At 43.6% G+C, this 72,089-nt stretch overlaps 1 protein-coding gene and 1 pseudogene across 4 annotated transcripts; one reads left to right on the top strand and one right to left on the bottom strand.

The window, feature by feature from the left end:
* Positions 1-2,831: 2,831 nt before the first annotated feature.
* Positions 2,832-56,806, top strand: Ahr (aryl hydrocarbon receptor). Of its 4 annotated transcripts, none has more exons than XR_005286166.1 (12): positions 2,832-3,057; positions 13,913-14,100; positions 22,192-22,295; positions 23,417-23,506; positions 25,581-25,704; positions 26,647-26,780; positions 28,009-28,211; positions 28,854-28,963; positions 30,278-30,419; positions 31,679-32,996; positions 48,156-48,615; positions 55,044-56,806. XR_005286166.1 is itself a non-coding variant. In XM_038336246.1 (11 exons), the coding sequence occupies exons 1-11, from the start codon at positions 2,996-2,998 to the stop codon at positions 48,237-48,239; spliced, it is 2,559 nt and encodes an 852-aa protein (XP_038192174.1). In that variant the 5' UTR covers positions 2,832-2,995; the 3' UTR covers positions 48,240-48,745. The 4 variants fall into 4 exon arrangements, 2 of the variants coding, with proteins under 2 accessions (XP_038192174.1, XP_038192175.1); XR_005286167.1 differs by lacking the exon at positions 2,832-3,057 and adding an exon at positions 12,614-12,636 and having other exon boundaries at positions 55,044-55,296; XM_038336246.1 differs by lacking the exon at positions 55,044-56,806 and having other exon boundaries at positions 48,156-48,745.
* Positions 56,129-58,715, bottom strand: LOC119819930 (annotated as a pseudogene).
* Positions 58,716-72,089: the final 13,374 nt, after the last annotated feature.

The raw sequence follows: 72,089 nt of genomic DNA on the forward strand, positions 1-72,089 counted from the left end.
ACAGCTCAGGCTAAACTTCCCTGCCTATTGTATTTTCACTGCAAACTTTGTCAGTGGACTCTGTCTCATTGGTATGTCCTCTCTCCCTCCACCTACTACACAGCACTCAATCTCAAACAGCTGAATCACCTGCAAGACCTTATTAAGTCAGAGTCTGGCTCAGTATGGACACCGGAGAAGTCAGAAATTCTACATTTCTTTTTATGACCCCCCCTTTAAGATAAAAAACATCCTCTGTTGCTCGGACTGGCCTTGACCTTCTAGCCACTGTCGTGCCTCACCACACCAAGTGCTGGGAGTACAGGTGCGAGCCACAAAGGCCCTGGTCCCCATGAGAAGCTATGGAGACTTTGAAAAACAAAGTCCCTAAAGCATTGCTTTGGCTGTTAGCATGTCCACGGCAGCCCTGACCTTGTTTCTGCTTTGGCATGTTCCGGGTTCTCCTACTAATATCTACCATTCCTCATTGCCCTTTGTCTTTCTTACAGAGTCAACTTCTGCTCCTCTTTTCTGAAGAAGTAGCACCCATTTTCTCCCATAAAACCAACCCCATATTATTTTTAATTAATAATTAATAACGGGGCCTCCCAATTTAGTTCAGACTGGCTTCTGAATCTTGGTTCTCTTGTCTCAGGTTTCTGAGTAGTTGACATTAGAAGGCTATTTTCACCTTCGGCTCCACCAGTGGACCCAGCTCTCTCTTGTGGGGCTCTGGAGTTTTCAGTTTTCAATCCTGCAGTTCTTTTGCAGGTCCATATGGCATCGCCCTGTTCTCTTCTTTATGTGTCCACCAGCAAACGGCCTCTGAAACACGGCTCCAGCTCATCCTTCTTGAGCTGGTACACACAACATCTTTCCTCAGATGCCTCAGCTAGATCCCGAGCCTAGGTGATAATTTCTCCCTGGTATTGTCTGCCATTGGTACTCTGCCAGAACTATAGCTGAGAAAGTTATCATTCTTAACTTTTAAGTTTGACCCCAATATTAGCATACAAATCAATGGGCTTAACAAAAGGTGTGCATCTTCAAACTCTGATTCTGTTGCCTCCCCCAACTCCTTGGCCCATTCCTAATGCCCCTCCTGCTCCCCAGGAGCCCCTCTTCTGATCAAGTCATATATATTCTCTTAACCTCTTATTTCTCTTCTCACCCCCACAGGAGCTCCTTTTCCTTTCTCACGTTCTCCTTCCTAGTCTCATGTATACAAATCAAACTCTAGGACCTACGAGACAGCACACAAGGTATTTGTCCTTCTGCATCTCCCATGCTTCACATAGTAATTCCAAGTTCCATCCATTTCCCTGCAAATGTCGTGATTTCATTTTCCTTTATGGTCCACTAAAATTCCACGTCTTGATGTGTAAGTAACCTAGGTCCACTTCTTAAGCTGTTATGACTGAGTCCTTCAGGTGTGTACACAGAAGTAGTATAGCTGGTCATAAGGTAGTTCTGTTTTTAATTTGTCGAGAAACTCCATACAGAGTTCCACAGTGGCCAGACCAGTTTACACAACCACCCACAGTGATTAAGGGTTCCTCTTTCTCCACGACCTCGCCACCATTTGGAGCTCGTAGTTTTCTGGATATATCCTTTACCTTTGCTGTCATGTATCCTTTCTTCTAATATCTCTTCCAAATCTATAAAACAAATCAAAATCATTGCCACCATCACCCCCGACTCCCAAAATGCACGTCTCTGCCTCTGCTCTCTTGAGGCTACCCGCTCTCTCCCCTCAGTTCTCTCCTCTCCCTCATCCCCTCTGCTGTCATTGGACTTGCACCTGGATCACCTCATCAATTTCCCAAGAACTCTTTCTTCATCCATTCTGCTCTCCAGTCACAGAGTTCTCACCGTTTCCCACAGTGACTTTTCCAAGACAGCGGGAACATCATCTTCCAAAGGAAACCTTTAAAAGCCTTCCATTGCCTACAGATTGAAACCCAAATTCTTCATCGAGGCTTTGTGATTTGCTCCTTGAATTCCCGAATATCCATTCCAGTTTTTCTCCCCGGCTCTACCAGACTACCGACAAAAGCTCCACTCTGACCGCACCAGACTCAGTGCCCATCCTGTGATGCCTCAACACTCCTAGGCTACTTTCGAGGAAAAGTATTTTATGGTCGACTGTGGAGCTACAGTAAAAGTGGGAGGGAAGAACTGTAAAGCGCTTAGCCTAAAGGCCTCGGCTTTGTAGGGCATTTCTGAAGCCTTCCCCTCTTTCTAGTTGCAGTATTTATCTCCCAGCTCGCTGTAATTGTTTGCCAAAAATGAGGTGACTCAACTCTAGGAGGAGCTAAGCTCTTTGCCTAGTCCATCTTGATGTCTGGCTGCAAGGAATTTGCCTGGGCATAATCTGGCCTCACACCCCTCCTAGGCTGGAAAACAGGTACAGGGTGAACACCGCTCCAGCCCCAGCACCTCTGGAAGAGACTTTGCTAAGACAGGGAGTCACTACGTGCTGCGTCATCACGCGCTGGGAAGAGGGGTGGAGCCCCCCTGGGAGCCGCGAGGGGCGTGGCCGAGCAGGTGGGGCGTGGCCAAGGGGCGTGGCCGGGCTGCGCGGGGTCGCGACTGCGGAGGAGCCGGTCGGCGGCGGGCGGCAGCGCGTGTGTGCGGTCCCCTCGACGCTCGGTGCCCGGCGCGTGCTCGGGAGAGGCTCGGCCCGGGGCGAGCGCGCGGACGGACGGACGGACGGACGGACGGACTCGGAGGGGAGGTGGCACCGGAGCCGGCCCCTGAGCGGCGGCGCAAGGCGGGAGCCGGGAAGCCCCAGGGCACCGCGGCGCCTCCGGGGCCCCGGCACGGGGCGCGGCGGGCGGGCGAGCGTGCGGGCTCCTCCTCCGCGGCCACCCCGGCAGCCCCGCGTCCCCTCTACCGTCGCCCGCACCTGCGCGTCGCGGTCGGTCCCGCCCTCGGCGGTGGCGGCTCACCTGGGCGCAGCGCGGGCCGGGCGCCGCCTCCGGGACGCAGGTGGAGCGGGCAGGGCGCGGGCACCATGAGCAGCGGCGCCAACATCACCTATGCCAGCCGCAAGCGGCGCAAGCCGGTGCAGAAAACGTGAGTGACGGCGGGCACGGGCGCTCGGCGGGGGCGGGAGGTTTCCACGCGGGCTGCCAACCGGGAACCGGGTCCGGTCGATGCATTTAAAAATGCATCCCCGCTCCGGGCACCGCACCCTCGCAGCTTGGCGACCTTGGCTGGCCCCGATTCGTTGACAGGTCTGACCTACCTAGTGCCGCTCTGGATTATTTAGCTATTTGCTAAGCCTGTCCTGAAATCCTCCTCCACTCCAGATCGCCACCTTGGTGAGCGTTAGAGGACGCGTAGGGTCCTTGGCAGGCAGCTCGCGGAGGTGAGGTGCTGGGAAGCGCTAACTAAACACGTGCAGGTTTGAAAGAGGGGGTCCTGGCCTCTGAAGGCATTCCTTTCTGTTCCCAGCAGCTAGCTTTCTGTTCCTCTGTCTCGTTTACTTGCTAGGCAGCGAGTTTGCAGGGCTCAGTATAGGAGCAGAGTCGGTAGCAGGTTGGAGTGTGCAGTGGACAGGTGCCCCCGTGGCTTGGTGGCCTTCTTAGCCACCCTTTGGCGAAGCTGTGCACTTCCTTTTGGAGAAGTTTTAGGGCCTATAAGATCAAAAAGAAAAAAAAAAAGGAAGAAGAAGAACTGGACTTATAAATTATTCTCAGTATCTACCTGTAATTAATTCATTTCCCAGTTTTAACAGAGTGATTGCAGTCTTCTGCGTGAGATGGGAAATGCTTTTAAATCCTTTTCCACATAGAAAGAGATCCATACTTAAGACAGGTTTCCATGTAGGAGTTGGCTGTATTGATGCATTCATTCATAATTATCTTGGTGTTTCTACAAGTTACCATTGCCCAGATGTTTTTTAAATAAATCGTTTTAGGGACACTTTCAGGCAATCAGTAGTGTGCATTTTGCTTAAAATTTGACTTAGCTAACATACTAGCAAACCAGAAAAATAACATTTTAAGATTTATACTACGCTTACAACTGGTTACTAGCTTAAAAGTTTGGTTATTCGTGAATTTTAATCTCCTTTAGGGATTTCACCTGTCCTAGTTCCTCATATCTCGACTTTTAAATCAGCATTGAGAGAAGATGTTTGTAAGTTTTACGGTACAGAGTATCGGCCTCAAATACCGCTGACTCAGCGGTTTCCTGCCGGGTAGTTCTGAGGACCCTGGCTCCTGGGCCTTGTTTGCTGTTTTGTAGAATGGTTTTCTTTATTAAAACGTGTTTTCTCCATCTGACTTTGTTCCCGATGGTTAAAGTCTGAGAGGCTTTCGAGTGCCTGTTCTTTGTTTTCATTACTAGCAACACTAACTCAGCGTGAGGTGAGATGGGTGTATCTCAGATTTTATGTTCATGGGAAAAGAGATCTGAAGCCTCTTTTGAGTATGTAAGTCACCTGTTTCCACGGTGTCACGTAAGGACAAAACGTGCTTTCTCTGGGAAGTTCACGAGCTCAGTTTTCATTCGTTATAACGTTTAATGGTTTTTTTTTTTTTTGTTTCTAGTTAATAGAGCAAGCTTCCTTTTTAACATCACAACACTTCCCTTTAAGACACAACTTTTATTATGTTGTCTCAGTATTTTTATTACTCCCTCACTTCTGTAATATACTTGCGTTTGATAATTTCTTATAACTAAACTCTTGTCCCCGCTGGCTTGTGTTTGGTTTTGTTTGGTTCCTAGCTGCAGCTCATCAGATCTTGACTGAGCACTGTGGGTTGACTGTAACCTTTCAAGTGTTTTAAAGGTCACCAGCCTGCTCTGCACAAGAGCTTAGTGTTGGCACTTAGATCACCTAGTGAAAGTTCTCACGTTTTTCCCCTGAGTGGAAAATAGTTAACTTTATAAGGCACTGAATCTGTTTACTCTTAAACAATAGGTTATTAAATTTTAATATGAATCCTTGAGTTAAAAAGAAGAGGTTGTGTGCAGGGAGGCCCCAAATACCTCAACTTCAGGAAAGACACATCTTTGGGTTGACCATGCTTTCTCATTTTGTTTAACATAGACCCTTTACAGCATAGCTGTTTTATTTTACTCCAAGAGCATATGCACCATTATTTTACGGTTTTAACAAAATGCCCACTTAAATATACAGTTCCCTGAGAATTTGGACTTAAATAGGCAACATGATTTGAACCTGAAGAACATTCAAGTGAGGATCGGGAGGCAAAATTAGCGCCCTCTAGTGGCTGGTCCCACCATGGCAGTCATCTTTAGTAGGAACTGAGTTTGAAATGTGTTCTGTTTCATCCCAGTCCAGTGTCCTGCATACATCTGACTGTGAATAGCTGTTTCCCTCCTCCTTGGTGCAATGAAAGTTAGAAAATTAAAGACTCTGAAGCAGTCATTATCCTCATCTTCAAGGACAGAATTTCAAAGCCAGCCTCTAGGAGAAGAATCTTCTGCTACATTTCTTAGCTAGTTGCCCCACACTTAGTAAGTTTGCCCCAGAAAATGAGCAAATGTTTTTACTTATCCTGTTCTTGCTTATTCTCTTTGGGAAGGAACATTTCGTCGCGCGAAGAGGGCTCGAAAACCTACCACCCGATGATTACTCTGCCATTGATAACTTTAAATACATTTTTGAAGCTTTTGAAAGACAGAAATGGTTTTTCTGCTATTTCCGCTTATCATGTTCCTAGAAAGTTAGTAAAGTGTGTTAGCAAACACCAGATGTTCACTAAGTCAAACCTGCATTTGAAGATGAGGCAGTCCTGATGGCAATCAAGCCGGAACCTCGTGGCTGTCGGGACAATAGCATTCAGGAGTCACGTGAGCTGCTGAGAAATACAGAGCAAGCAGCTTTTTACCTTATTAATGTTCCCTTCATTCTGATAAAACCCTGTGAGCCTCACCTGTACAACAAACCTCACTAAAAGTTTTGTTAGGTTGCATAATGCCAAGTTTTCAACAGAGCTGTGGTATGGTGCCCTCTTTAGAGAGCACCTAGAATTCTAGATCCTTCCAGACCCTTCATCTTTTCCTTCATTGCTGTCTCTCAAATAGCATTATTGAGAGAGTGTCTGTGTTGAGGCTACAGATAGATACGCCTCACGTTATTTATCTGTGGATGGGTCCAAACACAAGGGCTCACATCAAAAAGAGCAGAAGAAACCACAGATCCAAACTATTAGATGAGGCCTAGTTTCTCACTGCTGGTAATCAGGTCACGGGTTTTGTTGTTGTTTGTTTGTCTGTATTAATTTTTCCCCTCCTGCAACTCATCCCAGGCTGTCTTTGCTCCCCACCCCGCCCCATGTTCTTTCTGTCTCCCTTTCCGGCTCAAGTTGTTTAAGAACGTCAGGACAGTCTCCTGCTGCTGTCTTATATCTGAACTAGAAGACAGAAGGTCTGGTAAAGCGGAAGGCTGCCTGAGACCTGAGCAAAGGCCTGCTGTCTAAGTCCTGCTAGGTATGTGTGTCAGGCCTGAGGTGGCCCTTACAGACATGGCCGTCTCTTGCCTTCCCGGCCAGTGTGCTCAGTACAGGTGGCGTCCTCTGTTAGTTAACACTGTGACGTAGAAGAGGGCACTGTGCAAATCTCCACGGCCCTCTCCGGCTTTCAAACCCCTGAAAACTTATTGGTTCGGCTTAGCAGCGTAAAGTAGCAGGGAAATGCTGTTTTCTTTTTCTTATATGTGCTGATAGGAGCATCGAACACAGGATTTCCCTCCAGATCAGTTTCACTTTCACAGTAGAACTACGGGATGATATTTTTATTTCCCTCACGTCACTGGCCCTATGGCTCACGTTCAAAGTTGGTTCATGGATTACGTGAAAAACCAGACTTTGGGTATTGAATCTCTAGTTTTTGGCAGGACGGCCTAGGTGAACAGGCTCATCAGTAGGCATGACAGCCTCTGTCCTAGGGGTTGCTCCTTGCCTACAGCATCTTTTTGTAAACACCAAGGCAGAGAAACCCCACTTTCCTTCTTAGGTCTTGATCTGTTCTTGCTCAGCTCCTGCTCTGTGTTCTTGTCCTTTCTTCCTAGAACCTTCCCCAGCTTCCTTCACGGTTGCACACATCTCCCTGTGAAGCATTTTTAATAGCTGTGTGGTGTTCTATTGAGTAGCTTCTATATTTTTCTTTCTAGGGGACATCCTGTCATTTCTAACATTTCAGTAATTTAACTGGTGTTTTAGAGAGCACCCTGGAAATTTGTAAATTCCTGTACAACTGTGTAATTTCCATAGGACAAACCTCTGCAGGTAGAAATTGGGGTCACAAACGTGGGCATATACTTCTAAGGTTGAACCAAGTGTTGCACTCAGATATAATGACAAACTTTATTATAGGATTTCTTGTGAATTACATCCCCAGTGGTTGTCTATGAAACATGCCTCAATCTGCATATTTCACTTAAAAATGTTACCAGTTTGACAGGCGAATGGTGGAGGTGGTTGAGTCTGTGTATTGGAACTGGGCTCGTGTGCAGTTGTGGGATCAGCACAGAGTGTGGGTCTTGGATCATCTCCTTCCCGTGCTGACTGACTTTCTCTAACACTCTTCAGCTTCTCGGTGTGTTCTTTCTCTTGTTGTGAACAAGATCCCTCTAACATGCATGCACATTTAAAAGTCGTTAACACACATGCAGCAGTGCCTGGCATCCAGTGCGCTGGGCATTGCCTTTGATGCCTTCCTTAAGGACTTTAGCATCCCATCTCTCCGGAGCTTTCCTCAGCTCTCCCTTGCTTCCGAGTTTTGGATTACATATGCTTCGTATTTTTGACTGTGTAAAAATCCTCCGTTGCTGAGATAAGTAATGTCTTATTTTCCTAGCATACATCGGTAGTTCTCACCATCTCCCACCATCCTGTTCTTTTCCATATGTGGGCAATGTCTTAGGTTTATGAGAGACAGAATTTCCGCCTTTGCCCCCCCCCCACCCCTTTTGTCTTTGTTTATGAAAGAGAATGGTAGTTGCAGAAAATGTTGTATCCCTGCCATCGTGAATCCCGAATGTCTTGCTTAGATTTAACACCTGGTTTAGAGGCCGGCATCTTTATGGACTCTTGAGCATCCCTGCTAACCGACCCACTTCTCTGAGCAATGCAGCATCCTTGCTTGGCTTGTTGTAATGTCTGTCTGCTCCTGTTGGCTTTGCGGGGACCGGAGCTTCCCACATAGCAAGTGTTTGAGGTTTGCCAAGTTACCGGTTGATCACCACTTAACACTATCTAGGTCTTACCTTGATGACTGTGCTATGCTGGATCTGTTATGTGTGCTCAGGGGGCAATACTAAGAAAGAGTGTGCACATGCTTAAGAAGGAGGAAGAGAGAGCATTCCTCCTATGCTCAGGGTCACCTGCAGAATCACCATTCCTAGGACGTATTTCATTTTCCTTTTTTTTTTCTTGGTGTGTGTTTCTTGTGTGAGCTCCTGCTGTTTACATAAATCTCTCCTTAACTAAAGCCATCCGGAAAGTAAAGAACCCATCAGAACTAGAAAAGCAGGAACAGGACAGTGGCAAGAGAGTTCCGACTCAGTGTGACTTCCAGGCAAAAGTCTCAGAAGGTCTGCAGATGCCTTTGGTCTCATATAGGGAAATAAAACGTCAACCTGAACCAGCCTGGCGATGAAATTCATCTTTATGCCATATAGAGCTCCTTTCATTTTAAATTAAGCACATAGTCTATAATAGTTCACACTTAAAATTATCGTTCAGAGAACACCTGTACATTGGAGCTGAGGAACAAAAGGAAGAATGCATGGGGTTGAGGGTTGAGAGTGTTCTCCTCATTCTGAAGTTATTCCCCTACCGTGTGTGTGTGTGTGTGTGTGTGTGTGTGTGTGTGCGCGCGCGCGCACATGAAGGCTAGAGTCAGGTATCTTCTTCACTTTCTTTCCACATTTTCAAACTATGTTATTCTCTGAGAATTTGATACAATGTATTTTGACCATATTTATCCCCTCCCCAACTCCCCCCAGATCCACCCCACCTCCCTACCCTACCCACCCGAGTCCCCTCATTCATCATTCTATATAGACCTTAAATTCCATCTACTCTGTTTTGTTGTTGTTGTTGTTGTTTTGTTTTTTTTGTTTTTTGTTTTTTTTTTTTTTTTTTGGCCAGCTACTCCTGGGTGTGTGTCCCTCCATGGTAGAAAATTTGCTTTTTTCTCCAACCAGCAATCAGGTTCCAAGCAGCTGGATGTGGGGACTTCAGGCTAAGCTGCTCTTCTCCCTGCTGGGTTGTGGCTGGCTGGAACGTTTGTGTGTTGTTACAGGCCCTGTGGGGCTGACCTGTCCTCTGCTCTGATATCACCCACCCTCTTTGGCTCCAGGATATTTCTGCCCCTTCTTCCATGTAGATCCCTGAGCATTGGGAGGGAGGGTGTGGTATAAACCTCTCTGAATTAGGGTTGAGCACACTCTTTATCCTCTTTTTCTTTTTCTTCTACGTGTTTGCCAGTTGTGGGTGCCTGCTGATGGCTAGCCATGGAAACAAGGAGCTTCTGTCAGGAGAGCTGAGCAATGCTCTAATCTATGGGTGTGACAGTAAGTCATTAGGAGTCATTTTATTGCTATGTCCATTTAACAGAATAATGGTAATAGGTTTTCCCTAGGCCCCATAGCCCATCTAGCCACAGGTCCTTGTGTTCACTGACAGTGTCAGCTGTGGGCTCCATCTCATGGAGCAGGCCTTAAAATCCAATCAAAAAGAGAGTATCGTGGTTCTGTACTAAGGTCATAGAAGTAACGACAGTAACAGCATAGCGAATCTTAGTCTGTGTGAGAGGATAAATTAAATAAAACCTTTAAGAAAGGTGAAGGTAGTAGGAATTTGAGTATCAGTTGTGACCAATATGTAAATGGTTGACTGTGGAAATCAATAAACATTACAAACTCTAAAGCCAAATGCTTGTTTGATAGTAGTTTTCTAAGTAATAATTTTGCCTAAAGGCTCTCTCAGTATGGAAATACTTCTGCTGTAATTGCACAGCCCAATGGTTGAAGAGGATTTGTGCCTGGATGTTATGGATCTCTTTGTATTTGGGGCAGTATTTGTTATTCTCTGACCTTTCATCATAATCATGCTACTGAGAAAAAGAAAGAGCTGCGTGGAGCTGGTGTAGTAGAGGGGTTTGTTAGGAACTACTTCAGATTTCTTGGGTAAAGGGTAAAGAGTAGCATCCCACAAGAAAATAAGAAGGGGAGCCCAGGTTCCATGAGGTATGAATGGGGACATTCAAGCACAGGAGGAGACTTAGAGATATGCAAATACTGAAGGCGTGGGAATAGATTACATTGCAGAGAAAACAGCTAAGAGAGTGAGCCTGGGAGATACAATGGTGTCTGTTGTCAAAAGACATGGCTGTAATTGTCTGGGATGGCTGAAACCATATGTTTGCATTGCCAAGCACCTACAATAACACGAACTTATGATTGACTCAAATCGTTCCCTTTTCCCCCACGTTGCTTCAAATACTGGGTACAAATGATGAGACAAACAGGTGTAGATTAGCCTGGTGGGTCGTTAGAGACTGTAGACAGCCTGCCATTAAAACTCAGCATCAGCTACAGTGAGCTGGACTTCTCCAGACAAGCTTGCCTGCCTGCGTCCAGCTGGAGCCTGTGGTCGACAGGTGGGAACAGGAGTTTTCAGGTTAATCTTTAAACAAATCATGAATTGTGTCTTTGCCCCATCAGCATCCTAAAGTCTTTCTTTCAGGCTTCTGAACTCCATTTCTCCTTAATCCAAGCTTGCAGGTTCTTTACTGCTTGATTGAAGTCCAACTTTATTTAACAATTTTGTGAATTTGGTCCCATGCTAAACATTGCACAAGGTTCATGGTAATGCATTAAATGGTGAATGCTTTGTTTTGTGGAAAGTAACAGTCTCAGAATCTAGTACTGGATTAAATCCTACAAGGAGCCATCCCAAGAAGCTCTGCATGGCCCGTGGCTCTCGGTTACTGTTACTTCTCTGTGTCATCTTAGGGAGCTTGTGTCTGTTTATATTATTCTCCCGATTGTTTCCTGCTTGTTACTGCAAAGCCATCAAGAGTGGATGGCCATATCAAATATAGACTTTCACATGCAGTTATTTGTGTGGTTTCTTCCTGAGGAAGAGGTTGCATGATGATTCGGGGTAAGATTCAGAAGACATGGGACGGGGTAGCAATCTGTTGCAAGGCAGGTCATAAAAGGCTTTTTAAAAGGCTTTGTTGTAGACTTGAAGGGAGTGAGTCAGATCAAGGAGTTGCATGGAGGCATCAAAGTACATGTTGATAGCTGGAAGGGACTTCTTAGCCCTGGAGGACAATGGTCCATGAAGACTTTGGCCAGATAAAGCGAAGCCAAAGGGGTAGATACAAGCTAGAACAGTCACGAAGGGTTCTCTGTTGGCCAGAGAGCTCAGAGCTAACTAAAAGTTATATCAGAGAAGCTCCTTTGGATCTGTGTTTTAGAAAGAAGTTTCTCATGACAGAATTGGGACTTGCGTGAGCCCTGTCCTGCTGTCCGTATTCTCTGTGAACAAGGGCAGCTTGGCAAAACACAGAACTCCTAGGGTAGATCCCAGCTCAGAGCTTACGATAGCTTCGGTTGTCAAGATACAGTTATTTGCCGTGGCTCTGAGGAAGCTTGCTGCTTCTTCCTCCGTTTTCAGCAGCACCAGGCCCTCCTTCATCTTGTACACATCAGTACTGAAACCTCAGACAGACTCCCCGTCTGTCACAGTCAGACCTCCACCAGTCCTTCCTTAGTGTGCTTTAGGCTGCTTCACAGCATTTGTAAACACTGTATGTGCGGGCATTGGTTTAGTTCCCTGTCCCCCAGTGGCAAGGAAAGGGTTTGTGTAGCAATTTCACAGCTAAGGGCTCTGCATCCATACAGGGCAGGCATTTGGTGTTCCTTGAAGCAATGTGGCCTCTGCCACCTTCCCCCTCGCATATTTTCCTCCTTCCCATCTCCTTGCTTCACACCCCACCCCATCCTTACCCAGGGTCCGGGTCAGATATCACTTTTATGTGAATGGTCTCTCTTAAAGCAGCTCCTCATTTTATGTTGCTCCCACAATAGTTTTTGATATAATTCAATAACATCTTTATGGACAGTCCAGGATAGGACATATCTAAATTAGTAATTGTGGCACCTTTAATTAACCACTAGAGAGACTTACAGAATGAGGTAGGTACACATTATAAATGAAGATTGAAATTGGATTGGTTAATTGAGAAATATGACTATTAGCTGTGACTTAAATTTTACTATATGTATATTACCAGGAGAAATAAATAGGGAAACCATTACCAATTTCTGTTTAATAAGGACACCTTAAAGAAAGTATTGATTTTTAATCTCTATACATCTTTACTCTTTTTTTTACAGAAATAGTATGAATTCTAATATAGAAAGCCATGTTGTTGAAGAAGTTATTTTCTAGAGAAATATAAAAGCATGGTAAAATTCTGAATTTTCATCCATTTTCTATTTGAAATATTTCTTCTCCATTTGTATCATTGAAGATATAAATTGCCTAAAAATTCTTTTTCAGTCAAATTAGTGCTACACTACCCAGTCAGTCTTTGCTCTGCACGACCCTGTGACCTCAGTGTGTGTTGTCAGTGGCTTTGCTGTGCGGAGCTTATGCCAAGGTGTAGATGTTATCTAAAATTTTATTTACTTTTCCAATTTCATTTCATTTCTTTTTAAAATGTGTGTGTGTGTGTTAGTGTGTGAGTATGTGAGTGTGAGTGTATATAAGTGTGTGTGTCTTTGAGTATGTATATGAGTCTGTGTGTGCATGTGCGTGCATGTGTGTGTATGTGAGTGTATATAAGTGTGAGTCTGTGTCCGAGTCTGTGTCCGAGTCTGTGTGTGTCTGTGTGTGTGTGTGTGCATGCATGAATGCACAGTCAGACCATGGTATGCTGTGGATATCAGGACAGCATAGAGGAGTCCATTATCTTTTTCCTCCATGTGGGTCCTGGAATTTGAACTCTGTTCAGCAGCCTTGGTGGCGAGCACATCTTCCCACCGGGTCATCTCACCTGTCATTTAATGTCATCTCTGTTTTTGCATGGGTGTCTGCTGATCTGTTAACTGACCTTAAGTTATTGATTTTCACTTTGAAATCTCGGACAAGACCTTTCTGTAAACCTAGGTTCATCTCCTACCCATATCTTTTTTTTTTTATTTGTGTCTTTGTGTTTTGTTTTGTTTTTCTCTGAAAGGAACATCATACTACATGGTCAGGGTCTCCTCGGCCTTTTAATTGAGATGCAAACCATAAAACCTAATCATTATGTAGGTTTAGCCCAGGATGAGAGTAGCAATTGCCTCTAGCATTTGACATGCAGCAAATATGAATACCTGCATTCAGATTTATTCCTGTCTGTATATAAGGACCATATTATGTAGATAGTGGAGCATCTTCAGGTTCCTGAAGGATGGGGGAGCCGTTTGGAGTGGGATGTGTACAGGAAGCCGCTGGTCTTACTGCTTCTGGCTTCTCTGCCATCCTCAGAAGCAACAGTGGGCTGTGTCCCTAGAAGAGAGCAGAAGTGTGATTTCAGCACAGTGCAGTAAAGAACTTCCCATTGCTTTGGCCATGGCTATCGATTGTTTTCAAGGGGAAAATAAAGCCTAGTAGTCTTGCTACACTGCATATATGTGAAGTGAGTAAGTGCTTTTGTTAGACATATTTAACCTTTCTCCGTGATGAGTCTGTGAGCTTTTAATGACACACCAATGAAGGGTGTCCCCATTCCCCGCTACTAAGATATCAAAGGGAGGTGTGGGCAAGACCAGTGCAAGCTTGAAGTCGATCTTTAAAGTTTGTTCTGTTAGAGCGCTGTCTGAGGAGACGTTGGAATGTTATGACATTTTTGCTGTGTGTTCTAAAGGCTCTTGTGACTCTTTCTTTTTCAGAGTAAAGCCAGTTCCTGCTGAAGGAATCAAATCCAATCCTTCGAAGCGACACAGAGACCGACTGAACACGGAGTTGGACCGCCTGGCCAGCCTGCTGCCCTTCCCACAAGACGTTATTAATAAGCTCGACAAACTCTCCGTCCTCCGGCTCAGTGTCAGCTACCTGAGGGCCAAGAGCTTCTTCGATGGTGAGACACCAGGGTTGACCCTCCCAGCAATGGCTTGTAAAATACTAACGTTAAGTATCCTTCTCTTAATGTTAATGACTATAAAAACTATCGATGGGTGAAAATGGTTTGTGTCATAAACGATAGTTAAGTGTCAAAGCTAAATTTGTTACTATCGTCAAATTAGCCATCCTGTCTCGTTCACCAGAAAAATACAGCCGTTTGAATGGTAGGCCGTACCATCCTGTGAAAGTCATGTATTTAGAGTTACGCTCTCAGGTTTCATTTCTACAAAGAAATAGCAAGATCCTTGAAGACCGTGATTAGGGCTGAGCAGTGACTTAGTGGGTAAGAGAGGATTGGCTGTGCAGACATGAAGATCTGGGTTCAAATCTCCAGTGCCCACCTAGAAGCTTGGAACTGCCTACACCCCCAGCATGGTGGGGCTTGCTGCGAGTCAGCTCATCTGCAGGTCCAGTGAGAGAAGGAAGAATGCTTGGGAACACTTTGGAGCCACTGCTGCTTAACCTGAGCTTGGGCTGCGGCTTTGTATCCTGACCCTTGGTGTTTGCTCACACACTGTGCTCTGCCACACCAGACGCCCTTCGCTCCTCCCTGACGGGGGCGGTGCCTCTGCCCTTAGACAGTTTTATGTGCAGGCCAGGGGCCTCTCTCGACTCTGAGAAAGGAATATTGGCATGAATCATTCAATTTCTTGTGCCTTTGTAATGAGGAATGTTGATATGTGTGTATGTAGAAAAAATAATGTTTATGTCTGTGTGTATATATGTGTGAGAAAATAAACACACTGTCCCCTGTTTAAAAGTAAGGGGAAGACACCAAAGCTACTTGAATAACTATGTCGCCATGTAAGTACTATGTACTCCCTATCCTTAAGATATATATATATATATATATATATATATATATATATATATACATATATATATACACATACATACATATACATACATATACATACATATATACATATGTATGTATGTATATATGTGTGTGTGTATGTATATATGCTTAAGATGTATGTATCTTTACACACATGCATGTTTAGACAGCCTTATTAGCAATGCTGTAATGTTCCAGGCATGTTAAAAGTATTTTCTCAGCCCTTCATTCATAAGTTGGGGTTTCATTCAGGTCCATTACCTGTTTGAATTATTCCTCATCAATTACATCACCCTTAGTGTTTAACCATCTTGCTGGTTTAACACTTCAGTGTACATGAAATGTAGCTGGAAATTTTGTTAAAAGATACCTTCTAAAGAATGCCTGTCCTGTGCTGGTTCAGTCACTTTAACTAAGGGATCAGTATTTGAGCAAATGTGTTACAAAAGTTGTGACATGTCTTAGTTTGGCCTCCACTGTGCCCAGAGCTAGTTTTTAAAAGTTGTTTGCTTTGCCTATGAAAGTAAAAACAGTACCTTGAGCTGTTCCTTATAGGACCACAGAGTTAGATGGAAATTGAGGGAATAAAAATCAGTCAAAACCAAAATGACTACCCATCTTCTCTGGACCGTCAGTGGGCCTGCAGTGTGTCAGAGCAGAGCCTAGGACCCACATGTACAGAGCAAACTGGGTGATGTGGAGCTCCCGACAGTCCCAAGGGTGCCTGTTCACATTCGGTCCAACCGTCCCTCTATTAGGAAGCAGTGTAACGAAGTGAAGGGAAGCTCACAATGAATAACAGGATGCAAACAGGGGGTGTGTAGGTTCCTGCGGAAAGAACAATATAAACGAGTAATCATACAATCTGGCTCAAAAGGAAACTCAAGTTTTACTACAACAATAGATATTTTTCCAAGAAAATACATCTATTTATTGCAAGCTCAAATAATACGGCTTGAATTGATCTTCTTAAACTTGGGAGCCGTGACTAAGCTTTTACTACTCTCTGAAAAGCCCAGCCAAATGTTAGGTAAACATTAATGTTTATCCATTCCTAATTAGTTGAAACATCTCAGAAATTAACTTCCTAAGTATTTAGTGCTGCTTAGTCATAGTGTAGGTAGGGTGAAGTTTGAAATAGTTTATTTAAAACTGCTATCTATTACATCTGATGCAGGAAGGTATTCACAAAGTTCAATGACTACGATCAGTAGGAGTTTAGTATTGGAGACTAGGATTTTGGTGGCTGCATCCAGGTCTTGAAATTGACTGATGTTTACAAAAGGTGTTTCTTCTGAATCATGTCTCTTACATGGTTATCAAACAGAAGATACTATGATTCTTGATGACCAACCTCATTAGGGGTAGCAATTAGTATTTATTTATTTAGTTACTTAGTTAGTTTTTGTAGGGCAGGGTTTCTCTATGTAGCTCTGGCTGTCCTGGAATTCACTCTATAGACCAGGATGGCCTCTAAAACTCAGAAATCTGCCTGCCTCTGCCTCCTCAGTGTTGATTAAAGGTGTGTGCACCACCACTCCCAGCTAACAATTGATTTTTAAGAAGAATAATATTGGCATTTAAATTTTGAATGACATTTTTTTACTAAATATTGAAATTTTCAGGACGTAATTTGTTCAAATCACTCTACATTTAGACATTGTCTTATGGCCACTATTTATGTGATGAAGCTACATGCCCAAGACAACTTATAAAAGAAAACATTTAACTGGGAGATTGCTTACAGTTTCAGGGGTGAGTCTATGACCAACATGGCAGACAGCAGGCAGCCATGGCTCTCGAGCAATGGCAGAGCACTAACACCTGGTCCACAAGTTGCAGACAGAGAAAGCAAGAGGAGCTGGTGTGGGCTTTTGAAACCTACAAGCCCACCTTCAGTGGCTCACCTGCTCCAACAAGGCCACGCCTCCTAATCCTTCCCTAACAGTTCCACTAACTGGGAACTAAGCATTCAGATATATGAGCCAATGGGGCCATTCTCATTCAAACCCTCTCATTCTGCTCCCTAACCCCATAAGCCTGTGGCCATGCCATAATCCAAAATGCATTCAGTCCAACTTCAAAAATCCCCATAGTCTTTCACAATCTCAGCACTATTTACAAGTCCAAAGTCTCTTCTGAGACTCAAGCTAATATTTGAACCGTAACCCCCTGTAAAATTAAAGCAAAAAGGCAGATCACATACGGTGTCATAGATTATAATCACCCTTCCAAAGGGAATAATGGGAGCCCGATGAGGAAACAGTGTTTAATGAACCTACAGTTGTCCACCGTAAGCTTGTTGCTCTTGCTTCACATTTCCCTACATGTGTGGGCTGCATTTTACTGTCGTATGGCAGAATATCCCATTGATTCCCAGTCATGTCTTTCTGTGTCACGGAGGAGGCACATGTCACCCAGTCGACCCGTTTTCTTCTTTGAGAAGCCTTCGACCTTCCTGCACCACCCTGTTCTCTCCTTCTCAGTGTGGACACTAACGAGGCTTGCCTGCTTGATGCTGAATATAATAAGCTACGCTCTGTGAGTGGGTTCTATAATTAAAATTGTTGTCATGGAAACCTACTTATTTCTTACTGTTTGAAAATGTAAATACACCCATTCACACAATAATAGATTTGGGAGAACTTCCTTGTTGTGATTGCGTATGCCTAGGAACCTTTAGGGACCCGCTGTTAATGTCACCTAGGAGCTCCCATGTTGAAAGGTGCTGCCTTTTAGCTCAGGTGGGAATTGGCTAATGAAATCTTTACAGTCTCTTAGGCAGGTAGGTGGTTATTGCTTGTCTATGTTTTCCCTTGTTAGAAATGGCTCATGGCTCAGGTCTAGATTTGCTCAGGGAAGAGAGCTGTTGCTTGTTTGGGAGGGCATGAGCCGTGGACATAGTGTGTTTGTGTATTCACCCCGTTTGTCAGTTTCAACAGTGTGCGGCAGTTTATGTCTCAGTGAAGTTGTCGAAGTTCTCTCGGAATGTCCATACTAATAAATGTACGTGCTAAGCCTGTGGTCATCTGAGAAAACATGGGACCCTAGAGGATTTCCAAACCATCTCCTCATTCCGATATTCTGTCATTGGTCTTCAGAGAGAGGCACGCGGTTTGCCTTGTTGCCTGGGAACTGTTAAAGCACACAGTGGAGTGGAATTGAGTGTGTAACATGACGTGTGATGAACTGAGTGTGTAACATGACGTGTGATTAACTGAGTGTGTAACATGGCGTGTTTTGAACTGAGTGTGTAACATGACGTGTGATGAACTGAGTGTGTAACATGACGTGTTTTGAACTGAGTGTGTAACATGATGTGTGATGAACTGAGTGTGTAACATGACGTGTGATGAACTGAGTGTGTAACATGACGTGTGATTAACTGAGTGTGTAACATGACGTGTGATGAACTGAGTGTGTAACATGACGTGGTAACTAGATCATTGGAAATGAGTTTTCATTTGGAATTCAGCATGGAACTAACCTTTAAGGCCCTTTGCATTTTGAAAATGGCCTGCTGAGAAAACAGTAATTTCCCAAACTGCTGTCACAAACAGATGCAGTGCCCACCTTGCTGCAAAGGAAGGACTCACTTCAGGGGCTGCAGGGCGGTTCAGTAGCTGACAGCACTGCCTGCTCTTCCAGACGACCCAGGCTTGATTCCCAGTGCCCACATGATGGCTCACAGATGTTTGGAGCTCCAGCCCCAAGGGATCTGATGCCATCTTCTGGCCTCTAAGAGCGCTGAGCATGCTCGGAGTACACAGACAGACATGCAGCAAAAACACCCATACAGACAATAGTAAATATATATATTTTAAAAAAGAATACATTTCATACACAGAAATAAACTTTACAATACATTAAAGTAAAATGTATATTTTATCTCAAAGTATAGAAAACTCTATTTAGGTATATTTTATATATTATTTAGAAATTTATTCATATTTACTAAGTTGGGGGTATTTTTCTTAAATTAATAAAAAACTGTTTTTCTTCAACCATTCTATTATATATATTTTATGTGTTTCTCTTTTATGCCTACATCAATGTTGATATGGAATTTACTTTCCCAATCAAAGTAATAAAGGAAATGATAAACATTGTAATGTACATTAAATTAATAGCAATTATTAGAATAAATAACATGCATATAGTTCCCCCTCCACAAACTGTACCATGCCAAATTTCAGTTTAAAACTGAGAGGAAAGTTGAAGATGTAGTTTACTGCAACGCAGTATTTTGTCTTAGGAATTTTCTTTAACAATTTAAAATAATGCACGAAAGAGGAAAGCACTGTTTGAAGATGTAAGTTGGGTGGATGTTGGCTGAATTAAGATTGGAGTCATGGGTGCTGGGATATGGCCCCTCAGTAGTGATGTGTGTAATGTGTGCATTCACACATGAGATTCCACCACTGAGTAAAATCAGTTCTTTGTGCTATGTAATTGCTTCAGGTCCCTCCAAATGAAGATGTGCTTGAAATACCTGACATTTTACTGCCCTTATTTTTAGTGCTATTGTCATATTCCTGTCCCCTCAGGAGGAGATCTGTGGCCTACTACTGGGGAGGTTTACCAGATGTCTGTTAAAGTTCAGCAGCTGCCTCTCAGGCGGCAGACTCAGTGACAGTTTTGACGGCTATGCTTTATTTCTACAAGCTGCCACAGATCCCAAGACTGTTACTTTTCAAGGATCGTATACATTGAATTATGTACATGATTTGTGTCCCTCTTAAAATCCGGAAGGAAGGTGTCAGTGCCATATGGTCGTCATAGTAATTCTACCTACTTGATGTTTATCAGTGTGCTCCGTTTAAAGCTGTGGAAATGTTAGCCCCAGCGCAGCCCACTGTGGGTTTCCTGGAGTGGTCCCTGGGCGAGTGAACATAGAGAAGGGTTTACTACCTCTGTCCTTGACTGCCTCTGAGTACCGGGCATGTTATTTTATGCTCACCAGCATTCATCTCAAATGATAGCATTGCTCTCATTTAAAGGCAAGGAAACTAAAGGTGAAAAGTGGTTTGCTTAGTGTGCGAACTGTAAGATGAGCAGGACGCCCATCGCCTGCCCACTGGGAGCAGGCTGCTGGGATTTTCACCCAGGCTTCACCGCCTCGAGTCTGGGAACTCTGAGAAAGTCTCTTCATCTCCTTATGTCTTAGTTCCATATCATCTTAAACAACCAATACTACCCTCATAAGGTTGTTAGGGAAATTAAATGGGTCATAATAGTTTGGAAGTACCGGGCATAGATTATAGCCTCAAGATCATGTGTCATTATTCAGTAAGTAGAACCACTCAAACAGTAGGAAGCAGTTGCTTTCTTCCATTGATTTCTTAAGTTAGGCAACATGAGCATGAGAAGAAAGAATATTAATATAGAGCCTAGCAGTTTAGAAAGGGAGAGGCAATAGCTAGGTGACTAAAACTTCAGGGAAAATGTCACAAAAGGTTGGAACAGCTTAGCCTGGATTGAGAAGTGTGGGTATAACCTAAGCTTTCTGGAGCAGCAGAGAGGAGTTTGCAGGGGACCTTGGGAAGTGAGTGCACACACTGTCTCTAGACTCGTGTGTGTGCAGTGTTTGCTTTCGTCCTTCACTGGGGGCTAAACAACAGAAATAACTCTGCTCTGTTTGGAGCAGAACCCTCCAGTGGCCGTTCCCAGGAATTCGTTCATCATGCATATCAAATATTGTGCTTCCAACATTTAAAACTCCAAGACTTAGGCCTTGTGAAGAGCCTGCTCATATTCTTAGCCTCGCCACACTTTCTGTAAGGCCTTGTAAAGCTGTTCTGATTCCTGACTCATTTTGACATTCTCTTCTGGTTCTTTATTTCTGTAGCTTGTACATCATTTTTAAAGACTGGCTACGTCTGGTTACCTTCGTGGCTAACCTCAACACAAGCCCATCAACAGGTGGTACATTACTGAGACAAACCCTTTAGGTCCTTCTTCACTGCTCCAGTGATTCAGGGTGCACCTAAATGTTGAGCTTTTCTTTTCTCCTACGGGCACCTATGTGAATTCTGTTGACTACAAAATTAACATGAAGAGACTCCAGATGATCTTTGAGGTCTTTCTGTCTGGCACTGTATCTGCCAGTTTTAGGATGCTTATTTTGTGGGAATGTGGGAGTTTGGGTGTGGTCTTGACCCCATCTTTTCAACGGTGGGTCTTACTCGGTAAAATTCCTAGCGTGTTAATTCTGTGGAAGCTCTTGGCAAAGTAGCAGAGCCCTGATTTCTCTTCGGCATTGTGGGGCAGCCGGGGCTTTGCAGCAGAGTTTCCCACTGAAGTTAGCAGCCGCAGCAGCTGCTAATGCCCAGGCCAGAAGGGAGGAAAAGGCCGTGGTCTGCTCTACATTTCAGTGAGAAGCATTTAAGCATTTCCTTTTCATCTTGATTAAAAGTCAGCTCACTTTACCTTACACTATTTTTTGGTCTGAGGAAGTCTGTTCTCTGGCCTTTGGGAATTTTCACACACAGAGGCCAAGCCCTGGCCTCTTCTCACAGAGGTCTTTCAGCTTCTGCAAAGGCAGATGGCAGCTTGGCCTTCGATCCCAGGCATGACACACACGCTGATGATTTACCAGAAAGTACAAACATGAGACCAGTTCACGCCATGCTTTGCGTCTAAGAAAGCTTTCCCTGAGCCGAGGGACCTAAAAATCTAACAAAGCAACTCCCGAGGCCTGCTGAGTCAGCATTTAAACACCACAGGTTAGAAAGGGATCAGGGGAGATAAGAACACAGGTTTTTAAGAGAGTATTGTTTCTAATAAGGCAGTCCTTAAACTCTTGTAAACACCCTGACTGGAGTGACTGTTGGTCAGAATGTCGCTCTGTGGTGCCCTCCTGTACACCAGCATTCCTCTTTAACACGGTGTCACACCTTTGCAGGATGGACGTTTTCCTTTGTAACCGCCCTTTTGTATATTAGTTACAACAGACTCATGATAGGGTTAATAAATGGCAGAGCTAAGGTTTGCATCTGCCTGGGTCAGAGACGTCAGCCATGTGTTTCCAGGTGAGACTTGCCAGCGCACGCTGAAAAGCTGAAGTCACAATGGTTCTGTTGGGTTGTGTCACCTCTCAGCACCCTGCACACGGCGTTTCACATCCTCTCTTTGATATAGTCTTTACTATAGTCTTGTTTAATACGTACTATTTGTATACTTCCCTCTTCCTCTTTTATCCCCCTACAGTGGCGTTAAAAACCTCCCCTGCCGACCGGAATGGAGGCCAGGATCAGTGCAGAGCACAAGTCGGAGATGGGCTGCTCCTGCAGGAAGGAGAATTCTTACTACAGGTAATTCTCGTCATACTGTCCCTTCCCGTAGGACAGAGGACGGCCTCCGTGAGCAGTCCATTGGAGACTCCCTGTGCCTCTCATGGGACCTGTAGTGGGTATTGGATTAATCTTAATAGTAATACATGAACTAATCATCTAATAGTAGCACAGGCTGATGGGGAGAGGAACACGGAGTAGCTAGACCCACTACGAATAGGGAGAGCATGTGAGGTAATGCCTTTAAACGTGAAAATACAGTTAGATTAAGCTAGTAATTGATGTATGTGTTTTATAGCTCAGAATTATATTTAATTTTTTGAGTGTTACATTTTACAGGCATTGTGCTTCCCAGTAAAAGTTTTCGTTTCTTTGTAAATCTTTGAACGCATCTAAATTCTAATCAGTGCTGGAGGCATTTTGGCTGGAAGCCGTGCTGTCTTCTATCTAGGTTTCTTCACTTAGAGATCCAATAAAGAGACCCGTCCTGTCTTCCTGTCCCACCCCGTCATCCCACCCCGTCATCCCGTCACCCCGTCACCCCGTCACCCCCGTCACCCCGTCACCCCGTCATCCCATCATCCCACCCCGTCATCCCACCCCGTCATCCCATCATCCCACCCCGTCATCCCACCCCGTCATCCCATCATCCCACCCCGTCACCCCGTCATCCCGTCATCCCGTCCCGTCACCCCGTCATCCCGTCATCCCACCCCGTCACCCCGTCATCCCGTCACCCCGTCACCCCGTCATCCCGTCACCCCGTCATCCCGTCACCCCGTCCCATCCCCCACCACCCCTCACTCCCAACAGCTGTCGTCCCTAAAGAAGAAAGGCATGTAATTATAGTGAATGTTTGCTATGTCGTTTATTTCATCAAACATTAGATGCAATGGATTTAAAAGAAGAAATCTGGAGCATAAAGAAAACAGAAAACTTGGTATCTTATTCACGTACCTGGTTGAACTTTAAATCTAGTTGTAAGTTTCCCTCAGCCAAGTCCGAGGCGTGGGTAGGTTTGCCTCACGTTGTGTGCCTGTGTTTGGGGAGTCATTTTGAGACGGTGTTCGTGATGAAGAGAAGCAGCTTTTACCTAGCAGTTGGTACTTCCCAGTGACGGTCTCACACCTCCCTGTGTGCAGGCGCTGAACGGCTTTGTCCTGGTTGTCACAGCAGACGCCTTGGTCTTCTATGCTTCCTCCACTATCCAAGACTACCTGGGCTTCCAGCAGGTAAATACACTTCCCTTTCATCATTCACGATGGTTGTTGTTAGAAAGTGAGCTTTCTACTGTCTTGTCCATTTTAAAATGTAAGCTCAAAGTTGGCCATTTGTACATGGAAAGTCTTGACTAAAATGTGTGTTCTTACAAGAATTGAAAATATGTTTTAGGCTGTTGCATTTTCTCAGTATTGATAATGTGTAGCACTGATGCTTTGTTTCATGGTTATTATGTTTCTTTTGCATCCATTAATGATACCATATATACACATACATGAAACTTTCAGAACCCTGCCAATGTAGGTCTGTGTTACATAGTATCTGCTATGCTGGGTTTAATCATTAGCCTGGCAGAAGAAGGCCAGAGAAAGAAACTTTAAGGCAGGTAGGGTTTTGAAGCACACAAAAAAAATTTGCCATTAGATTTATGCATGGCTACAGCATAAAACAGTTACAGAATTAATGAGACGCCATGAGAAGGCACATGTGAAAGATTGCCTCCTATACTGTTAGTTCTGTTACATCTGGAGTATGAGCATTAACCTGAAAATATGTCTAGAGGCTGAGCTGAAGTATGAAGAGAGCACAGATGGTTGATGAGGGGACACAGGGGAAGGTAGAAGGGCCGTCAGCAGCAGACAAGACATCTGGGCAAGGGGAGTGTCTGCTGTGTGTCCGCAGCCTTGAAGGGATGGTGTGTAGTGGTCAGCAGTAGAGAACCAGTGGGACCATGCGCTGGCAGAAGTGTGAGACGCTGGTGTGTGAGGGGCTGGAACCCCTGACCTGATCTGGGAACAAACTGAAGTGAGATTACTCGTATGCTTGCTCCTCTCACCTGTCTGGCTCTCACATTGTAATGCCAGAAGCGTCACCTGAAACACTTGATACGATCTCTGGGCTCCATTCCCAGATATTCCATTTCAGTAGGTCATAGTGCAGCCCATGACTTTGCATTTCTGACAATCTCACAAGGTTGCTGGTCTACATACCACAGACTGTTTAACACATATGTGGACTGTAGCTCTTATTATATATGTTATATATAATGTATATATATATATGGAAGATGATCAAAGGAATGGAACCTGGCCACTGTTAAACAGTGTATTGTCTGTAGAAAGCCTGTTGAAACATAGTGAATCACTTAAGGTTTTGATAATGATACCATGGTTTATATCAATTAAAAAAGCTCAAGTAAAAGAAATTCAGATGTGGTGATGACTTTAAATCCAAGCACTTGGGAGGCAGAGGCAGGCAGATCTCTGAGTTCAAGCCCAGCCTGCTCTACCTGGTGAGTTCCAGAACATCCATACTGTATGGTGAGACTTTGTCTCAAAGTCAAACCAAACCGAAGTGAAAATAAAACCTAAGAAATGAGCTATGTTCCCACTCACTTTTCTCATTCATATGTGTACCTTGTACATTCTTTTTGCGTGGGATTAAGATTTCAGTTTTGAAAACTACAGGTTGCGACATACTCGTGGGAAATGATTCAGGTAATATAGTGGATAAAGGATCAAACTTTCTACTTCAGTGCTTAACCTGCAGTAGTAAAATGATAATTGTAGGTATCCTCCCCAATAAGGAGACTACACGGGACTTTTCTGCACGAATATGTTTGCGTAGGATGGATAGGAAATGTGTTACGTGCTGTGAGTTTCAGTGGAAAAGAAAAAAAGAAAAACAAATTCTCCTGAAGACTAAGAATTCGGCATCGTAGTCAAGGCTGAGAGGCATGGGGAGGAGGGATGGGGCTGGTTCCATAAAGGCTTTCTGCATTGGTGTGGAGTCTGGAGTCTGTTTGGGAAGAAAGTTTCTATAAAGAAAACACACATGAAATTGAAGGAGATCCAAACTAAATGCTGTTGAGGTTAAAGACGACAGAATAAGATGCCCGTAGGGGATTCACGGGTGAGAGGATCTAGAGCAGTAGTCCTCAGGCTTCCTCTTGCTGCGGCCCTTTAATATAGTTCCTCTATTGTGACCCCAACCATAAAATTGGCTTGTTGCTACTTCATATCTTTAATTTACTAAAGCTGATCATTTCTAATCACTGCTTTATTTCCTCTCGCTCCCTTTCCTTAGTCTGACGTCATACATCAGAGTGTCTATGAGCTCATCCATACAGAAGACCGAGCCGAGTTCCAGCGCCAGCTGCACTGGGATCTCAACCCCACACAGTGCACAGACTCCGCACAAGCAGCGGATGGTAAGGAGGTTTACCAGAAGGCCGCAGTGATGCCTTCGGATTATTCTGTGGAAGGAGGCTGAGAAGTCAGGGGGCCTGGAGCTCCATGCTGAAGACAGGGCACAGTCAGGTGGTGTGAGTCTTGGCCTCAGGTAGAGCCGGATTGTGAGAGCTGAGGGAAGTTTAGCAGATGAGAGCCATGTAGAACATCGTACATCAGAGGGTTGGCGTTGTCAGCAATGTGAATATGTGTGGAGGCCAAAGGTCACCAACCCTGGGTGTCATTCTTTGCCCACCCGCCCACCCACCCTCTATCTTACTTTCTTTAAATAAGATCTTTCATTGGCCTGGAGATCCCCAAGAAGTCTAGGCTGATGGGAGCTGCAGGGATCTTGCAGTCTGCACCTCCCAACCCTGGGATTGCAAGCATGAGACTGTATCCTTGTCTTTTCTTGACATAGGTTCTAGGGATCAAACTCAGTGTCATGTTTGAATGGTAAGCGCTTCACCAGTTGAGCTAGGGCTCACGCCCAAAGCAGCGCTGCATTTTATAAAACTGCCCATGGCACCACTATGACAGACAGGAGTGTACAGGGTGGCAACTGAACAGTGCCATCATCGTTAGCAAAACGTACCCACAGAAACGTACAGTAGCATATGCAAGAATCAAAAGGCTTTTCCTGGAGTAAGCATTGTTTTAAGATACCAGTGAAGCTGCTAAGACAAGAAGCCTACAGTTAGAAATATAGACATAGTTGGCGGCAGCAGCTCAGAGATACAAGCAAAGAAGATGTCAAGTTCTACAGCACAGACTTGCTAATAAGCTTGGGCTTTTGGATTAGTTTTGACATGGCATTTTAAATTCTGAATGCAAGCTCCAGTTTAAAATGTGTCGCGGTTTTAATTATACAAAGCCTTAGTTTCTACAGAAAATGTGAGTAGCCTGCTGTTTTGTTTCCACAGATGCTCATGGCCTCTCACAGCCGCCAGCAGTCTACTACAGCCAGGACCAGCTTCCACCAGAGAATGCATCTTTCCTGGAGAGGTGCTTCATATGCCGGCTGCGGTGTCTGCTGGATAATTCGTCTGGCTTTCTGGTACGGTGGAAAAATCTTAAAATCCCAGCTTTTGAAGTGACTTAATATGATAAAGGAAAGTAGCCTGGAGAAATTAACATTTCAGGGCCAATAAGAAGGCTCAGTTGGTAAAATGTTTGCCTTGCATGAATGGGGACCTGATTTGGACCCCAAAGACCCATGTAAAAGCCTGGCGTGGTGATCTGCACCTGTAACTCAGTAGATGAAGGGAGAAAACTGGAGAATCATGGAAGGTTATACCCAGCACACCACACACACACACACACACACACACAAATTAGTATTTCGGGGTTTGGGAGTCTTCCACAGCTTGTTAAAGCCTATCATTTAAGATGAAGTTGTAGAAATTTAATTGCATAGCATGGCTCCTGTACTTTGAGTATTTTGAAAGAAGTTTAAGTCTAAGAATTAGCGACCGTTCTTTGGTAGGATGCCTAGCATTTGGGAGTTGTATGCCATGCACACAGGAAAAGCATAGATGTATCTGTGTCTGGGATAAGTGCAAATACAACGCCACTATTTGTGGCTCCCAAGTTACCGTCTGTCAGGAGTGCTGTGGCAGGAGGTGACCCTGGGGAGTCACAGGCCAAGGGGGGCTGCATCTTAAGCCGCCCAAAGCAGTGTGTTTTGTTAGTGTTATGTTTTACAGTTGTTTTACTGACCTGGCATTCAAGCTGAGTATTGAGGTGTCTTTCCTAGAACCGCTGTCTAAGATCGGCTAGCAGAGTTAGGTGGGATTTCTGTACGCAAAGAGTTTCTTCTACTTTATGCTGTATCAGGTGTGAGTCAGAGTCCCGCAGGCTCCTAGGTCAGCTAAGTTTATCACAGCCATGTTTAAATTCTCTTTTGCCTCCTAAAATCACCCTTTATCTTGGATCCCTGCATTCCTTATATAGTTTTATAAGGTTCATTTTACTGTTTTAATGAAATTGTATATTTTCCTCAGGAAAGATTATGGCATATAGATCACACATGTTTGAAAGTTGATACAGTGACTTAACCGCCACTCTTTCCTTGAAGATGTGTATCGAGTGCCTGGCGTGCAAAGAGCCAGCCGTGGAGCGTGAAAATGGCCACGTGGTTTCAGGCACAAAAAGGATAGGGCTCTCCTGCCGTGTGATGCTAGGGGCAAGGAACTGCCCTACAGTCCTGAGAGCCCCAGAAGAGCAGGATGGCAACTCTGGAAATGAAACTGTGACACGCTGTTCCTTTTAATGACCTTCCCTAGGCCATGAATTTCCAAGGGAGGCTTAAGTACCTCCACGGACAGAACAAGAAAGGAAAGGATGGGGCTCTGCTCCCCCCTCAGCTGGCCTTGTTCGCAGTCGCCACCCCGCTTCAGCCGCCGTCCATCCTGGAAATTCGAACCAAAAACTTCATCTTCAGGACCAAACACAAGCTAGACTTCACACCTATTGGCTGTGATGCCAAGTAAGGGAGCCCCTTCACTTTCACTAAACATGTGCTTGATTTATTGTGTGGGACGTTTGCCTTAGGTCCTGATATTATTCACTGCTATACTAGCAATTAATCATTTTGTTTCAGTATTGCCTACTAAAATAAGGTAATTTTATCAGTCTGACAAACAATCTTATTTTATATTGTTTGCCATACTTGTAAGAATTATTCTTAAGACGTTGGTTAATTTTACATTTTATAAAAATATTATTTAATTTTTAGCTTTAGAAAATAAATATCTAAAGTTAATTAGTGAACAAGAATTTATGCCAAAGCATTTTAGTTTCTTTCTCCTTTCATGTGAGAGCATGCAGTGACGTGACCTAGGCCTTGTCTCTGAACTCAGCCTGAGTTCTCCATATTTTATTTTATCATCAACTCTGTCCGTTCATGTTTGGCCATCCTAATTTTAATGGCCTTACTCAAAAGAAGAAAACAGGCTGATACTGAGACTTAGTAGCCAGAAGTAAGAAAATAAAAAAATTAAAATTCAAAGGGCTGCTTCCTATGTTTTAATATGAAAACTTTGGAAGTCAGCGGCAGTGCTTGTAGAAATAGCGAACACCCCGTGAATGTGTGGCGGTTCTCTTACAACGTGATGCTTTTCTGGAACAGAGGGCAGCTCATCCTGGGCTACACGGAGGTGGAGCTGTGTACCAGAGGCTCGGGCTATCAGTTTGTCCACGCTGCCGACATGCTCTACTGCGCAGATTCCCACATCCGCAGTGAGTGCTAGACCGCATTAGCTTGTTACAGTGTTTCCTGTTTCGTGTGTGCGTGTGCGTGTGTGTGCGCGCGCGCATGTGACATGGGCAGGGACAACTTGTAGGAGTTATTCTCTGTGCGTGTGTGTGCGTGTGTGTGTGTGTGTGCATGTATGTGTGTGCGTGTGCGCGCATGTGACATGGGCAGGGACAACTTGTAGGAGTCATTCTCTGTGCGTGTGTGTGTGCGCGCGCGTGTGTGCAGGAGGTGGGCAGGGACAACTTGTAGGAGTTATTCTCTGCCACTTTGTAGACCCCTAGGCCCAACCTCAAATAGGCTTGGTGGCAAGCGCTCTACCCGCCGAGGCATCCCCCCAGCCCTCATACGGGAGGGTTTCAGTTGTTATGAATGACAACGTCCTCACCGAACTGCTAAGATTCATCCTGTGTGGCATCCTGTCACGTTGCTTAACCAGCTCTACCTTTTACTTCCTAAATTCTTCACGGCTGTCATGCAGTAACATAGTGTTATGATGATTATGAAATTAACTATTTGGCCAATGAAGCTTCACTCAGAAAATCTTTTTTTTTTTGTTGCTTTGTTTTTTGTTTTTTCGAGACAGGGTTTCCCTGTAGTTTCTAGAGCCTGTCCTGGAACTAGCTCTTGTAGACCAGGCTGGCCTCGAACTCAGAGATCCACCTGCCTCTGCCTCCCGAGTGCTGGGATTAAAGGCGTGGGCCACCACCGCCCGGCTCAACTCAGAAAATCTTTAATGGCACCATTGACTCATACATGTATGTTAATATAAAGTCAGAAAACACTAAACATATTGCTCCTTTAGCCTGAAAAGTTGTAATCTTTACTTTTTTCCCAAGTGAAGCTCTTCTTGGGTGTTTACCAAAACCGTCTGGCCTACTCTTGACATCACCCTTTTTCCCTTTTCCATGCTAACCTTCATCTAAAATGGGTTCTAGCTCTAGCTCTGGAGAAGGGTTTCTGTGTCTCTCAATGTTTACTGTGTTTAAACATTTTCAAGATATTATCATCATTGCTAGTTAAAGAAATAGGTCGGCATGACTTTTTAAATTTTTTACTTTATGTTTTAATTGTGTGTTTGCTGTGTGGGAGTATGTGCACATGGGTGCAGGTGAACTCAGATGCCAGAAGAGGGCACCAGTGTGGCCGCTGGAGACCAAACTCAAGTTCTCTGCAACAGCAGCAAATGCCCTTAACCGATGAGCCTATTCTTCAGCCCTGAAGAGGGGCTTTGTGGTGGGGATTTTCTGTACTATACTGATAGAGGGTTTAACTTTGTTTTAAATGCCTACTTTTAGTGATTAAGACTGGAGAAAGCGGCATGACGGTGTTCAGGCTTCTTGCAAAACACAGTCGATGGCGGTGGGTCCAGTCTAATGCACGCTTGATTTATAGAAATGGAAGGCCGGATTATATCATCGCAACTCAGAGACCGCTCACGTAAGCTAATGGTTTTGTGTTTTCATGAATCTTACCAGAAAATTTATGAACAATCTAAGGCAATTGAACCTATAACTAAAAATTAAAAGTTAAAAGAATATATCTACAAAGAATAGGGCAAAGGTGAGAAATGTTGAAAAAACAGAAGTGACAAACTTCATTGAGAGCTAAGTAGATAAAGCTAAAAGAATCCTACTCACCTTCCAGTTTAGGGGGAGATGAAAAGTCCATGACATATTTAAAAGAAAAACCTGAAAACGCTGTGTTGTGCTCCCAGTGGCCTGGAAACGCTGTGGTGTGCACCCAGTACACTGTGGTGTGCACCCAGTACACTGTGGTGTGCACCCAGTACACTGTGGTGTGCACCCAGTACACTGTGGTGTGCACCCAGTACACTGTGGTGTGTACCCAGTGTGCTGTGGTGTGCACCCAGTGATCTAGGAGTTTCTCACATATTCCAGAGAGGAATCTTTGGTGAAGTATTTGGGCTGCAAGGACTTCTCTCACACAAGAATTACTTTTCTGGGTATGGCCGGAGGTAGGAATCGTTTGACCAATAGAATGTATTAAAGAGACAACGTCCTGGAGCCAGAGGGTTCTCCTGTCCTGTTCCTAGAGTTGCTGGTCCAGTTCCTTTGTATGTCTCTGTCACCACGTCACCTTAATTGTACTGTCTTTGCTAGCAGTTTTGAGTTGTGAATGCATGTCTTTGCTTTTGTGTCTATTTTGTTCTTATTCATGATTGTCTTGGCTCTTCTTTATTCTTTATGTTTCCAAATGCACTTCAGAATTCATTGTAAATTCCCAACAACAACAGCGAAACTGTTGGGATTTTGAAAGCATAGCCCTTTGGGGGAAGAATTAACATCTGTACAGAGGTAGTCATCAGCCCATGCCATAGTGAATGTTTGTATTACCCATAAGAATACATAGATGTGTTCTTCACACACCCATATAACAAGCAGACCTCTGTCTTCATTAGTCTCTTTCAGGCTCAAGCCTCTCATTTATTGATTTTTCTATTGCTCATTTGTTTTCTATTCTATTTATGTCTCCTGGTTATTATTTTATTTGTAATTTTTTCAGTATTTATATATTTTTCCTGTATAGTTTTAACTATATTTACATAACACTAGTCATGAGATAAAGTGCTATCTAGTACATTTTACTTATTTTTCTTCTCCTTTTAAAAATATTTTCCTTAAAAAAACATGTATGGTAAAACTAATGGCTGCAGACCTTCCTGCCCACCCTTCTAGGGATGAGGAAGGAAGAGAGCATTTGCAGAAGAGAAGCATGACGCTGCCCTTCATGTTTGCTACCGGCGAGGCCGTATTATACGAGATCTCTAGCCCTTTCCCTCCCATGATGGATCCCTTACCGATACGTACCAAAAGTAGCACTGATGCAAAAGACTGGGCTCTGCAGTCAACCCCGAGCAAGGATTCCCTCCACCCCAGCTCCCTTTTGAATGCCATGATCCAACAGGATGAGTCCATCTATCTCTGTCCTGCTTCGAGTACCATCCCTCTAGACAGCCACTTTCTCACCGACTCTGCGAGCGAGTGCAGTGGCTGGCAAGACCGCATCGCAGCAATAGGAAGTGAGCCTGTGTTTAAACATGAGCAAATCGGACATGCTCAGGACGTGAACCCCGCACTCTCGGGAGAACCCCCGGATAGCTTTCCAGATCACAAAAACGACGACTTGTACAGCATCATGAGAAACCTAGGGATCGACTTTGACGATATCCGGAGCATGCAGAGTGAGGAGTTCTTCAGGGCCGACCTCTCCAGTGAGGCTGACGTCAGAGACTTCGACATAACAGACGAAATGCTGACCTATGTGCAAGATTCTCTAAACAAGTCGACCTTGCTGAGTTCAGCTAGCCAGCAGCAGCCTGCGACTCAGCACCTAAGCTGCATGCTGCAGGAACGCCTGCACCTAGAGCAGCAGCTGCAGCAGCAGCAGCAGCTGCAGCAGCACCAAGCTCAGGCCATGGAGCCCCAGCATCAGCTGGAGCAGATGGAGCCCCAGCAACAGCTATGTCACCAGCTGGGTCCCATGGTGCTCCCCCAGCAAGAGCTGGGTCAGAAAGCCAAGCACATGCAAGTCAATGGCATGTTTGCAAGTTGGAACTCCACCCCTCCTGTGCCTCTCAGCCATCCTCAACAGGAATTAAAGCATTACAATGTCTTTCCAGACTTGCCAGCGACTGTAGAGGCGTTCCCCTACAAACCTGAGGTGGACGGTATGCCTTACGCACAGAACTTTGCTCCCTGTAATCAGACTCGGTTTCCACCGCATTCCGACTGTGCACCCTTGGACTTGCCGGGGAAGGGTTTTGAACCGTCCCTGCACCCCACTACGACTAGTTTAGAGGATTTCCTCACTTGTTTACAAGTTCCCGAAAACCAAAGGCCTGGGATCAGTCCACAGTCAGCCATGGTCACCCCTCAGGCGTACTACGCGGGGGCCATGTCCATGTACCAATGCCAGCCTGGGACTCAGCACACGCCTGGGGACCAGATGCAGTGCAGCTCCGCAGTTCCAGGCTCCCAGGTATTCATAAACAAGGTAAGGGCGCTTAGAGCTGCGTAGACCTGTCAGGCCCACCTGTCTCCATGTTGTGTTACTGTTACGTTTGCACATATTGTCAGAAGCCGTCTACGCAGCAAGTAGTTTCAGAACCGCTTTTACTATAGTTAAATTCGCAAAACTAACTTCATTGTAATTTGCTTAACATAATACAGATAAATTATTTTGAATAATTTTCTTAAAAATAACTTGGTGTTAGCATAACTTAGTAGCTGCTCTCCGTTGCCACGCAAGGGTATACCATGCTCACACTAATAAATTTCTGTTAGAGAATGTTAGTTTGTTTGAAAATGTACTGGTTCAGCTTGTAAGACTCTCTTGGCCAACATTCAGTTCCTTACCCGGTTTGCTGTTGAGTGCGGCTTGCTTCTCAGTCCCGATTGCTTCTTCTAGAGTGTTAGCACATCTGTGGACTGCCCACTCTCATATTTGCCCTCTCTTTTTTAGCAGTTCTGAAAAGGAGACTAGTTTGGGTGTAAGAGTGCAGGCGTCTTAGTTAGGGTTGCTGTTGCTGGAATGAAATGCCACGAACAGTATCACGGTGAGCAGAAAAGGGTTGCTCTCACACACAAGTCCATATATCACAGCTCATCATCAAAAGCAGGAGGGGCCAGAACTCATGCAGGGCAGAAAGCTGGAGGCCGGAGCTGGTGCAGAGATCATGGAGGAGTGCTTCTTACCGGCTTGCTTCCCGTGGCTTGCTCAGCCTACTTTCTTATAGCACCCCACACTGGGCTGGGGCTGGGCCCTCCCACGTCAGTCACTAAGAAAATCCCCTGTAGGCTTCTGCCGACAGCCAGATCTCATGGAGGCATCTTCTCAAGTGACGCTCTCTCCTCTCCAGTAACTTTAACTGAGTCAAGTTGACATCATACTCATCAGCACAACTAACTCTCTGTCAGCCTGATACACAAAACATCACTTTTCAATTACAACCTTTCTCATCTATTCCCATAATGCCACGTTAATATCAACATCACAATATAAAACATAAATGACTTTAAAAGTCCCGTGATCTTTACAAATTTGAACACATTAAAAGTTCAGTTTCTTTAAAATATCCAGTATCTTTTAAAAATCTAAAATCTCTTTTAAAAGTTCAAAGTCATTAATCTGTAGGGTCCTATAAAAAATCACAATAAAATTAAATACCTTCTAACATCAAGAGAGAAATGCCAGGGCACTGTCACAGTAACATCAAAGCAAAACCAAACTCCAGCTCTATAAATAGCGCAGTGCCCAATGTCGGGGCCCGATCACTTCTCCCGCTCCATCCTGGACAGCGTAACAGTTTCCCCCTGAGATCCAGCAAGCTCCTTTCCATAGCTGCTGCTGTCCTTGGAAGCCATCCCATGCTACCTGTATCTCCAAAATGCTGGGGTCTTCTGATGCAGCTGGGCTGCACTGTCAGCATAACCTCTCGTGGACTACTCTCTTCATGGTGTCAAGTCCCAGCTGCTTCCCATGACCCCTTCATGCCTTCACACCCAGAACCGCCTAGGTGACTGTATCCTTGGCTGCCTCTGGAACACAGCACTCCCCAGAAGAGTCAACTCAACCATACTGATCTCTTCTTAATCACATCTAATTCTTAGCTCTAGCTGGCCTACTGTCCCATCTTTTGAGGTCATTTTCTCAATTGAGGTTTCCTCCTTTCTGATGAGTCTAACTTGTATCAAGTTGATGCAAAACTAGCCAACACAGCAAGCAAGCATTTTCCACTTTGTAACTTGTAGAAAAACTAATTAAACGTGTATTACAAATGAATTCATTAAGATCATACCCATAGTGTAACATTATAGAAACAGCAAGAAACATTTTGAAACCCAGAACTGATCAAAAGTCCTGGTCTCTGAAATGCAATGGAGAAGTTCTGGATATCATCAGCTCGCTGACTCCAGGTCCTCGATTGGAGTGACGCTGGGACAGAATAACCCTCTGGCACCCCGTGGCACCCCGTGGCACCCCGTGGCACCCTGTGTCACAGGATTCCATTCAGGTCCCAAGACAGGCGAAGTGAACCAGTTGTAATAGTCTCTGTGCTGTCTTTAACTTATCTCATAGGATTAAGGGGGAAACCTGATTTTCTCAGTGTGTGTGAGCATTTCTCTGTATGACTTGAACAGTGCAGGGTTGGGCCCTGAGCTTCAGTGGAGGGCTGTAAGTGTAATGACATGCAGATGGAAGGGTCTAGAATATGTTTTTAAGGTGTTTACAGGCTTGTAACAAGTGGCTCTGCTGTTTTTGTTCTCAGTTTCAGAATCAGGGAGTGTTAAATGAAACCTACCCGTCCGAATTAAACAGCATCGGTCACACTCAACCCGCCCCTCATCTTCATCACCCCGCAGACTCCAGGTCTTTCCCTGATGTCACCCCCAGTGGATTCCTTTAGCTTCAAGCCCAGGAACAAGATACTGGAACAGTCCACACTGGGCTTCAGCACTCTATTTCCAAAGCAGATTTTAATCTCTGTGTTTAGAAAAGGAATTTAAAAAATGTTATCAGTCACCTATAAAATGGGAAGCTCCGTGGGAGTCTAGGAAGAGACCCCATGCATTTGCAAAGCTTTAACACCTCAGGTTGCACAGTGCTCACCGCGGAGAACTTTAGGGTTCTGGAAAGTTGAACTACTCTGCTCAATGACTTCAGCCAGAAAAACAGCGGGTACTTTGAGCTTTGAACTTCAGGATTCTTGTTAGTATAACCAAATACTGAGTTACAAGACTGATTGATTTCCTATATTTTTAACCTCTGTTTTTTGTCTTGGATGTTAAAAGAAATAAATGGTTTGGTGCTTTTATCAAAAGAAAAATCTCAATGTTTTCCTTCTACACTGTTAATATAAGTGCCTCGCATGTTTTTCTGTCCACCTGTAAACACAATAGGGTGTGTATTTTATACAAAATATTCTTTATCTTTTTTTGAATTAATATTCTTTCTGCGCACAAATATTACCGGCATTTCTTAAAGCCCATCCTTTTTTATTAATTCGGGCATGTGTTTGCTGCACTGCTTGTGTCCTTTCTTCAGATAAAGGGCAAATAATGACTGAAAATGACTATTTATTATGTAATATACTTGCTTCTGGACTTTTGATGTTCCTCTGTGCCTTATGTTGCAAGATTTGAAAATAACATGTTACCAAACTTATTTAATTATTACGTAAATGTTGAGACAGTAGCACTTACACGTTAACAGTGTTTTTCCGAGCGCGCGGCATTCTGAGAATGCCACCGTTGGCTTTCACGGAAACCTCCGTAACGATAAGAGAGTGCCACCATGTAGAATGCTCATGACAGCCACACTCCCTAGGCTACCCCGAAGGGAAGTGGAGTTTGTCTAGCTCCTTCGTTAAATTAAGTAAAGCACTCGTTTCATGACATATAAGTTGTCTTTAAAAGCTGTGTTGGGTCTGCAGTCCTTTTTTTGTTATATTGGCTTTATAAATTTCACTTCTTCTACTAGTGAAAGGTATTAGTTTTTCTCATATTTGAGGAGTGTCAAGGTTGAAGATGTCATGTTTGGTGCAAGGTATTTTAATGAATGAAATGAAATGGTGCATTGTATAAATATAACGAACAAATATTCTGTAAAATATTTTCAGTTTTCATTGAAGACTAGTCCTTACCTCATACGCATATTTTTCAGTGTATCGTGTTATCAAGTAATGAATTGAGGCTTCTGAGCTGGTGTTAAGATAAAGATAATTTGCTCGCCTCCATACATTGTTTATATGATATAACCTTTGCCCCCAATATGACAAATTCATCCCGCTGCCAAATATCCTGTTGTCAGTTGGGTTAAAGAAAAGAAAAATGCTGATGCCTGTCCCTGTCTTTGTCATTTACTGAGATATGATATATAAAGGACATGGACCTGTTTTTCACGTATTGTATAAAAGTATGATGAGATCCCAAGCTTGCGTGTGCTATTAAAATACAGCAGTGGTTCTCAGTGTCCAGTCTCGACCTCTCTGGGGGCCAGACGACTCTTTCACAGGGATCACCAAAGACCATCAGAAGACACAGATACCTACATTATGATTCATAACAGTAGCAAGATTACAGTTATGAAGCAGCAAGGAAAATAAATTTATGGATTAAAGTAAGTAAATTTATGGTTGGGGAGGTCACCGCAACATGAGGAACTGAATGAGGCCCCGGAGCTAGGAAGGCTGAGCACCACGGAGATGCAGGAGCTCCTGTTTTAGTTTAGAAAATGAACGCATGTAAACATGGCTTCAGGCAAAAAAAAAAAACAAACCATCTCTCGATTCTATGCATTTGCAGTCAAATTTCCGAATCGTAGGATTAAGTGTTGACAAACAACTATCTAAAACATTTCACAATTTACTTGGAGCATGGGGTATCACTAAGGATGTAGACCAGTGATCTAGATTAATATTCCATTTTCATGTTTAAACGTTTTATTAAAAGTTGTCATAGACACCATTCTGTCAGTCTCTTCAACATGTTAACAAATGGTCAGTTAAACAATGCTTTGGACATTGTAAGCATGGTGGCATTTAATTACACACTTATAAAACTGAGAGTTTTCAAAGCAATATTGTGTATGTTTACCTATTTAAAATAACTCAGACATCTGAGAATAATAAAATCCCATTAAACCGAATGTGCATTTGTCTGTATTGCTAAATGCCAGACAGAAGGAGTGTTTAAAGCAGAGCTGGACTGAGGGATTAATGTCTCAGTGAAACTCACACCTAAGGCTGTGTGGGCGTGTGACTGGAGCTCTTACACACCCGAGCACTCACCAGTGTGCCCTGTGTTGGCCCCGCAGTTGTTACCGTGCACAAGCTATCTGGCTTCAGTGTGAATAGGTTTTAGGTTTACATGGCTTCCTGCTATTCTTCAGACCATTACTGCTGACATATGCTATGCATAGATTGTTGTGTAAAGTATGATTTTTAATGTCCTTAAATGCCAAAGAAAGTGTAAACAGTGATATATGATAATAAAATAACCACCACGTATGAATGATGTTTTCATGCACGCTCTTCTTTCTGTCTGCGTGAAGGAAGCAGGTCCCTGTAGCCTCACACGATCGCTTGGCGGAGGTAGCCCTAGCGGGAGGAAAAGACATTTGAGTTTGATCTGAGCAACTTCAAGCTGAAAAGTGACATCCCCGACCACTAGTGTGTTATGTTGGTGGTCACGCATGACAGTGAAATTGTTCGGTGGACCACACCGCCGAGGTTTGGATAGCACGCTCTGTGATGTAATGTGTGCTATCATCACATTTCTTACTGTTTATCACAGCATAATCTACATGATGATTATCTTTCTGGTCTTGGTTCACACACTCAGGTCATTGGCTGTCTTAAGCATGAACGATTCTAGCTTGCCACGTCTCCCCAAGCCTGCTGACCCAAAGGTGTTGGCCACTCCAGGGTCTTGTCTTGCAGATGGCCTTGCTTCCAGTTTCACCAATAAAATCTGTAGCCTCCCCCAGATAGTGCTTCCCTATCCTTCATCTCCTCCACACGGCCAGTACATAGGAGGAGAGGTTCCTAGACCTGACCTTGGTTTTCTATTCTTTGAAGTTAAAAATAAGCCTCTATGCTTTCTGGCTTTAACCTCCCCACTTCTGTAGATCTCCCTGTGGGCAGGTTGCCATCCAGCTTGGGAAACCGTGGTCCTTCTCCCCCTTAGTTTGTTCTCTCTGCCTTGCGCAGAAGTCCCTGCACTCTCTCCTCAGCCCTGCCAGCTCTGAGTGTCCACTCACCGTCCCTTCTCATCAGTCACTCTTCTGTCTGGATAAGTCTTGGCTCCAGTTTCGGCTCTCTGCATGCCCGTGCATGCTGCAGCTCTTCCCTGTATGAGCTGTATCCCCTCCCGTTTCGGTCTGACTCACGGCTGACCTTCATCATCTGATGCTCTCGATTGTAAGTGACTTCCAGATAACGGTACAAAAGAGCGGAAACGCAGCTCGTGAAAAACTTACACACTTAGCGACAAGGAGACTGAGGCCAAAGCGTTAGCCCGGCATTATATTCAGTGATGAGAGGCATCTGGGTAGACATGCCGATGAAGAGTAGGGTTGCTAGCCATCCTGCACTAGGCTTTCCTCTTTCTTCCATTCCACCTGATGCTTATTTTAAATCTCTTTTACATCCCCATGAGGTAAATTTAATTATTCCTCTTTGCATAAACTATACTTTTTTTAAAAAAAAAACTGGTCTCCAAATGGTTGTCATACTCAGAATAATGGTCAACAAAATATATTTCTTTGGAACCCCCGCTTATGTTAATTTGGTGGCAAGGGACATTTGTAGACCTGGGGATGGGAAGGTGCTATGGACTGGATCTCAAACATCCTCCAGGGCTTTTGTTGAAGGCTCGCCCACCGGCTTATGCTTCACTGAGAGGTGAAGGAGCCTTCAGAGAGTAGGGCCTTGTGGGAGAATCGTAGGCATTGAAAACATGTTCTGACAGGGCCTGAAGACCCCTCCCCGCCCCCTTTATTCCCCGAGTCTGTTGAAATGAACAGACGTTGCTACCTCTCCCTCCTGCAAGGTGTACTAGGCAGTGACATGGCCCAGAAGCCATCAATGGAAATCCTGGAAGTTACAACTTATTCTTTTCCTCTTCGACAAAAGCTGATAGCTGGGTGGCGGTGGCGCACGCCTTTAATCCCAGCACTTGGGAGGCAGAGGCAGGTGGATCTCTGTGAGTATGAGGCCAGCCTGGTCTACAGAGTGAGTTCTAGGATAGCCAGGGCTGCATTAAAAAAAAAGAAACCCTGTCTCAGAAAAACAAAACTAGGATGTCAATAGGTAAATATCTAGATAGATATCTAGATAGGTATCTAGATAGATGATAGTTAGATAGATAGATAGATAGATAGATAGATAGATAGATAGATAGATATGATAGAAATAGATATAAAGATATGTATGTATATATGTATACACCAACACACACACATATATGTCCTGGATTATCTGGAGAGACTCATTGTCTCTAAAAGTTCTTTCAAGAGGAAGGTGGGAGAGTTAGAGGGGAGGAGAGAAGAGAGGAGAGCGGGAAGTCAGATGACACTTTGCTGATGTTGTTGAAGATGTAAGACCACATGCCCAAGAATTCAGAAAGGTCCAAGAAACTGGAAAAGGCAAGAAAGTAACTCATATCAGATATTCACAGTCTATAACAGTAGCAAATCATAGTTATGAAATAGCACTGAAAATAATTTTATGGTTGTGGGTCACCACATGAGGCGCTGTGTTAAAACGGCTTACACTGGGAAGGCTGAGAACCACTGCTCTCGTTCTGTTAAGACAGCATTTGTATTGTCCTAAACCAGTAAATGCAGTAATTCACTGTAGTAGCCACTGGAAACCAACACAAGTGGTTCAGATTTTAAGGAATGGTGCAAACATCTCCATTTCCATCATTTCTGTAGAAAGGGTTGTTCTGTGCATTCTCCCAGGCTGCAGTAATGCTGCTGTTTCCGAGAACAGCCAAGGAGGACTGGCAATGCTTCCTCCCCATCTTCCGGTCCCACCTTAGGAACGAGACCTTGGTGGCTGGGAGGCTCCAGCAAGGACTGTGGGAGAGCACGCTGCGGCCTTGCCTTCTCCAGATGCTCGCCTCCTGACGGGAGTCAGGAAATGCATCCCTCACAGTGGCACATATGGTTCTCAGGCAGGGTCTTAACTGTGTCTGCTTGATGCAAATCACCATACAAATTGGCCCAACTCCCAGAAGGAAATGGCCGTCCAGAAGTCGGTTAGACGTTTATGCCCAAATTGCCATTTATACATCTTCAAGGAGTTCTCTGCATTTAAAATTAACACAGCTATTTGCAGGGTAATTTTGCCACCCCACAACTAAAGTGCTTGTGTATGAAAAAAGAGGTTTGCTTGTTTCAGACCTCCATCAGGATATTATCACCTCGTGGAGTCCAAGGGAAGCCCATTAAACGGGGACAAGTCACAAAGCCGTTAAAATACTGTTTTTTTTGTTTTTTTTTTTTTTTTTATACACACCGCACCAGATAGTAATCCGGTGCTTGATTTGCTCACAAATTTAAACTCCAGTATTGGAACTAATTCAATTATTAGACAATGAGTCCTGTCATTTTCTCTGTGGTGTCTTGAGACCGTGGTTGGCTGTGGGTAGCAGAACCAGAAAAAGCAAAACCTTGAATGGGGATTCCGCTTTATTTCAGCACGCTTTTCTGTGGTGGGACACAGTGAGATCTGAGCCGCTGACTTAATCATATGCCTAACTCAAGCCAATACAGTTTTCCTCAAAGACATTACACTGGATCCAACTCAGGTTATTCATGAATCTATTGAATAATTATCCCTCTGTCTGATGGGGTTAAGGCTAAAATGTAAGTTAACGTTTAACTGAAACACTCTTTTTAAAGCATAGAAGTGTATTGTAAACATTTTAGAATAATTCGGCCATCGTGCCAAGTTTCAGGTTTCTCTCCTTGATTCAAATGAAGTATGAAGTTAAGGATAACCTGTGGGGCACTGAAAGGCAGCATGCTCTTTCCTACATTCATCTAGAAATCGATACATGTCTCAGCACAAAGAGACTTGCAAAATTCCTCTGTGTGTACCAATAAAAAGACCTTAACTGCAAAAAGGACATTTAGAGAGACCTAGGAAATTCTTAGTTAAAACAAAAGTGTTTGAATGTTTACATAAAGACTCTTGATTTCCCTTGAATTAGCAAGCTGCATGCAATACATTCCCAAGGCTCAGGGAACATTCCCAAAATAAAGGACACAAAGAATGTGGGAACTGGGAAATGGGGAGGTGCAGGGAACTGCTGTCTTCTGGGGACAGCAGGGGTGTGGATCTCGCGAATTAAGGAGCTGTCTAGCCAACACAAGCCAGGCCACACTCCAGCATGGCTCCGGGAGGGGGTCCCAAGGCTCCAGCTCACGCTGAGTAGCTACTGGCAATGGGCGCATCCTAGCGGGAAGCAGGGAATGTCTTTCAGGGATTTGACTGCTCCGGGTTGTCCATGCCCTTTGAGCACTAACGACTCCACGGGTAATTAAAGTATCCAAAGGGTGACATGTGAGTGGGGAACTGCTGGAGGAATCCAGGGAAGTGAGAGAAGATTTGCCTGTGTCTGGAGGCACATCATATTCATGCATGAAACTGTCAAATAATAAACAAAAATATTCTAAGATACAAAAATAAAGATTGACTTCAAAAGGGAGGTAATTGACAGATCTCATAGTTTAGAAAGGAACATGCTAACATTGAGGAGCTCTAGCATTTCCAGTTTGTAAATTCAGTAGGTCTGGGAGATGTTGAGGACTTCCCACATTTGTCTGAGGTAATCTGAAAGAATCCTAGTTAGGCTGAAGGGCTATGCAAGAGCTTTATGTTAATGTCTACTGTTTTGCTTGCCCTCACCTTCTGCACAGTGATGTTCTTGTTGTGGGATTCCCCACTGTAGCTGTGAATGTTTTATTACCATTGGTTAATAAAGAAGCTGCTCTAGCCTATAGCAAGGCAGGATAGAGCCAGGCAGGACATCCAAGCTAAGATACAGGGAGAAGAAGGGCAGAATCTGGGGCAGAAGCCAGTGAGCTGCTGGAGCAGCAGATGTACCAGAGAATGGGTGATGCCTTGAAGCCACATGGCAAAAATGTAGATTAATATAAATGGGTTGATTTAAGTTGTAACAGTGAGTTAGTAATAAGCCTGAGCAATAGGCCAAATGGTTTGTAATTAATATTAAACCTCTGAGTGATTATTTTAAAGGCAGTTGCAGGATTGGGCAGGATAGAAAAGCCTCCATTTAAACATTTTCATCTCAGTAGCATGTTGAGTTGCTACCTGTAGAATCTACCTACAAAGTGTTTAATATTCTATTTACAAATGCAAGTGACCCAAGCTGTTGGCATGGAGACTGAACAAATGAATTCAGGGAAAACCTGGGCAAGAAAAGGTTAGTCAGTTCCCTTTGCTAAGCATTTTTAATGTGGTAAAGGGGATTGTAATTTTCAAAAGAACTGGTGTACAGAATATTTCAAACTTGACACCAGAACTCTTTATAAAAATCTTTTGCATTTTGCTAGAGTTCCAAAGAAAACACTGGAAAGTCTCCCTTGTGGGAGGAAACCCTGGGCTCTTTGCTTGTGTTTCCTGGTGGCTCAGTCTGTATTTTCAGATACAGTTTGCAGCACATCGGGATACATCTTTCTTATGGTAATACACAGTCTTCCACCAGCACTCACATAGGTAAGAATTTGCTCCCTTCTGCCTCCCGTTTCCCTATCAAGTTTTCTACTTTGTGACGACATTAACATTCTCTCTACACCTGAAGCATTTGCTATGGTCTCTGCTCCATATCACTTATAAATAGATCCCAAAGTTTCTCTTGTTCCAACTTGAGTATTGTGGCCATCTGTAGAAATTCCATTGTCTCTGGTTTTGTATTTTTTTAAATCTTAATTTTCATAAATAGTACAAAAAGCAGTCTGCAAGACATGTGACTCTATTGACTGTAGCGATCACATTTAGATCAGACTCAAATGCTTTTGTTTTTATGGCTAGAACTGGAAGGAGAATGTGTTTTCTCTTCATGAGAATATAATTAGCTCTCTCTCTTATTTGGAGCACCAGGAGGCTCAGACCCAAAGCAGGGTGACAAAGTACACACACAGTTGTTGTATCCCCACCTCTCTGGCTTACACTCGCCCACTGTATTTTGTCTCCTTTTATTTTGAGTCACTTTTCCATGCGTACAGTGTTACTTTAACTCTTGCTGTCATCAAATTCAAGTCCCCCTTTGTCCCTAGTTATCTTTGGAATAATTTGGGCAAAAACAATAAAACAGAGCAAAGCAAAGACTGTAATGAACAAAAGAAAATCATTCTGCCCACAAATCTGATACCACACATCACTGTGTCCTTCCCTGCTGTGCTGGGCTGTCCTGGGCACAGCAGGATACTTCACAGCCTCATTGCTCTGATGCTGGCAACATTCTGTAATGGCTCCCAACATTGTGAAAAGACCCCAGGATGCAAGAGCATCCCCAGTGAGAATACTGCTTTACAACATAACTCCTACTGGGTTGAGGACAGCTAGCTGCAAACACAGCAAGAGACACCACCAAACTGGGGGGATGGGGGCACCCACCAAGTTAGGTTAGAAAGACTTATTGACGGCAAAACTTTCAATTTAGTCAGTTTTAGGTACTAACAATGCTTCATTTCTGAGTAGTATGGATTTCAGTTAAACACAAAGTCCCAAATTATGTGTCTAGATGTTGTCTCTGCAGATGTGGTTGGCAGTGGGAGCAAACCGGTCCTTCTCTCCGCTGTCCTCAGTGCAAGCCTGGAAGTGTGAGACAGCACCGACTCTGCCTCCAGCAGATCGTAGCTGGAGACACCATCAGTGTCAGCATGCCCTGCCATGCGCTTGCCGGCACTAGCTAGCTAAACTCCAGAACAGCTTGTCTTGACAACCATTTACGGTTGAAAGGTTTTGTCCTTGCAATTATAATGGAAAATATTTTCCTGATACCCAGTTGGCAAAAATGAAGAGATAGGAAAACCATGAGGCATTTTGCTTAAATGTACATAAAAGTGACCTACCAGAATAACCACTTGTTTTTATGCTACCTCGTTTTTAAGAGAACTCTGAAGTAAAAGACTTATGTATGGAATCCATGTTTCTTGCTCATGGATTCTCTAAAATCAGAAAGAAGCGATGATCTTGGAGGCTGTCTTGAAGACACATGCTATTTGTGGAGGCCCAGGCACTGGCCGGAGGGAAGGGGCCATTTCCTTGCTGTCCCACTGAGAGAGAGGAAAGGCTGCAATCGGTCAGCATAAACTGTAGGCAGCAACCTTCACTGTCCAGCGAACCCTGCTGCCCCGCAGCAGCTGCTGGTATCTTCCTTCCCTCTCGGCTAAGATGTCTTACATCACTGCCAGGCGTGCCCCTCCAGCCAGCTTCATGTACTTTCTGTTATCCTCCCAATTTAGTAGCCTGAGAGCCAATGCACAGTCCACAGTGAGGCAGATAGATGATCCACGATAATCCCATTTCAGAGATTTTAGGCTCAAAACCATGAACAGCTGAACACACTTGAGGTTTTCAGGTTGAACCCGGGATGCAGGATGTCCTTCTGTATATGTGTTGCTCTTATTGGTTAATGAATAAAGCTGCTTTGGCTTATGGCAGGGCAGAATATAGCCAGTCTGGAAGAGATACAGAGAGAGAGAGTAGGCAGAGTCAGAGAGATGCCATGTGGCTGCCGAAGGAGACAGACGCCCTATGGAACCTTACCAGTAGGCCCCAGCCTCGTGGCAATATATAGATTAATAGAAATGGATTAATTCAAAGTGTAAGAGCTACCAAGGAATACAACTGATCTATTGGCTAAACAGTGTTGTAATTAATATAGTTCTGGGTGATTATTTGGGTCTGGGTGGCTGGGCAACAACTAGCAGCCTCCTCCTATAAACTTGTAAGTCTGAAGAGAGGGTACTTGCATAAATGGTCAGATTCATTTCTTACTTCTCTGCTTGCCCCAGCCTGAAATAGATGCACTCTGGGAATTGGGAAGTGATTTGAAATTTCAATAGTTGTCTTGGTTTTTAAATGTTTTGTGTGGCTTCAGGATTTTTAAAACTCATACAATCATTTTGTTCTTAAACAAAGCTTCCTTTGGTAAACGATCAGCCAGCCACACACTATCTGATTTTATTTAATTCTAGATTTTAACTTCATCGTGTTCTCTAAAGTGTCCACAGGTAATCTCTTCTCAAGTCAGTTTAGGAAGTCTGACAATGGCAGGTTGTAATTTAATAGCAGTGTGCTTCATTTGCAGTGGGTGTATGGAAATCAAATATTAACACCAGTACTTAGACAGATGAAGCTGCTCATCCAGTTGTGTGTTTTGAACATGTCTGTTTATGTTAGCTTCCTACTGCCTTTTGTAACAAAATTCCGTATACAGAGTAGCTTAAAATAATACAAATTCCTTATTTTCAATTCTGGAAGTTAGAGACCCAAAACAACTCTGTGTGGTTAGAACCTCTTCCTCCTGGGGAAATGCAATTCTGCCAGCTTCTCAATGCTGCCTCTATTTCTCGGCTTGTGGCCTCTTCCCGGTATCATTCCCACCAGAACCTTTATCTCCTATAACTCTCCCACTTCCCTTTTCTAAAGACTGCCATACTTCTATCAGGCCATTTCAATATTTTCCCATTTCAAGATCCTGGGCTGCATGTGTGAAGTGTGCTTTACATGTGCAGCTATGTACACAAGAGTCACATATCTTGAAGTCCCTTTTAGCATGCACAATTCATGTACACAGGAGTGACATACCTTAAAGTCCCTTTTAGCATGCACAGATCCGTGAACATAGGACTCAGATATCTTCTGGGGGGCCGTTATTTATTTTATTATAGTGTTTAAAGAAATCACATGATAAACTTAGTGCAAGAATAGTTCCTTTGTCTATAGGGAGCAAGCAGGCATATTTGCCTTATACACTGCCACTGCTTTAAACCATAAACTTAAAATAGCATCAGAAGCATTCAGTGTTTTTGAGCAATAAGTTCATCTAAAAGAACAATAGACTAAAACATTTAAGGAATTGTTGTGCAATCTTTCAGTTTTAACTGGTATCTCCATGCAGCAAATTCCTTTTGATGTGGAACCTATTCTGCTTTTCATTAAAAGGTAGTGTCTAATAGAATTTCAGAGATAGACACATGCAAAAAGTCCCATAGGCAGAGCCAAACTAAAGTCAGATTATGTGCAAAAATTACTTCTCCTTCCCTGATCTTCCTTCAAAGCAATGATCCTTCTTTTTCTATATCCCCAAAGGTATAATTTATCAAAACCTCACACATATTTAATTTTGATTTTATGGATCTCTGGCTCATAAAGATTTAGCACAGCAGAGGTCAAAGCCTCTCCCTTCTGTCCTCACAGTATCTGCAGAGAAACGGGCCTTCTGTGTTTCCCGTGAGCTAACCGGCCTGCTGCGTTGTTCTAGTCACACTGCTTTCTGATGCCAGGAGGAACAACCCGGTGCTGGAGATGGAGTCAAAGTGATCTAAGTGGAAAGAATCGAGAAGCTTTAGTGTGTGGTTCCATACAAGAACTTCCCTGTGATCACTTCCTAATCTCCTGTCGGAAAATAGATCGAAGCCCAAGGATTTGTTTCATAGGGATGATATTTGGTGACTCAGTGAGTTACTCCCTACAGAACCAATAGAAAGCAGGTGTCTTATTGGCTCCTTCACCCCTAACCACTGCCTAGAAAATTGTGCTGGTGCTGGAATGTTCCATTTGTACGGTCAAGTCTAGCAGGTCCGTCTCAATGTGTGGATTTGTGCTACTGGAACCCATGTGCAAGGGATGGTTGCTTCGTGCTAATTTCATCTTCTTTATTCAAATTAAAACATAAAGGCCACATTGTATAGACTGTTGTGATGTTCACATCTTCATTGTATGCGTAATGCACAAGACAGGGTAAGCATCAGAAAGCTCGATGTAAAGGGACGAGGGGCACAGCTGAGCTGCAGACAGGCTTGGGAAAGCAGGGCAGAGAGCAGTGGGCTGGAGGCGCTAAATTGCAAGCAGTACTGGTGTGCTACAGCCCAGCAGGGAGGCTACTGACATCACTTACCCAACAGTTCAAAAGGCTAGAAAAAGTATTCTATTTTCATCATAAAGAAACAAAGCAAGGACTGGAGAGATGGCTGAGTGTGTACAGCTCTACTGAGGACTTGAATTCTGTCTCAGGTAACCTTGTTGGGAGCCCCTGGGCAGCCTGTAATTCTAGCTCTGAGAGATCCAACACTCTCTGACCTCTACAAGCCACCTGCAGTCACACATAGCCACACATGTGCGAGCACACACACCCACACACACATGCACGTATGCACACACACATTCACTTAAAAATACAATGAAAAGAATTTAAACTGAAGATGACAGGTGCACTTGGTTTAATGGTGGGAGTCAGAGTTGACACGGTACTGTCTCCTAACTTTGTTTTCTCCCCTCTCTGTCTGGGTCATCATGCTATCGTGAGCTAGTTTCGTTAGTGAATGTGCAGCTCTAGACTGGCCTCATTCTTCAACTGCATTTCTTGCTTAGGTCAGATTCATTACTTCCAGGTACAGCATTGGACCAACGTAAGAACCATGCGTGACATAGACTGTGGGAACTGTGGATGGCACCATGAACCATGCATGACATAGACTGTGGGAACCGTGGATGGCACCATGAACCATGCGTGACGTAGACTGTGGGAACCGTGGATGGCACCATGAACCATGCGTGACATAGACTGTGGGAACCGTGGATGGCACCATGAACCATGCATGACATAGACTGTGGGAACCGTGGATGGCACCATGAACCATGCATGACATAGACTGTGGGGACCGTGGATGGCACCATGAACCATGCATGACATAGACTGTGGGGACCGTGGATGGCACCATGAACCATGCGTGACATAGACTCTGGGAACTGTGGATGGCACCATGAACCATGCATGACGTAGACTGTGGGAACAGTGGATGGCACCATGAATCCCGTTGCCTGTCCTTATTCAGATCTTGCCTTTGCCTTGTAAGTAAGCACTTTGGGAAACTCCCCCTGTGCACATCAATGAAGGTGGAATTTCGTACTTATATCACTTATTTTTGTTGAAACAAATCCATGTCAGTTATAGAAAATGCAATCATACATTATAAATACAGGAAATCGTGTCTGAGTTCCTACAGTAGGGATAGCACGACCTGTATTCCCACTAGCGTAGATGTACACATAGGCTAACCTCTCCCTGCTCCCAGCCCTTTGCATCCTTCCCTTTGCTTGAAATACGATCTTCTGGGTGTGGTGCTGCATACTTTTAATCCTAGCAGTTGGGAGGCAGAGGTGAGCCAAATGATCTCTCTGTGTAACTGAGACGAGCCTGGACTATATAGTAAGTCCTAGGCCAGCCAGAGCTCCATAGTAAGGCCGTATTGATAAACAAATTCTTCTTCCTCTGACCTGTATATGGCTATTATTTTAAAGTGTCACCTCTAAGGACCAGTCTAGAAGAGGGAGCAGAGCCATGGCATCCTTCCAGTTTATCAGAGTTCCCTATTTTATCCTTACAGCCTTAGCAAAAGTTGAAACGATTTCCTGTGTGTTTGCAGCGCAGTCCTTGGCACTTCCAGGTCACCTGTCATCTCAGAGGTCACCACAGAGCAAGGGCCTGTGTATTTGTGTGTCTCTGGAGCTGGATGATGACCTGTTGACTGGCACTCATACCATGACCCTTTCCCCGTGTTGGTAATTATCTCCCAAGTACACCCAGTCACGGTTACACACGGTGGCTGTGTGGAGAGGTAGGCACGCGTGTTGTAGACTATTTTAATCAACTCATCTGTGGCCACAGGACATTTTGGGGCATTTCAAGGGCAGCAGTGACTGTGTAGTGATAAGCATGCTAATTGCCACGTGGGTGTGCACGATAAGGGAAATCATGGAGAAAAATTCCTAGAAGTGTGATGGCTGCCGTAAAGAATATGCACTTTTAAGGGACTGTATTAAATTCTGCTACAAAAATATGGGACCAGTCAACATTTCCACTAGCAACAAAGGGGAGTGTTCCTCAGCCACACCCTTGCCAATCCCGGAGGACTGTGGTTTACAAAGGCTTGCTTTGTAACTTCTTCCTGTGAAAACTGGATCAAGCTGGAGCTGAGGGAATGTGATTGACCCTGCTCACCGTATTGGCCATGGCATGCTTTTAACTCAGGGCAGAGGCTGCGCCTCATATTCAGGCACCTTTCCTTATTATCCGAAAATGAATGTAACTGTCTCCAAATGGGCTGCTCTAAGCCGTAAATAATCCCCAGTACATTTAAGTCCAGTGTGCTCTAAATTTAGATCTTGTCATTTCTGGTTACATCTAGAAATCTTCAAAGAGAAACAGATCTTGGTCCAGAAGCCAATTTGGTTTGGCTCCGGCACTAGGAAATTATTGCTAAATACCGAAAACTCTCCATGACAAGTTTTGAAATGCTAACAGCATCTTAAAGTTAGAGAAATTTAGTCTACATCTGATGACTCTGGGCAGAAACAGCATGAGTTAGATCTGTAGTGTAGCTAGGGTGATTTGAAAATTCTGGGGGAACTTCTCGGGGGGCTAGAGCTCAATGACAGCGCTCCAATCATGAAGTCATTGGTCCTATCCTCAGCCAACCCTGAGAGGAAGAAAGCCACCGCTACCATTATCATCAATCACCTCTACAACCACCACCATCTACACAACCAACAACAACAAAAAGCAGGAACTACTTTTCTTTTTGTTCCCAGAAACTTACTCAAAAGCATTTGTAATGCTGTGTGAAATGTAATTTCTGTCTGTAAACAAATACAATAGCTGAAATATGTAAGTAATCCAACTCACACTTGAATGAAATGGTCCAGAGTCCCAGCAAGCAAGAACGCAGGACATTCCTCCCTGTGCCTTAAGTCGCAGCTGTCCCTAGCTCTGCCCCTTTGGAATATAGCACTGTAAGAGCAACCATTTCAAGGACTGCTAAAGGAAGGGATGAAATAACAAATGAAAACACAGAATCCGACCTCCTGCTCCTTTCTCCATGGAAAGTAAGCCACCAGCTGAACTGGTTTTGTGAGCGGTCACCATGGGTGCAGCTTTAGGAGGTTACAGCTTCTGGGTTGTCAGTTCTGTGCAGTCACCACAGGACTCCCCACGATGAGGATGCACCCGTAATTCTGTGCTGCCCATTGTCATACCCAATCCTAGGTACTGTATTCATTTCCTGGACACGTTTCCCACAAGGAAATGTCCGTGACATGAGAGTCATTGTGTTTCTTTTCATTTTGCCCATTCCATTTTGAAGCATCTGCAAGTCCATGATGTTTTATTTTCAAAACCTTTCTAAAGATTTTCAAAAGCCTAGTTTCTTCTGAGCTCTTTGATAAAGAACAGAGAGATACAACTTTTTGGGTGTCTTTAGTCCACTCTATTTTATTTTTAGAGTAACTGATATTACATTCAAAATAGGTGATGGGGATTCTCTCTTGCTGTTGGCGTGTGTGTGTGTGTGTGTGTGTGTGCACGCACACATTCATGCATGCGTGTGCATGTGCACATGTGCACGTACATGTGTGGGGGGTTAGGGTGGGGCTTCTCCTGGATCCCTTGGCTTTGAAGATAGAAAGAAATGAATGAATCTTCCAACACAAAGAAAGACCTCCCCATTCTCTTTGAAGGGCGTGTGAAAAAGCCCTGAGTAGGAAGCAAGTATTTATGACCCTTTTTGAACACATCTCTTTAGGCGGTTGTTTCCAAAGGACAGCAATATAATTCCCAGTGAAAGACTAATCCATTAAATTCAAAGATATTATTTTGGGATATATTATCAATGAATGTGCTTTAAATATCTAGATTTGTGTTTTACCACCCAGAAGCCAAAGCTGCCACTGTGGTTCTATTAGTAGAGTACTATACAATATATGTAAGTTCCCTTGAGGTGAACTTAACTCCTAGCCTTAGACGGTCACCAGCTTCCATCCAAACAACCCAACCTTAGTCACTATGGCAAATCTCCTGCCACAATACACTGCTTGGCCTGCTTGGCCTTCTTTTCTTCCCTCCTCTCCTCATCCCCTTGCTCCCTTTCTTTCATTACTTAATATACACAGACACACACTCACCACCAACAAAAATCCTGAGAGACAAATAAGAATTTCTAAGTCAACCCCATCTCCGAAGGTACATGAGATACCCTGATGGCCATGTTTCTGCCTACAGTAAAAGCGCTATTTAGTTTGTGGGTCATTTGCTCTTAAAGTAGACCTTAAACTAGAACCTTAACTGAAACGCTAATCCTTCCACTGCAGATATTTCAGTTTTTGAAATTATCGGATAAATACAACTGTGTGAGAAACAAAAGGATTGTAGCACCCGGAGGCAACCCTCTCATACTTCCCACTTAGAGCAAAAGAGAGCAATATTTTTTAAAAAGCAAAATAAAAAAAAAAAAAAAAACCTGCCGGTTCCTTATTTTGATCTTACATGGATTCAAGGAAAGCCAAGTAGAAGGTTACAAAATTCCTGCCTGTCTTTGAAAAGGGAAAAGCATCAGCAGTCCCGAGGCGCTCTGCAGCTTCCTCTCCAAGGGCGCCGATAGTGGAGCCACACACACCCTTCCTGTTCACCCAGGTGCTAAAGAGATTGATGCCGAAAATATCGAAACACTTGGAAATCCTAAAGACATCCTCTCAGCTGGCTATAAAAAGACTGCTCTCGAGGTCTGCTAAGGTATAGCGGATACTTCCCTTTAATTCTATTCTACGGCAAGAGGAAGTTCGTTGAGTTGGCTTCTTATCTCCCCTGCCCCCCATATCTCAACGTTTTCCCTCCTTGCTTACTGCCTGTTCCCACTTCTGTCTCTCATGGATAGACCGGATTATTTCTGTTGCTTTTACCTGCGTGTAAGCTACCTCAATAATAACAGAAACAGCCCCTCTCTTTTCTCAAAGGGTATGAGAAATAGTGATGACAGCTGTGAGCAGGGACCAGAGGAGTGGTAGAAAGTTATTGTTTGAAAATTAGCAACTGCTGCGTGATTTGACCATGGTGGTAGAGGGACAGAGGCGCGACAATTTGGTTTCACCTCTGAAGGGGGCTCAGTTTTACTCCTATTCATGTCTGTGTACCTCAACGATGCACTACAGGTTTCCATGGTCACCGCTGCTTCCAGTGTTGCTAACGCAATTCCAGTCTGGTAACTTTGGTGATGATGAATCTAAGTATGTTGTTGAAATGAGGCTCTTAGCAATATTTGCCATGGGGAACATAGCTGTGACACCAGACGTAGACTGAATCTTCAGGAAAAAAAAGAGGAATTTGGAAGGTACAAAGCTTTTTTTTTTTCAAACTTCCTTTTTCAGAGTTGAATGGAGCACCTTCTACAACAGCAATTACCAAAGCAGTAGGCAAAATCACAGCTGATGGTTAATCTATATAGGTCATGTTTCTGAGCGCGTGTGGGCTTCCCTTTGTTTCCTGGAATGGTGTGGGAAGAGTAATCTTGTGAGAGAATTGGATGCTCACGCAGTGGGGACGAATAACTGATGTATAGGAGAGGAGCTTTAATAATGTCGAAGTTAAGGTCTTTTTAAGATGATGAAACCGTTTCAGCTCATGCCTTAAACTCAGAAGGACATCAGGGATAATCACGCATGCGTGCGGGCATCAGCTCTGTTAGCTTATTGAGGTCAAACGCATCAGGCAGAGCAGGTGGCAGGAGAAGCATGGAAGGACGATGGGGGACAACGCACACTGTGCAAAGAACGATACCCAAGGAATGAGGAGCAGAGAAGGAGGAGAGAGTAGATCCGCTTCACCCGGCACCCACTTCATTCAAGTCCCAGGACGACCGCCAGCTCCACCTGGGCCTGATAAAGCCTTGTTAATTGACATTGCTTCCTTAAGCTGAGGTGGGGGGCATGTCCACTCAAGTATCTGTTGAACACCTTTATTCATGTACTTTATATATGTCGGTTCGCAGGGCACTTAACAACAAAGCAGAGAGAGGCAGTTCTCACAGGATATTCAGGGTGGCACCAGCTGCCTATTTTCAGTTGTCAAGTCAGTAGAGACTTTTGTCTATTTGTGAAATACCCATCGTTGTGTGTGCATGCCTATGTGTGTATTCGTGCCAGTGTGCATGTCTGTGTTCTTTGTCAGCAATTTTCAGACATCCAGGAGAACACTGACTATAGTCACTGTGCTATACATTGTATCTCAACAACTCACTCGTCCTGTATATCTGAAACTTGATAGCCTCTAATTAATGTTTTCCTATCCTCCTGCTCCTGGGAACAACCACCGTACCTCCCAGTTCTGTGAATCTGATCTTTTGGATTCCATACACACACTATCTTCTGTAGCAGGAGTCTCCCACCGTTTAACACCATGACATGGCATTAGGCCTGTAGACCCATGCTGCCCAAGGCCACAGTCGGAGATGCCAGCTACTGCCTTCCGCCTCACTCTTTTTCTAGGGCTAGCTTTTATGTCAGTGAATGAAGCAGAAAGAAGCCAGGAAATGGCAGCTAGCTATTTATTCACTAGTATTTCTAAGAAAAATGATTTAATATGAGTCAGGGGGGTCGATAATGGTCAGAATCTTAAGCAATAGGCACTATTTAGGCTGGGATGGTGAATTTTATATTAGATCAGCGTCAGAGAAGATTTGAAAGGACAAATGGTTCTTACAATAAATCAGGTTACTAAAACGTGTATTCAATACCCTATTGGTAGAAAGGGGACATAGAATATTTCCTTAGTTTTATGATATTTCTTGGTAGACATATTTGGAATCAAAAGCACTAAAAAATTAACAATTTAAGAGTTGATAATGGCAAGCAAGCTTCCCAATAGGGCTGGTGAGCTCTCAAGTTCGTGTCTGTGTGGTCATAATATGACAGGGGAGAGGTGACTCATAAAGTACATGAACAATAATTTCAGAAGTTCAGTGGTAAAATAAAGCTGATGAGTATTTACTTAGAAACGATGATGTCAGTGGCGACCTTAACAAGAGTAGATTCCGTAAAGTGCTCAGGGCAAAGCTTGGTGACAGGAAGGTGAAGAGGAGACAGGGGTTTCCTTTTCCGACAATATTGGCAGAGTAAATATCCTGAAAATCTACCATGCTGCAGAGTACCTAAAGGAGTAGATACAAAATAAAAGGCCCGTGTTAGTGTGTGTCTGAGAGGGAAGAAGAAGCCATTGTAACCATAGAAGTTATTTGTATTTTAAAGACAGACATAGAGGAGAGAGAGAGAGAGATAGAGAGATAGAGAGAGAGAGAGAGAGAGAGAGAGAGAGAGAGAGAGAGAGAGAGAGAGAGAGAGAGAGTTGTGGTTGAAACCGTGGAGAGGATTTTAGAGGGGTTGTGGAGGAAAAGGCGTGATCAGAATATATTGTGTGCAATTTTCTTCCCCATTTATAAAAATAATTCTGGCAGGAACCAAGTGAGAGAACGCTGAGCTTCGAGATCCTCTGTCAGTTCCTGTGACTTGCGGCTTCAATCCGGGCACAGAAAACTTAGTTCTGCAATGGCACAAGCATTGGGTTCTGGGATCTACAGAGAATCAATCATGTCTTCAGTGACAGCGTGAACTAGAAAATGATATAATACGCTTTGAGTGAAGAAACAAACAAACCTCCCCAGGAATTCGTCTACCAAAGCCAGCTCCCAAACAGCCCTGGGAAACAAGGTACAGGCTGGCTCATTTGAGTGTTAACTTGACTGCGCTGAGCTGCGTCCTCATGGCTAGTAAAGCTTCATGTCTGGGTGTGTCTGTGTGGATGTTTCTAGAGAAGACACAATAAGGATGCTTTGTTTTCCAGGTGTGGGCTGCTACCCCAATGGGCTGAGGTCTGAGATAGAATTAAAAGGGACAGGAGAGGCCAGTGAGCATTCCCTCTTCCTAATCCAGGCCCTCATCTCCTGCCCCTGCATGTTAGGGTCCTGTATTTTCAGCCCGGGACCAGAGGGCTGCTTGTGTTTGTCAGGTGTGAAGTCTTGGAAGGAGGTGAAACAGCACTTCCCTGGGTTTCTAGCTTGTGTTTGCGTTATTGTCCAATGTCTCAGCTTTCATAATGGTATGGACCATTCCCCTAAATAAAGTTCCTCTCATCTCACTGCCCAGACAGCCTAAAGAGGGTTCCAGTAACCCTGGGCTTGACACTTTGTAAGGATCTATCGGAAAACAGAAACAAGACTTTTCCCTAGAAGAGCTGACTGTCAAATCAAACTCCAAAGAATTTTCATGTATAAATTCCAAACAAGATTTAGATAGATAGATAGATAGATGGATGGACGGATGGACAGATGGGGAAGACAGTATGATAGGAAAACTATTACCTCCAAAGAAGCAGAATGATAGCTGGATGATAACAAAAATGTTTGAAGCCAGAAACTAAACATTAAAGTGATGAAAATTTAGCAGTATCGTTAAAAGTGTAGACCAGGTTGATATTGCTGTTAGCTGAAAAATTAAAAGAAAAAACACGGAAGGTTATACAGAAGCTTGGAACATAGCTTCATTAGAGTGCTTTCCCAGCAAGCCAGTAAGCCTTCTGTTTGGTCCCAAGCACTAGATACACTGGGTGTGGTGGCACACACCTGGGAGCCCAGCACTTGAGACATGAGGTAAGGGTATGAGCGTCAGGCTGACCTTTGGCGGCCAGACTGGGCTTCATGGGACATGGTCTAGAAACTGAAAAAACACAACACACGAACAGCTTTCCCAAAGAGGCCCTCCCTATGGGAGCTTTTGAGATACAGGGAGTCATGAAGAATAAACCAATAAAGTTGTAAAGGTAAGGAAACTAAAAACAACACTTATTGAAACAATAACGAGGTCTGTTTTGACAGTATGCTAATTTTTATTTCCATGTAACAAGTTGCTACAGCTCTTGTGCCTGAAAAGTACACGTGTGTGGGCCCCACGTTTCTGGGCTCAGCTCCCTTGGACCCACTGTCCTGGGTCTGCTTCAGGGGCTGTGGTGAAAGTGGACAAAAGTCACTGTCATCGTGGATGGAGGACCAGATAAGACTGCACTTCCAGGATCTTTCAGGTGGCTAGCAGAATTCATTTCCCTAAAGCTCTGGATAGTGGGAGCCCAGGCCTCGGATGCAGGCTTCCTCTGGTTCCCCAAATCTATATCATTTCATGCAGTCTAAAGGACAGGTGAGTGACCTGCTTCCCAGCAGAGTCACACCACTTCCCAGACCATTCCACCTCCCAAGCCTTCTCCCATCACCAGCACCACTGCTGGGCCCTGCTTCTAACTCCAGCAGAATTCCACTGCTGGGGAGCAGACTTCAGGAATTCAGGTACAGACCTGTCCGGACTGACCGACATGTTCCTATGTGCCTGAAAAGGTGAGTGGGGATTGAGGAGAGAAATAGACAAGAAGCAGAAGAACAGAGTTGAGAGGCCATTCGGTGAATGCTGCAACAGCCCCAAGTTTACCACTCATGGTCCTTATATACCCCAGTCAAAAGAGGAGAGCAAAAATCTTCCTTACCATGATACAAGGAACAAGCAAGTGTAATACCTCCTTACATCTCAAAAATATCTGGTAACCATGCCCTAAGTCAAACATCCTGTTGTCTGGTCTTTGAGGAGCAAGACATCCAGTAGCCACACCTTTGGCCAAACATCCTCTTATTTGTCCTTGAGGAACAAGAATAGGTTTGAACTTTCTGACCTTTAGTCAACATGGAATAGATTCAAAACTGTGGGTTCACACATCTCCCCTTTTTAAATTATTTTATCAAAGCCTGGACCGGCTAATCTTCTGTCAGCTTGACACAAGCTAGAGTCAGGTGAGAGGAGGGACCCACAATTGAGAAAACTTAGATCTAAATAAGATGGAGCTAAAGGGAAGGCTGGGGGAATCTTCTAAATTAGTGATTGCTGTGGGAGGGTACAGACCACTGTGGGTGCAGTCACCCCTGGACTGGAGGTCCTGAGTCTCAGTAAGAAAGCGGGTTGAGCAAGTCTGCAAACAGCGATTCTCCACGGCCTCTGTAAGTGGCCTTGGCAGCTGACACTCCCGTGCTGTGCATCCCCTGGCTGCTATTAGCCCCATTGCTAGCCCAGTGGTTGAACTCGGGAAGTTCTCCATATCTGTATGGCATTTTGTCCCTGTCCTTCAACATAACTGCCACTGCTTTTTCATTGGTTGTAAACTAAACTGCAGCCTCTCTGTTCTATCAGGGTCAATCTTGATGGGAACTCTCACAGGTTTGAGTGGAGAGACGATGCAAACATCTTTGTCTCTTGCTTTGTAGGTTGACCTGCTCATGGGGGACGCAGTGGCCCGTGGTGCTCTGCGCTGTGAAGTTCTGTCTCCATGTCTGAGGTCACACCCCTGAAAGTCAGGAGCTGCTGTTTTCCCCCAAATACGTCAGTAGGGAGGCCATAACCATCGCAGCTCCCATAGCCCATGCCGTAGGCATGAGAGCTCATTCTATCCAGGCTTGCCTGTTTCACAGCGCCAAGGATACCCACAGGTTGTGCCAGGCCAGTCACAGGGCCGAGGCTTCTGCCTGGATCATGAAGACGTGAACTTGAGATGTGGATCTGATTATGACCTAACTTTCTTTTAACACCTTAGGACACTTCAACACCCACTCCCAATCTCTCCTCGTGCGTTCCTAGAGCTTTCTTGGCTAAGTTTTGTGAGGCACACTGAACGAAGGCCTCCCTGTAATCTTGCCCTCTGGACCCACAGGTAATTTCAAATCTTGAGAAGAGCCGAAAGATTTCTACCTTTGTGCATCCTAAAGGGAATCCCCGAAGCCTCTCGTAGCTATCACCGGCACTGTCGGTACTGTTTGGAGCACTGGGCTTCAATACCCCTTCCATCTCGATTCTGTGTGACTCAAACTCCTCAGCATACTCGTGTCCCATACTTTCCCTGTCTCTTTTCAGAGCCAATTTTACATCATCATCTAACTCAAGTTTAACAAAAGCCTCACTCCTGCCTGCCTTCTCTAGTATAAATGAAATTAACACCTGAGGCCCCATCATGAATTGTGCAGTCAGAGGGGAAGTTCTGTTCATCCTCAATTGAGCAGGACCAGGGTATGGCCTTCACCTCCCTCAGGGCCCAGCATCATGGACACTTGACAGGGTTGGTGTTACCTAAACTTCAGCAAGTTTCTGTAGCTTAAGGAATCACTGCAGATGCCTTCTGTAGGAGACACCTCAGAGCGTAAGAAGTTTTCCAGGAGGCGGAGAGAAGTGACTTCTATTTTTGAAAAGCATCACGGCTTATGAACCCAACTCCACCCAACACTTCAACATCATAGAGAGCTCCAGGGAAAGTCCAGGTGGATCTTCCTTTGGTTCTCAACCTGAAATGGAAGTTCAAATGCTTGAGGGCAGGCACTTTCAGTGGGAGCACAGCCCTCAAAGTTTTGGCAGGACACAGTGAACCCAGGAGTCATTAGCATTGTGTAGGCTGGGCAAGCAGGAACAATATCCACTATTTTTTTAAAAAAAGAAAATGGATTTCTGCTTCACATTTCTCATAAAATGCTATATATAAGTAATTGAATATAAAATTCAAAATCTCAAAAGTTTTAGATGACGGAGTTAGAAAATATTTAGATGACCATGGAGGAGGGAAAACTTTTTTTAAAAAGAGAAGAAAGAGAAAGTGAATTGATAAAATCGAGAGCTGGTTAGCAAAAGCCTTCCTTCCTCATTTTTGCTTGGTGGTACACACCCTATTATCCCATCATTTAGGAGGCAGAGACAGGTAGACACAAGATCAAGACCGGTTTAGGCCATATAATGAATCCCTGACAAAGTAAATAAATATATAAAAGTTAGGGAAGAAATACATACTACAAAGGAAAAGATATATTTGCCATCTTTATCATTAACACACAGTACTTACAAATAACTTACTAAATAATTTTATAATTATAAAACATAATGAGTAGAAGAGGGAACGTAAATGATACGACACATAAAAGCATGAGATAATGTTCAATGTGATCACTAATAAAACAAAATTTAAAAACATGGTAAAATACAATAATTCTGATTCTCATGTACAGGTTTCTCACAGGAAAAAATACATGGTAATATTGTTGAGGACAGGAGATCTTCTGAGCTGAACCATGGCCATCATCAGGAGCTGGGCTGGGCCTGCAGGCCTAAGATCATCACAGCTAAGCTTATCCATTGCTTGTTGGAGAGGCTGGGAAGGTCATGGTACCCTCACCTGAGTGTCCAGGTGTCACGCCTAACCAGTTGTATCCAGTTCTTCCATGATTGCTTTGTAAGGGTAAATGATATGGGTTCAGAGGACTGGGGGAGGAAGCTCCATCTGCCCAGCCATGGGGAGTCATCATCCGTGCAGGGTGCAGTCCTTGTAGTGTAGCTACGTAGAGTTGCCCTTGCTCCTGACCATAGCCCCTCACCCATTGCTCTGTGAGTATGTCTAATCAAGGCCTCGTTTCCTAGAGTGAACTCTGGAGAACCACACCTTGTGCTATTATTGGGAACATTGGAGGAGGGCAGACTTTGTTTATGTCTCTCAAAGAGAAGAATTTTAACAACTGTAAAAGTAAATATTTGCATTTTGGCAGTGAAGACATAGATCAGAATACTCATTCTGAAAGCTAATAACTTGCTATAGTAAATATGAAGCTGTTCCTGGGCTCCCAAGTTTAAAGAAACCCAGAGAGGACATAAAGGATCATGGATAAGATTGTGGGCAGCAGGATTTCATTATTGAAGATAAGTATTTCTAATGTTATCATCCATGGTTTCAAGCAACAACAGCAACAAGATGAAAAAAAAATCTGACGTACAATATACTTAATGACATTATGAATCAAAATTGTTCTCTGTCAACGTAGGTATATCTCACACAGCTGATCAGGAGCAAAACTAACAAAGCCATAGAATTCTGACACTATGATTGAGTTTATAAAGCGTCATCATATGAATTAGGCACGTGTTGTCTAGGCATGTATAGATTAAAAAGAAAAGGAAATGACAGCGATTAAGAACGCTTGCTTCCCTTCCAGAGGACTGAGTTCCGTTCACAGCACCGACGTCGATCAGTTCACAGGACTGAGTTCCCTTCACAGCACCGACGTCGATCAGTTCACAGTCACCTGTGACTCCACCTTCAGCGGATCCAGTGCACTGATGTGACATACAAACACACGTGGACACATTAAATATTTTTAAATAAATTAAAAAAAGAAGCAACACCTCACAGTTACCCTTATCTGTGGCAAGGTTAAAGGCATGGCCAGTACTTTGTTCCTTAAGCTTATCAGTGGACATTTCAATTACGTATGCTTGTGTATGTACTATTTCTTTCACATAGATGAGATATTTTATAGTCGGTGATGATTGGTTCAGTGAGGGGTGGGGGCTAATAGTGCATGGTGTTTTGTTGGCGGATAGTTGGAATTAAAAAGATGCGGAGAGAAAATTCTAGAAAAGGAAACATTCAGGGATTTTTTTTTCTTTAGAAGAGAAGTTAACGTGTTAATTTGCTGGAATTCAAGGGTGACTTCAGAACAGATGGGGTAGCTTAGGGCATCGGGTGGGTAAGGATATCCCAGTGTGGTGGCGCTTTTGCATCAGTTTGAGCAAGTTAAGGAAACGGAGCAGCGCCACCCTCAGGCCGTGTGGACAACTGCATCCACTGCAGTAAAGAGGGTCCAGGTAGATGGAAAGATAGCTTGGGCATGACCTTAAGTGTCTTTTGGCCATTTGAACTTCTTCTGTTGAGAATTCTCACCGAACTGAGCTCCCAAGGTCCTGATGAGGAGCAGAAGGAGGAAGAACATGAGCAAGAAAGTCAGGACCATGAGGGGTGCGTTCACCCACTGAGACGGTGGGACAGAACTAACGGGAGATCACCAAGACCAGTTGGAATGGGACTGATGGAACAGGGGACCAACCCGGACTCTCTGAATGTGGCTGACGGTGGAGGCTGACTGAGAAGCCAAGGACAATGGCGATGGGCTTTGATTCTTCTGCATGGACGGGCTCTGCGTGAGCCTTGCCAGTTTGGTTGCTCACCTTCCTGGACCTAGGGGCAGTTGGGAGGAACTTGGACTTAACATAGTGTAGGGAACCCTGATGGCTCTTTGGCCTGGAGAGGGAGGGAGTGGGGGTATGGGTGGAGGGGAGGGGAGGGAAGGGGGAGAAGGGGAGGAGATGGAAATTTTTAATAAAAAAATGAGAAAGAAAAAAAAAAAGAAAAGACAGCTTGAGGAAGATTTGTTCATTCCTAAACAGGCATCTGACTTCTCTCCAGCAGTCACAGATCTGGTTCACCTGCTGCAGACCCCAGTCCCCCCAAAAGTACTCAGTCCCCAGGGTCTCAGTTCTCTAACCTCCAGCTGGGAGGAACATCTTCAGCTCCCTCCAGTCAGTACCCAGTACCCACAGTTCTCAGTCCTTTGACCTCTACCTAGGAGGTAGGTCCTCAGATCCGCTGGTTTTTAGTCCTTTGGACCTGAACCTGCAGTCTTAGATGCTCTCCAGCTGGCAGAGGGTAAATCTTGAGTCTCCACACTCCAAAATTCAGCAAGTCATTGCTCTCTCTCTCTCTCGCCTCTCTCGCCTCTCTCCTCCGTCTCTCTCTCTACTCCTCTCTCTCTCTCTCTCTTCCTCCTCCTCCTCCCTTCTACTCCTTCTACTCCTCCTCCTCCTACTTCGTTTCTCCTCCTCCTCTTCCTTCTCCTCCTCCTCTATCCCCTAATTCCCTTTCATTCCCCTTTCTTCCTTTCCTCCCCTTACCCACACTCACCCACTGATTCTGTTTTTTTTTTTTTTTTTTTTTTTTTTTTTTTTTTGGAAGCCCTGGCTAGCACAAGGAAAAAAAAACCAGAATGAAGGTAGACCATCATTGGAGTTGGATATTGCTTGTTCCATTATAACTATATGGGACAGGCAAAGATCCATGCAGATATCTCCAGGCTGGAGAAGGTGAAGACTACCAAACAGTACTGGTCTGATGTTCATTGTTTTCTTATACATTGGTTCCAGCAGCTGTTGAAGCTGATAGTTAGAACAGCTAGTAATGACACCTGAGGACACTGGTGGGCCTGGGAAGCAGTTACGGTTGTCTGTGAAAACAGAATGAAGTCACCCTGAGGAGCTGGGTGGAGCTAAATCCATGACTATGCATCATATCTATTTCTTCCTTCTCTGCAGGCGTGTCAGTTTCCTCGGAGTAAGAGCAGCAAAGAGATAGTTTAGACAGAGATTAACTCCATGTTTCTTGCAGGGCCTACAGGAGGCACACCTGGGTTCATGTAGGTGAACTGATGAGCCTTGCAGGTTAGGCATTCACAGACTCAGAGTGAAGACAAGAATGGCTAGAACGTGGAAAACAAACATTTAAAAAGTTCTGGCACAGATATAGTTCAGAAAACCTGACACGATGGGAGCTGGATTAAGAGCAACGTGTTAGTAGCAATGTCTTACAAAGAGGAAGTCCTGGGGTGTGTGTGTGTGTGTGTGTGTGTGTGTGTGTGTGTGTACTGAAAACAACGGAAAGATGTGGAAGTATGTTAGCAAATGGAAAGGAATGTAAAAATGGTAGGTTATACCTTCATATTTATTTCTAAGGATATCTATGTTTCATGTATGAGTTGGAACGAAAGAAAGAAATGAACTCTGGAGATCCTAGGAAAGTTTGAGGCAAGGAAGTCATTCAGTCTGAAAATCAGACACTAGATACTAAGCACATTCAAAAGGAGGGAAAATGGCAATCTCTCTGTTGATCACACTGTAGGGGAAGTGTTGCCTATGTCCTTCCTAGACATTATGAAGTTGGTAGCCATTGAAACAACTACCAAGTTGTTCATTAAAGACACAGTCCACACACTCAAGAGCCATCCCTTATACAACCAGGAAAGCAAGACCTGCTTACAATGTTGGAGTTTAGTATTCTATTGTATCACCTGTATCTTTAGATGTGGGTATAAGAAACCTAAAGGACTCACTCCAGGGTATGCAGGGAGATAAGTAACAGGCATGATGTGTAATTCCACTCTGTATGCTGTGAATATGTTTTATTACCATTGATTAATAAAGAAGCTGCTTTGGCCTATGGCAGGGCAGAATATAAACAGACTGGAAAAGATTAAGAGAGAGAGTAGGAAGAGTCAGGGAAGTTCCACATAGCTGCCAAAGTAGAAAGACACCAGTCAAAATCTTACCCAGTAAGCCACGTCCTTGTGGTGATACACAGATTAATAAAAATAAGTTAATTTAATATGTAAGAGTTAATTAATAAGAAATCTGAGATAATATGCCAAACCGTACTATAATTAATATAATTTCTATATGATTATTTAGGTCTGGGCAGCCAGGAAATGAACAAGCAATCTGTCTACAAAATGGTACACTAATGTGGGCAAACCATATCCACATAAAATCTGAGAGATCTTGGGAAGGAATTCTAGAAACAAAAGAACAGAGTTACTCAAAGCTTCTTGGTAGCCACAGATTTTCAGATAGACTCTGTTTGCTGGCAGCAAGCAGAGGCAAGTCTACTTTAAGAGAAGTCTTCCTGACTCAGTGTTAGTGGCAAAATTTGCACAGCTTCTTTAAGATCCAACTTCCTGCTTCATGCTGGCAGAACAAACTCTGGCCCTTTGAAGAGGTCCTGAATTTAAATGGGGTCTGTGAACAGCATGTTACAAATTGCCTAATGGCGACACAGACCTGCTGCATCCCTGGAGCTGGGGCAGTGAGCATGGCTCTCAGAGGCAGTGACTATGCCTTGGTCATGATGGATTGGGCAGAGCAAACAGGCAGGGCCACAGAGTTAGCCCTAGTCATGCCCAATTAGCAATTTAAAAAAGTGCTCCTCATCAGAAAATGATTACAGATGCACAATAAAAGACAGATTCAGACAAAAAAACAACCTCTGAATGAGTCACAATGTTGGATAAATGTACACAGGCTTTGGAGAGAGAAGAAAAAGAGTATAGGCAGTTATAAAAAGAAATAGGTTTAAAAAATAAAACAAAGACTTTAAAGAGACAGTAAAAGTAATATAAAGAGTACAGACAATCCTAGATTAAAACAGTAAAGAAAAATACTTGTGTAAAGATGGAATATACACAGAGAGTCTGCAATACATATATTATTGTGTTTTCTTTGAATTTTTTGACTGCAGGGAGACATTTGATTCTGGGGCTGCTAAGCTAAACCTTTAATATTAAAGGTATCTTGACTTCAAACTTTGAGTCTAAAAATATGTTACCTTGGAAAAGAGATTCTGCTTTTGTTTTCACAGAAGCTAACAAACAGTGGATTCCTTCCAGGCTAATGTAGTTTGGTGGAACAACCCCCCCCAAAAAAAAACAGGTCTCCATGAACCCTAAAAATACTTTGTCCAACGAGAAGCAAGAAGAAGTTTAGAGAAAAAAAATGCCCAAATTTCCAAAATGATTGTTTGTTTTTGTTTTAAGCTGGTTGGTTATAAATGGCTAATTGAAATAAAGGGGATATGATAAAGAAATGAAAACTTTACATTGGCATGAACTTTAGTTGATACAAATTTAAGGTCAATTTTGTATATTTCTACTCTTATTTAAGATATTATGCTTACACAGCTCATTTAAAATGTAATATATAATTAAAACTATAGATTAATAGGTAGTCATTTATAATAATCAAACTTTTAATTATATTAGTTAGGTTTTCAAGATATACAGAGATATATTTCAGTTAGATAGATAATCTTCAACACTTCAAAGACCTATGGAACATGGCATTTAAAATGTTTTAAAAACTTAGATTTTTTTTTTCCACAGTGAGACATTTCTGCTTCTGTCAGCACCAATCTACTTCAAGAGGATGATGAGCATTGAAGAAACTCATTATGGAATTTGCCTTCAGTGTGACAAGGCTAACCATTTGGGCAAGAAACCGATCTTGCCTGGACTGCTTGATGGTATGCTGTATAAACTGGACATGAAGGACCCAAAGAAAAGGGACCAGTGAACTTTGCTTCACCAAAAAAGGCAGGGTGATCCTTCAGGGTTCCTGCTTCACAGAAGAAACTGCCAGACATTCTGCAGGACACAAAGGACAGCAACTGACAAGCTAGCAATATAGGCAAAACAGTTCTTGAATTTTCTGCTTCATGGAAAAGTCTGCAAGATACCATGGGCTTATACACTAAAGATGGATACCCCATCATTATGGAAGACAGATGATAGTGTATTTTCCTTAATTTGCCAAATGTAAATGAACTAAATATTGTAACTATAATTCTTGTTTGATATCTGTTTTGTATATGTAAATTTACTATGTTAAAGTTAAAACCTTCCTTTTTATTTATTTTTTAATATTTATTTATTTATTATGTATACAATATTCTGCCTGTGTGTATGCCTGCAGGCCAGAAGAGGGCACCAGACCCCATTACAGATGGTTGTAAGCCACCATGTGGTTGCTGGGAATTGAACTCAGGACCTTTGGAAGAGCAGACAATGCTCTTAACCTCTGAGCTATCTCTCCAGCCCCAATCCTTCCTTTTTATTTAGACAAAAAAGGGAAGAAGATGTGGGATTCCACTTTGTAGGCTGTGAATATGTTTTATTACCATTGGTTAATAAAGAAGCTGTTTCAGCCTATGGCAGGGCAGAATATAGCCAGACTAGAAGATATATATATATATATATATATATATATATATATATATATATACATATATATACATATACATATATATATATACAGAGAGAGAGAAAGAGAGAGAGAGAGAGAGAGAGAGAGAGAGAGAGAGAGAAGGCAGAGTGGCAGAGTCAGGGAGATGCCATGTAGCTGCCAAAGGAGATAGACACCAGACAGAAACTTAACCGGTAAGCCACAGCCTTGTGGCAATACACAGATTAATATAAATGGGTTAATTTAAGATATAAGAGTTAGTTAATAAGAAACATGGGTTAATAGGCCAAACAGTGCTGTAACTAATAGAGTTTCTGTGTGATTATTCAGATCTGGGTGGCTGGGAAACATAAGAGAAATATCTGCCTATACAGGCATCTCAGGTGGGGCCATGGAGAAAGTTATAATTTGATATCATGCTAATGAAGAAGGGTGATATAATTTCTGAGATTAATTTTTATTTATTTATTTATTTATTTATTTATTTATTTATTTGGGTTTTTCGAGACAGGGTTTCTCTGTGGCTTTGGAGCCTGTCCTGGAACTAGCTCTTGTAGACCAGGCTGGTCTCAAACTCACAGAGATCCGCCTGCCTCTGCCTCCCGAGTGCTGGGATTAAAGGCGTGCGCCACCACCACCCGGCTAATTTTTATTTTTATTTCATATGTATTAGTGTTTTTACCTGCAGGTATGTCTATGTACCTCAAGTGTGCCTAGTGTTCACAGAAGCAAGAAGAGGGCATCAGATTTCCTAGAATTTGAGTTATAAATGGTTATGAGCCACCATGTGGGCTCTGGGAACCCCTCATCATCTGGAAGGCAAGCCAGTGCTCTTAACAGTTGAGCCATCTTTTCAGCCCTTATGAGATGTTTTATAAAATGCATTTATGTTGTAATATTGTAATATTGTGTTGTACTGTCTATTTTGAGTCTCAAAATCTGCCAATTTTTTGATTCATATAAAAGTGTTTTGAATTCAGATTTACAAGGTTTTATCTTTACCATCAACACTAGAGGAGCATTTGAAAGTATAAATCTTGTTCCTTGTTCACTAGAACATTTCTGCTGAAACGGTCTGTTCCTTGTGAAAGAACCTGCAGGAATGCATGCCCAGAGAGATAATAAATAATCCAATGGTATATTTGATGTATAATTTATAAACTGCCAAGTGTTCCATGGTGTCACAATTTTTTATTTATTTTCTTTTTAATTTATTTCTCTTATATATTACATCCTGACTTCAGATTCCCCTTCCCACACCACACACATACACTCCTCCTCTAGGGATACCAACAAAACCCAACGTTCAAGTCATTTAATAAGACTAGGCATATCCCCTCATATTAAGACTAGACAAAGCAACCACATAGAACAGGAGGTGGGGCTCACACCACCATGCAGTGGAAGAACAGGAGGTGGAGCCAGGCTAAGTTGGGTCTGTTCTAGCAGTCATGCATTTGCAAACATGGCGCCATCCTTCTCTCCCCTTCCTTCCACGCTGTGGACCACATGAGTGATACTCAGAAGCTGTGCAGTCTGCTGATAGGTATTTAGGTTGCTGATCTGAAAAACATGTTGTCCACAGAGAATATCAAAGGCCAGCCTTTCCTTTACAAATACCCTTTTTACACTGCTGTTTATTTCTCAACCAGGCTGTGTTTCTGTGGCTGGTATCACCTCTGACTATTCAGTCAAATCTATTATTAATCATTTCACCCAGGAGGAAGTAGAGCCCTGATGCAATTGTTCCTGGCGCTGGTCGTTGTCTATTGATTTTCCTTCCACGGAGGAAAGCCATCATCAGTGAGATGCTGGCCTACTGAGGTGCAGACACTTGAAGTAGCTGATGGAACATTAATTTCACATGCCTTTCTCCCTTGTCTGCCAGCACCATGGGGGTACCGCATGATAGATTAAACAACTGTCTTTAAGATATGAACGGTCATGTGACAGAGTTCTGATGCATATAATGAAAAGCTGAGGAGTGACAGCTGTCTCCTTCCTCCTTGAAGCATGAATACATGAGTATTAAAACCCTTTGCAGAGAATGGCAGTCTACAAAGAATAATAAGCCTAAACCAAGATCATTGTGTGTAAACATTGTGAAGGTCTGTAGGAACTGCTGGGTTTATAACAGGTGGGTTATATTCTTCACTTTTTTAAAAAATTATTTTTAAATAAATATAACAAGCCTTATCATCTTACCCATGTTTAAAAGCATACTTTACTGATATTAAATACATTCATATAATTGTGTAGTCAGCATAGCCATCTATCATTATACTGTTTTGAGTGTGGCAGCTATTAATTCTTTATCATCCCATATGTATGAGACATACAGAATTATCCTACTCAGAGATAAAGTCAAACCGTGCTTGTCAAGGGGAGAGGAGATCTTGAGGTATCCTACAAAGTGTATATGGGTGGTGTTCTAGTTCTGTAGAACAAGAGAAACAATGTGCTGTGCCACCGTTGCAGTTGTGATTTCATATTATTGTCTTTTGAATATATAATTGATATTTTGGTATAATGAATTTTTGGTATTAAATACACTATTAGGATAGCTTGCAAAAGTAGTTAAAATTGATTTCTGTCTTTCTAATAGGCAAGGCAATAATAGCTTTTAAAATTAATATAATTAAGTCACATTAAGATCATCCAATAAGTAATAGTTATTTTATTTAATTGCATGTGGAAAAGTAACAATAATCCCAATTCATCTAAATACTCAAGATACCTCTAAACTTCATGTTGTTATTTCCTCTCAATTGGGATTATGTTATGGTTTGGATGTAGTAGCTCCCAAACTTACATATTTGAATCTTTGGTTCTCTGCTTATGGCATTGTTTGGTCATGCGATGAAACCTTTAGGGGGTGGGATGCAGCAGGAGGAAGTGGGTGAGACTTAAGAAGCAGAGCCAAGCTTGCTTCTGTCTTCTTTTCTGATTACTGGTCCCCCAAGATGTCATCAGGGAGACTGAGGCCACAAGCTCACTCCCACAATGCTTTTGCTGATGTTATCTCACTTCAAACTGTAATCCCCCTCCTATTGTCCTTTCCTAAGATGTTTCTCTTTAGATATGGATTTCGTCCCAGCAACCGGGAAAGTTACACTGTGATTCTTGCCACTGTCAATCAGGACAGCTGTGATCACCACGTAGGCATTTTAGATTGGGCCTATAGCATTCCCAGGGGAATGGAGAGGGGAGCTCATGAGACCGCTCCACCTCATGAGGATCCACAAATAGCAGGCAATTACTAGAAGGAGGAGAACCTTTTATAACACAAGCTTCCCAGGAAAGGCTAATGACCCAGCTTTCATGATAGTAAAATTATATACTTTCAAAAGTAGTTAAAATTGATTTCTGTCTTTCTTTTTTTTTGAGATAAGATACTTCTCTTTCACTTATTTCTATTATTCTTTTTTATATTTTTTTTATTAAAAATTTCCGCCTCCTCCCCGCCTCACATTTCCCTCGCTCTCCCCCACTCCCCTCCCCCTCCCTCTCCAGTCCAAAGAACAGTAAGGGTTCCCTGCCTTGTGGGAAGTCCAGGTCTAGGAAGGTGAGCATCCAAACAGGCTAGGCCCACCCAAAGCCAGTATATGTAGTAGGATCAAAATCCAGTGCCATTGTCCTTGGTTTCTCAGCAGCCCTCATTGTCCTCCATGTTCAGGGAGTCCAATTTTATCCCGTGCTTTTTCAGTCCCAGTCCAGCTGACCTTGGTGAGCTCCGATTAGATCAGCCCCACCATCTCTGTGGGTGGGTGCACTCCTCGCGGTCCTGACTTCCTTGCTCATGTTCTCCTTCCTTCTGCTCCTCATTTGGACCTTGGGAGCTCAGTACGGTGCTCCAATGTGGGGCTCTGTCTCTATCTCCATCCATCGCCAGATGAAGGTTCTATGGTAATATGCAAGATATTCATCAGTATGGCTATAGGATCTGGCCATTTCCAGCTCCCTCTCCTCAGCTGCCCAAGGAACTAGCTGGGGGCATCTCCCTGGATACCTGGGAACCCCTCTAGAGTCAAGTCTCTTGCCAACCCTAAAATGGCTCCCTTAATTAAGATATATACTTCCCTGCTCCCATATCCACCCTTCCTATATCCCAACCATCCTATTCCCCCAAGCTCTTCCCATCCTCCCCTTCACGCTTTTCTTTCCCCATCTCCCCTTTCCCCCATCCCACCCCATCCCCAAGTCCCCAAGATTTGCCTGGCAATTTTGTCTACTTCCAATATCCAGGAGGATAATTATATGTTTTTCTTTGGGTTCACCTTCTTATTTATCTTCTCTAGGATCACAATTTATAGGCTCGATGTTCTTTATTTATGGCTAGAAACCAATTATGAATGAGTACATCACATGTTCATCTTTTTGGGTCTGGGTTACCTCACTCAGAATAGTGTTTTCTATTTCCATCCATTTGCATGCAAAATTCAAGATTTCATTGTTTTTTATCGCTGAGTAGTACTCTAATATGTATATATTCCACACTTTCTTTATCCATTCTTCCAGATAAAGGGCATCTGAAGGGCATCTAGGTTGTTTCCAGGTTCTGGCTATTACAAATAATGCTGCTATGAACATAGTTGAACAAATGCTTTTGTGATATGATAGGGCATCTCTTGGGTATATTCCCAAGAGTGGAATTGCTGGGTCCTGGGGTAGATTGTTCCCGAATTTCCTGAGAAACCGCCACACTGCTTTCCAAAGTGGTTGCACAAGTTTGCATTCCTACCAGCAATGGATGAGTGTACCCCTTACTCCACAACCTCTCCAGCAAAGGCTATCATTGGTGTTTTTGATTTTGGCCAATCTGACAGGTGTAAGATGGTATCTCAAAGTTGTTTTGATTTGCATTTCCCTGATCGCTAAGGAGGTTGAGCATGGCCTTAAGTGTCTTTTGGCCATTTGAACTTCTTCTGTTGAGAATTCTCTGTTCAGTTCAGAACCCCATTTTTTAATTGGGTTAATTAGCATTTAAAATATTCTATGTAATGCAGAAGCAGCTTCTTTCTGGGTCCTTGAAGCCTGGAGTCAACCAGTTCTTTGCATAGAGGTTGGGAGGTCAGTTGAACTCTGACGCTCTTGTTCCTCTGGTTTTTACTGCGACTGAGATTGTACTGGGCAAGCGTCTGCTGTCTACCAGAGCTATCTTTATGTCGGTAGCTTTCTTCTTTTGTACACAGGGGCTTCTTCACACAGTACTTAGCTCTGTACTATGAACTGTGCAGATTTTCTCACCCTCTCAAGACTCTTCTGTTCTAAGCTGGGGAGCTGGTGCTGTCTCCCGAGTGGGAAGGAACCACATCACTAAGAAATGTATAAGCAGAAGACCCGCCTTGTATTTTCAGGACCTCCTTAGTATTACCCCGCTAAATGGATGTAGCTCTGGATCTCAGTAACAAACTGAAACTTCAGAGTTCTCAGGCTCAACTGCAATTAACAGTAGACAGGCAGCTGCCCCAGAGTGGGTCCACCTGACAGTGCCCATCTCAGAGGTGTTAAACTCCTGGGTTCTTCTTAGTTGTCAAGATTTGCTCCCCAGTCACTGAAGGTAGGGCTCTCTTTCCCTCTGTGCTGCCTTGCTGAAGCCAAATTTCTACCCACCACACCATCTGGCGTGTTAAAGGAGATTCCTCCTCCTTTCCTCCACAATTGTTTTGCCGGTCTTTGCCTTAACTTGGTGTTCTGGCCTCCCAAATTGAGGCTCCCCAACTTAACACTGTTCCCTATCCCTGGGCCCTTCATTGAGTTACCTCAGTGTTTAACAACAGGTTTTCTCTTAAGGAGACACTTGGATGTTGTGGTCTGAGTCA

This window comes from Arvicola amphibius, chromosome 7 (genome assembly GCF_903992535.2).
Source record: "Arvicola amphibius chromosome 7, mArvAmp1.2, whole genome shotgun sequence".
In the NCBI taxonomy this organism is placed as follows: domain Eukaryota; kingdom Metazoa; phylum Chordata; class Mammalia; order Rodentia; family Cricetidae; genus Arvicola; species Arvicola amphibius.

Excerpts from the sequence above, each read along its gene's own strand:
- Ahr (XM_038336247.1), top strand. The coding sequence starts at position 2,996 with ATGAGCAGCGGCGCCAACATCACCTATGCCAGCCGCAAGCGGCGCAAG. Across the intron at positions 22,296-23,416 it reads AAGGAGAATTCTTACTACAG|GCGCTGAACGGCTTTGTCCT; the intron begins GTAATTCTCGTC and ends CCCTGTGTGCAG. Across the intron at positions 25,705-26,646 it reads CTCCGCACAAGCAGCGGATG|ATGCTCATGGCCTCTCACAG; the intron begins GTAAGGAGGTTT and ends TTGTTTCCACAG.